Source organism: Phoxinus phoxinus (assembly GCF_949152265.1).
Source record: "Phoxinus phoxinus genome assembly, chromosome: 8".
NCBI lineage: Eukaryota > Metazoa > Chordata > Actinopteri > Cypriniformes > Leuciscidae > Phoxinus > Phoxinus phoxinus.
The window spans coordinates 32,092,830-32,164,918 of record NC_136883.1 but is presented as its reverse complement, the minus strand read 5'-3'; the positions used below and the strand labels follow the sequence as shown (position 1 = coordinate 32,164,918).

The 72,089-nt window shown below is 39.6% G+C and overlaps 2 protein-coding genes across 11 annotated transcripts in view; both read right to left on the bottom strand.

Moving 5' to 3' along the window:
• Positions 1 to 26,041: 26,041 nt before the first annotated feature.
• cbfb (core-binding factor subunit beta) lies at positions 26,042 to 58,375 on the bottom strand. 10 transcript variants are annotated; one of them, XM_079621165.1, is made up of 8 exons: positions 57,914 to 58,375; positions 57,137 to 57,223; positions 55,097 to 55,213; positions 34,123 to 34,239; positions 33,897 to 34,017; positions 31,680 to 31,721; positions 31,336 to 31,383; positions 26,042 to 27,752 (listed from the first exon to the last, which is right to left on the bottom strand). In XM_079621165.1, exons 1-8 carry the CDS (start codon positions 57,989 to 57,991, stop codon positions 27,505 to 27,507), a joined length of 858 nt encoding a protein of 285 aa, XP_079477291.1. In that variant the 5' UTR covers positions 57,992 to 58,375; the 3' UTR covers positions 26,042 to 27,504. The 10 variants fall into 10 exon arrangements, 9 of the variants coding, with proteins under 9 accessions (XP_079477291.1, XP_079477290.1, XP_079477294.1 ...); XM_079621164.1 differs by having other exon boundaries at positions 26,042 to 27,757; positions 33,922 to 34,017; XM_079621168.1 differs by having other exon boundaries at positions 26,042 to 27,757; positions 31,680 to 31,718; positions 33,922 to 34,017.
• Positions 58,376 to 67,494: 9,119 nt separating this feature from the next.
• The window catches only part of gnao1a (guanine nucleotide binding protein (G protein), alpha activating activity polypeptide O, a), an 84,396-nt gene continuing 79,801 nt past the window's right edge, over positions 67,495 to 72,089 (bottom strand). The window contains exons 7-8 of the mRNA XM_079622003.1: positions 70,567 to 70,720; positions 67,495 to 68,740 (exon numbers count right to left, since the gene is read on the bottom strand). Coding sequence (XP_079478129.1) covers positions 68,553 to 68,740; positions 70,567 to 70,720 — 342 coding nt within the window. The 3' untranslated portion in view covers positions 67,495 to 68,552. The remainder of the gene's footprint in view (positions 68,741 to 70,566; positions 70,721 to 72,089) is intronic.

Sequence of the window (72,089 nt, the reverse complement as noted above, 5' to 3'; positions counted from 1 at the left end):
AAAATAAAATACACACCTCTGTCGTTAGCAAAAAATGAATGGGAAAACAGGCAGTCTTTTATCATTTTATAATTTTTTTCTTGTTATATTGTTTATAATGCACTGATTGAGGAATACTAAGATGGTTGATGACTAACTTGAATGAGGAGGAGGGTAGTGAACGACATCCTGGGTCATTAAAGACCCGAGTAATGCATTTAAGGGTTAAAAAAGTTTAGTTTGTTCTGAAAATGTAATGTGCAGCCAGCAATGTGCAATGTATATTTATTTTTTGATGCATGTAAACCTGTTGTAGGAGAGCTCGAAAGCAAAATTAGGAACCTTAAAAATACTGCCATACTGTATAGCACCCCTGGAGGCAAACATTTTTTTTTTAGGATAAACTACCAAGTACAATAGGACCCTAATGTTGTAATCCAATGCAAAGTACTTTAAACGTCTAAAAAGTCAGATCGCGCCAAAGCACTGCACAGAATCAGAGAATATAAAGAAAAGAAAGAAAGAAAGAAAGAAAGAAAGAAAGAAAGAAAGAAAGAAAGAAAGAAAGAAAGAAAGAAAGAAAGAAAGAAAGAATCTGTTCCAGTATATTCCCAGACAACCTTTCTCTAACAGAACATGAGATGTTCCACTGTAACGAATTCCTTGTGGTTGGCTGGGCTACAGAAGACCATTGTACCAGCACCGTGGCCAAAGATCTACTATCTGCCACCTGTAAAACCCATATTGAAGCAACATGTGGTCAAAAACTCAACTTTTCATTTCACGCCATGGTTGCCTGAAGGGATGATAAACATTACACAAAAAGCAGTATTCCCTTTGTGATTTAAGGCTCTTTCCTCAGTCCCTCGGTGTGATTATTCCCTGAAAACAGCCTTTGTGCTTGATTCCCACACACGATATAAATAATATATCTGTGCTTACTTTAGGTGACACGGTAACATACCGCTAATGGGGAACTTTCAGAGAAAACAAAAAGGAAGGTCATAGAGCAACACAAAACGGCAACTTAGCTATTATTATGGGTTCTGAGGCCAGCCTCAGTGGATTACATCATTCCATTGTTGTTATGAGCGGGACACATATGATCACCGTTCATTTCCAAAGGATGTGTGTCCGAGCCAAAACACAGTCTTGTTCCATATGCATCCTGTTGGATCCATGTGTCCTTCGTATCATCTCTCATTCACTTTGTTCCCCGGCCACTGAACGTCGATATAGTATTCAAGGTCCAATCCATTCACTGTTACTGTAGCTGTTAGCAGAGAGATGGTTCTCATATCCTGCTTGGACTCTGTTGAAGGAGCGAAAGGAATAGGGGAATTATTCAGCATGGTGAACAATGGCAAGTCTTTTGGCTTGTAATGAAAGCAAAATCTGTTGATCCATCACAAATAAAAATTGCGAGAATCCACTTGGAATTAAAGGAATATTACGGGTGAAGTACAAGTTAAGCTCAATCAACAGAATCTGTGGCATAATGTTGATTAACACAAATTTATTTCCATGTGCACACAGATATCCATTGTCACAGTGTCTGGTTTGTGTATTCCTGGTGTCCACTAGATGTCCTCTTCCCCACGGTGTCATCCACATTCTCACTACATTTCCCATGATCCTGTCTGTCACTTAGTGTTCATTATGTTCAGCTGTTTCTTGTCACCTTAATTAGCCCTTGTGTATATATACCCTGTCAGTTTCAGTGTTTGTCACGGAGTCCTTGTTAATGTCCCCACACTTCCGTTTCTGTTCCTGCCTGTTACTGTTCGTGTCTTGTGTTTTGGATTGCCTTATTGGACTTTCGACCCTTGCCTGGACTGACTGTGAGTACGGATTACCCTTCAATAAACTACTGCACTTGGATCTGTCTTCTCGTCTTGTGTGTGATCGTGACAGAAGGACTCCGTCACAATGCAAGGATCCAGCGGTATGTTTTCCAACTTCTCTTCCCCAGCCATCGAGCGGGAGAGGAGGGATTGTTTTGAGGGGACCCGCCTAGCCATTTTTCGTGGGACCCGGGGAGGTCACAGAGGAGGAGGTGGTCGAGAACAAGGCCAACACCACCCTCCACCTTGGCCCCCCTTCGTCCCTGGACTGGTGAGGGACGGATTAGAGCCACCATCTCGCCATCGCGGGCGGAGAAGGGGAAAACGCACGTCTGCCCAGCCAGAGTTTGTTCACGTCCCGTCTGCCCAGCCAGAGTTTGTTCACGTCCCGTCTGCCCAGCCAGAGTTTGTTTACGTCCCGTCTGCCCAGCCAGAGTTTGTTCACGTCCCGTCTGCCCAGCCAGAGTTTGTTCACGTCACGTCTGCCCAGTCAGAGACTGTTCACGTCACGACTGCCCAGTCGGAGACTGTTCACGTCCCGTCTGCCCAGTTTGAGACTGGTCTAGAGATGCCCATTTGTGGGGCCGCCAAGGGTATGTTGGACTATTTGGAGCGTCTGGCTCGGATCCTGGACATGCCAGTGTCTGCTGTTCCTGGGTCGGAGCCAGTGTCTGCTGTTCCTGGGTCGGAGCCAGTGTCTGCTGTTCCTGAGTCGGAGCCAGTGTCTGCTGTTCCTGAGTCGGAGCCAGTGTCTGCTGTTCCTGAGTCGGAGCCAGTGTCTGCTGTTCCTGAGTCGGAGCCAGTGTCTGCTGTTCCTGAGTCGGAGCCAGTGTCTGCTGTTCCTGAGTCGGAGCCAGTGTCTGCTGTTCCTGAGTCGGAGCCAGTGTCTGCTGTTCCGGAGTCGGAGCCAGTGTCTGCTGTTCCGGAGTCGGAGCCAGTGTCTGCTGTTCCTGAGTCGGAGCCAGTGTCTGCTGTTCCTGAGTCGGAGCCAGTGTCTGCTGTTCGGATTTCGGTGGTCCGGAGACGGAGGAGGAGAAGGAGAGGAGCCTCTTCATCGGGTCGTCTGGTGGGTGCTAACCCAGAGACCAGCCCGGAGGTAACTGCCATCCCTGCCGCCCCGCCCGAGCTGCTCGCCCTGCCGGCCCCGCCCGAGCTGCTCGCCCTGCCGGCCCCGCCCGAGCTGCTCGCCCTGCCGGCCCCGCCCGAGCTGCTCGCCCTGCCGGCCCCGCCCGAGCTGCTCGCCCTGCCGGCCCCGCCCGAGCTGCTCGCCCTGCCGGCCCCGCCCGAGCTGCTCGCCCTGCCGGCCCCGCCCGAGCTGCTCGCCCTGCCGGCCCCGCCCGAGCTGCTCGCCCTGCCGGCCCCGCCCGAGCTGCTCGCCCTGCCGGCCCCGCCCGAGCTGCTCGCCCTGCCGGCCCCGCCCGAGCTGCTCGCCCTGCCGGCCCCGCCCGAGCTGCTCGCCCTGGTTCCTGAGCCGGTGGAGCCGGTGTCTTTTGCTGTTCCTGAGCCGGTTGCTGTTGTTGTTACTGAGCCGGTGGTGTCTGTTGCAGTTCCTGAGCCGGTGGTGTCTGTTGCAGTTCCTGAGCCGGTGGTGTCTGTTGCAGTTCCTGAGCCGGTGGTGTCTGTTGCAGTTCCTGAGTCGGTGGTGTCTGTTGCAGTTCCTGAGTCGGTGGTGTCTGTTGCAGTTCCTGAGCCGGTGGTGTCTGTTGCAGTTCCTGAGTCGGTGGTGTCTGTTGCAGTTCCTGAGCCGGTGGTGTCTGTTGCAGTTCCTGAGCCGGTGGTGTCTGTTCCAGTTCCTGAGCCAGGGTCTGTCTCTGTTCCGCCTTGGTCTTCACCGCCGTGGCCGCCCGAGTGGTCGTCTCCGCCGTGGCCGCCCGAGGGGTCTTCACCGCCCTGGCCGCCAGATGGACTGTCGTCTCCGCCCTGGCCGCCAGATGGACTGTCGTCTCCGCCCTGGCCGCCAGATGGACTGTCGTCTCCGCCCTGGCCGCCAGATGGACTGTCATCTCCGCCCTGGCCGCCAGATGGACTGTCGTCTCCGCCCTGGCCGCCAGATGGACTGTCGTCTCCGCCCTGGCCGCCCGATGGACTGTCTGCTTCGCCACGGCCGCCGGTTAGATTGTCATCCCCTGTTCCTGTTCCCCTTCATGGTCCTGGCCCTCCATCCCTCCCCCTGATCCTCCACCATTCTACCTCCCGCCTGGACTCTTGTTTTGTTTTTGTTTTTTTGTGGGTCTTGGAGCGTCTGGTAGCCGCTCCGTAGAGGGGGGATTATGTCACAGTGTCTGGTTTGTGTATTCCTGGTGTCCACTAGATGTCCTCTTCCCCACGGTGTCATCCACATTCTCACTACATTTCCCATGATCCTGTCTGTCACTTAGTGTTCATTATGTTCAGCTGTTTCTTGTCACCTTAATTAGCCCTTGTGTATATATACCCTGTCAGTTTCAGTGTTTGTCACGGAGTCCTTGTTAATGTCCCCACACTTCCGTTTCTGTTCCTGCCTGTTACTGTTCGTGTCTTGTGTTTTGGATTGCCTTATTGGACTTTCGACCCTTGCCTGGACTGACTGTGAGTACGGATTACCCTTCAATAAACTACTGCACTTGGATCTGTCTTCTCGTCTTGTGTGTGATCGTGACATCCATGTTACAGTGAGTGAAGCACTTACAATGGAAGTAAATGGGGCCAAAATTAAAATATACATTTTAAATAGTTTAGCCACAAGATGTAAAAGATATGCTTGTTAAGATGAACATTTTATGTAGAGTTGAGTAAATATAGCATTTCACCTTGTCACCATGACAACACAACTAAAACTAAATCTGTAAAAAAAATATATATATATATATATATTATCTTTACAACTCAAATAACTTAATAAAGTGCTTTTTAATTAAAAAAGAAATAAAAAAATTGATAAATTATCCCACAAAATTGGCCCAATTTACTTCAATAGTAGGTGCCTCATTGTAACACTGAAATAAAAATAAAATATAAATATAAATAAATCTTTTAAAAAAGTTTACTTATTCTATTTCACTTAGTTGCCAATGGTAAATGTAAACTTTTTGTTTAATTACTTAAACTAAAAATATATAAATCTAAATAGAAATATATATTTTTTAAACTAATAAATATGATCGAAATTGCTTAAACTAAAATTAAAATGATAACTGAAGATAAAAGTTAAAGATAAAATAACACTGAGCATACAGAGATAATTTACCCAAAAATGAAAAAAAAAATCGGTAATTTATTCCTCTTCCAAACCTAAGACTTCCTTTCTTCTCACAAAACACAAAAGAAGATCTTTTCAAAATATATTTTCATTTACGAGCAAATGTGGCTTTTGTGAGGTAGAAAAGTGAGGGAGGACTAGAAAGGACACAAATGAAGAGAGAATCCCAATCAGAAACATGATGAAAGGCAGAAAAGAGGACGCGCTAGAGGACAGCGGGGCAGACGTGGTAGAGGGCATCAGTCTCCTTTACGCCGCGATCACATTTCGGCATACACAGGATGAGTAGCCCTTCAGGTGAGCGCGGTTGTCAACGGAGACAAACTGCAGCTCTTGGGACTGCCCCAGATCTGACAAATTATCCCCCTACATCAGTCACCTCATTTGATTCCACGAAGCAGCCTGCGCCCTGCTCAGGGTCACACCAAGCAGCAACCACAAGCTGTTCATCTCCAGGTGTCCATTAATGATGTTCTCCTTGATGCCACTCTCAAGCACTATACAGTGAAGTGTAATGCCTCACTCTGCTAATTACGAGCGAGAGGACAGGAAGTGTGAAATTCACTAATGCTCCGCTAAATGTCAAACAGTAAACTGCTGACTCTTTATTTGTTACCGAGGCGTCTCGTTTCGCTCGAGAACCGGTGTTGGCTTAATGCAAATGCTGCGGGAAAGTACGTATAGGAACGTCTTTGAAGTCCAGGGCTGTAGGGATAGTTGACAAGGACAGGAAGATGGAGGCGGAGTGAGGGGGAAACTGCTGAAAAGCTCCACCCCTATTAGCATATCAGACTCATTAGCATCCCACAGGCAAAGACCCCTGGGAGAAAATGAAGCCATCTTACTGTGAAATCTTATCCTCCCAATCTAAGCGCACTCTCCATATCCTTCCCTTCAGCTGCACAAAGTAGGGCGACCTGTAGCACGCTTCAGAGCAAAGCTCCCTGCGTTTTGCATGAGTAACTGCCCCCCTCTCCATTAAGCTGTTAAGCCACACAGTCAATTATCCTGACTCAGGGAGGCAGCGGTTCATCCAGAGCCGGAGAAAACGATATGCTTTGGTGGACGGGCAATGAGAGGGGAGGGTGCCGTGAAACTGCATGTGTACTCGGGCCAAGTGATTTCTCACGAGGAGAAGGTAAGGCAATTAGATGCTTCATTGCCTCTGGTGTTACATAAAATCTAAGGAGGATAAAAATGAAAGGCCATAATAGGGACATTTTGAACTATTATCACTTGGCTGTCAGATTTAGTGCCATGGCAAAGGAGCACAGTTCCCCTTATAGGTCTGCCCTTAAAAACCTGGGTATTGCCACTTGCTAAGTAAGCCATTAAGGGAATAGTTCGCACAAAATGACCCTCACGTCATTCCAAAATTTCCGTTATTCCGTGGAAAACAAAATAATGTTCATGTTGCTCATTTCCATGCAAAATCAATCAAATCAAATAAACAAGGGTTGTCAAGCTCAAAAATGCACCAAAAATATTCCATGCAACCTTTGTGTTGCTATTGTTAACAAAAACTAGAACAAAATTAAACGAAAACTAATTTGTTAACTGAAATATGATTAAAGACTAACTGGGAAAAACTGAAACTAAACTAAAATACATGACTCAAAGATGACTTAATTATTATAATAATAATTTGTTACATATAGCACTTTTTCTGAGACCTCAAAGCATTAAAACTGCAGTGAGACATTTTTATCTTCTTTACCTTTTCTTTTTTTTTACATAATAAAAGTTAGCACAATAACTAATAATATATATATATATATAACAGTGAAAACTTGAAAAATGTAAAAGCAAATTGAAGAAAAAACCCACCAAGACATTTAAAATGGAACTAAATTAAAACGTCAAAATAATAACAATCCTGCTTGTGAGATACAGTACATTCCAAGTCATCTGAAGCTACAATATACAATACTTTTGAAAGAGAAACACGCCAAATAATAATTATTAACAGAACATATTGCCGCTTTTGCATATTCAAACTTGGCACGGCATCTTTTACAAGACATGTAAAAGCCAATGACATTTGGCATCAGTGCCATCAAATCTGAATTTATGCTAAACAAATGTCTTTGTCAAATGTATCTTATGGCTTTATGGCTTCAGATAGATAAAAAGGAATAGGTCATAGCTTGCATGGAGTGCTTTTTTGAGCTGTGTGAACATGTGGGGTGAAAATAAATTAATAACAACAACAATTTTTTTTTAACCATGTAACACTTACTTTGTGTGGCATAGAGAAAACCAAAATCTACAAAGCTCCTATTCAACCCTTGCTCTGTTAAACAACCTGTGATGCACATCTGGACAGGAAGAGGTATGATTATTTAACAACAGGCGGAAGCTGTCCATCTCGGTGGAGACGACTCGGAGCACAAACCACAAATGGCCTTTTTTTTTTTTTTTTTCATGTGGCGACTGTGAAAAACACCACTCACATCTGAAACATTTCCATTTTCCCTTTCTACTGCAGACATCCATGCCACTCAAAGCCGCCGTTTCCCTGGGCTATGACCAGCAGCTACTGGTCCCATTCTTACAAAACACTACTTCTTCACCCCATACCATTAGCATATGCCATCCACATGGCTGCCAGGGAACAAAAACTGCACTGTAGTCGACTCATGCTTTTGTTTGAAGCTGCTTCAAAAGAAATGAGTGTGGATTTAGAGTACAATGTGGAAGCAACCCATTTAACAAGCTTCCCCTTGAGAATAGAATAGAAGGGGAAAACGTTGTAGCCCGAAAATCTCCTAACCCCTGTGCGCAGAAGAGATCTTCAGAGTAAATAGATTTACTAGAGTGCGCCGGCTCATGATTATGCGAATGTGTATGCTTTGGAAGTGCGGGGTAGCATGCAAAGAAAGTTATTTTCCATTTCTCAAATAAATGTACCTCAGATTTTGCTGCAATTTCACAATCTGCAAACTCCACTTAGCCTAATGCAAAAAGTGGTTGTGGGTTCTTAAAAGGCAGCAATGTTTTCCCAGTATGTCACAGATAGCCCAGCGCATAGATAATCAGCCTGGAGCAGAACTGTAGAGAAATCGAGACAGATTTGAGAGATTAAACGTGAACCTAAAGAAGAAGAAGAAAAAAACGTAATCATGAGTGAAAGAAAGAGCCATTAAATGGTAACCTTTTGAGCACATAACTACAATGCTGATGTATAATAATGAGAGCGGCTAAAGGTGGGCGTTTAAATGAGTGAGCGCTGTCTAAATCAATAGGGTCTCATCTTAATCAATAGGTCTTCAGAAGCAGAAACGCTGTGAAGATGAGATCACAGCCACAAACAGTTGCATCCCTGTGTGGAGAGAAGCCGCTTGGAGTCAAGATCTGGACATGACCCCGCAGAGGTCCGTACACTGGGGGCTTATGTCACATGTGTTAATGTCAGCTTAGCTTACGATAAGATCATCTTAGGCTACAAGCTCCTCAGTAGAACTAGAACTGCATGTGACTCGCAGCTTCACGCCAAGCAAAGGGCAGCCATGCACATGTTTCGAAGGGGAAGAGAGCTGAATACATTTACACCTTGAGCAGACTGAGAGAGAAATAGTAAGTGAATTGGAAGGAGATTCGTTACGGTTTGCCAATTTTGAGCAAAGATCATAAATGCTTATGTTACGGGATAATTTCGAAAAGTCCCTTCAGGTTACTCTTTCCGACTGAGGAAATGACTTTCTATAATCATAAATACACAACTTTAGTACTTTAGAAGGATTGTTTTTTTAGTAGGGGAGAATGGGATGGTTGTAATATGGGTGAGTTTTAACACTTTCTTAATGCAGCCACTTAGAAATTAGTAGGGGTGTGACGAGATCTCTTGCCAAGAGATCTCACGAGATTAAAATGTGACGAGATTTCTCGTCAAGGTAAAAAACGGTCTCGCGATATTGCCATGATGGAGTGTGAGGGTGAATTTAGGATCGAATATGTCACAGCTACATTTACATTACGCCTCGTCTCCACTGTCGTTTTGCTTTTTATAGAAATAGAAATCCAGACAGCAACATAGTGTCGGCCCAGATCCGGACCACATCCGGTACATGTGGATTCAACGCCTGGGCCGGATCTGGGCCGACACTATGTTGCTGTCTGGGAACCATTTAATTCAGTTGGATAACGGTTGCTTCAATTCCATCCACCTCATCCAACACGGGCTGCGGAGTCGTACATAGTGCAGCAGGAATCGGAGTTCACTGATCACGTGAGAAGAGTGAGTAACGAGATGACTGACAAGACCACGGCGGAGGATTCGTTGTACAACAGAGCCTAAGCATCTGACAAATGTCTTATCTTGTTAAATGAGCACTCAGCACCAACGCTCCCTATTCACAGGGTACGCGTGATCATGAAAACGCGAGAGCGCATTCCAACGCTATTTCAATACGTCGCATTTTGAAAGCGGCTCCCTGATGCATGTGAATATCTCCCTATATGAAAGCTATAGGCTGGGCTGTGTAGTTGTAACCATCTCTTAGCTCTGTAACATGCTTGAAGAAAAAATGTGGTCTCTATTTGCTCTTTGAATATTGAGATTTTGAGTACTTTGATTATGGTTGCAATTATTGCTTGCACTTATTAAGACTTGGAGAAAACTGTTTAGTTTTATTTATACTGTTTTTATTTCTATGATCAATTTGTGGAAATGAGTTCAGTTAGGTGGTCAAAAGTTGTAGACGCTCATAAATCATGTACAGTTCTAAGGTCTGAAGAGACTCATACAGGAGAGAAGCCAGTCAGTTGGGTTTGTGGCAAAAACCTTTTAGAGTGCTTGTATATTGTTGTCTTTTATATGATAATTCATTCTCAGAAAGTAGAACTGAAATTACATTCATTGCAAGTTAAAACATTTCAAATGCACCTGCAGACGATTTTTTTAGTCATGTATTTCGTCATTTAGGATTTCTTAAAGATACCGTGTAAAAATCTCGCCTCGTCTCATTCTCTTGAACTCAATCTCGTGTCTCGCTAACTGTCTCATCACACCCCTAGAAATTATGTACAGGGATGAAATCGCTATTATGCTTGACCACAGATACTTGTAAGTTTCTGTGTACAAATACAAACAATTCAGAGTAGAAAATTAAAACAATTCACACTATTTAGAGATATATTGTAGAAGTGTTACAACCATCCCTTGGTCTCCACCATTGCAGTTATTATTTCATACCGAAAGCTTCTCAAAAGCGCAAGAGAGCATTTGTAAGATGCCTCAGAAACACTATTGGGTATCAGGCCTTTTTCAAGAGGCGCTCTAATCAATCAGACTGGGTTTGCCCTTCTGGAAAGACAAGCCCAGTTTCCCTGCACTCATCCGTCACAGACAGCCTCTGCTTGTCTACTTGGCTCTTTTCACACCATTTCTCTTACTCCTCCGCTACATGATGACTTATTATGTTTTCCACCAGCTCGATTTCCCCCTTCTCGTTGTTTTCACTTTCCCTCTTCTTGATGGAGAGTAACGATAGCCTTCTCTCGGATTTTTCCATCTCAATAGCAGGAGAACGAGCTCCAAATGTCTGGCATAGACTCAACCGGCAAATAAACCTCAAGAGCTCGGCACACAGAGGGCGTTTAATCCTAATTTCTCCCTCCAATAGGCCTCTTCCGTAATATTCATCCTGACAGAAAAACATCTGCCTCATCAAAACACCTCTAGAGATGGAGGAATCAGTTACATTCAAGGGTGTTTTTGTTGAAGCTAACAGTGGGTGAGGAAAGGCACTTCTCAGCGGTTTCACACACAATTATCCATCCAAAAACCGTGAGGCACGCTTGGGCAAAGACAGCGACTGCCGTCTAAGATGTGCAAAAGGAACAGAGGTAATATTACAATGATGGTGAGAAGATTCTTTACTACTGAGAGATAGTAGTAAGAGCATAACAAGACTTTTTTTTTTTTAAAGCAAACATAGAAACCACAGAGTTCACGTTGTTTCCATGGAGAATCAGATTTCCCATCTGTATCGCCTGGTTGATGTACTGTATATGATGTATATTAATGTTATTCTGATGCATACTGGGATATGCAGAGATACCGGAGTTCATACCAAACTGCGGTTCAGTCATTTATCTGAACATTTTGCGGGGGAACAAAAGAACAAAACAGTGATGAGAAGGGACTAGTGAAAATACTAGCGAGTCATGCCTTAACAAAAAGTTACCTTATACTCAACAGGGCAAATGTCAAGCTCTGATCTGGATGTTGGATGGACAAAGCCTGCGCCGTGGACAAAAACAGAGAATGGTGGAATGCGGAAGGTCCATAAGATCTTTTCGGCGATGCTCAATCTTGTTCTTGGTGATCTTCTGTTTTGTAAATGTTTCGATCCCACCTTAATCAAACAATCATTCATTAAAACAAAATTACAGGCAGACCTGTTAGTGCAGGCTGAAGGAAGGTAGATCTCTGAGAACATCAGTTGATGTGTAAGTTACTCTGCATAGTTACAATGTACACACAACTAAATATTTGAGCGTTGCACAGTTAACCGAGTTATAAACGTAACTCATATACATCTAAACTAAATACTTGTGGAATTCTACAACCAAATAATTAACATAAATTGATTTATTATATCTAAAATTGTAAATTTCATTATTAAATGATTTAATAAAAATAATTCAACTAAGTTGTCAAACTTTTAAGTTATTGCCTTTAGGATATTCCTAGTTTAAAAATAAATAAATAGGTATTGCATATTATATACTGTATATTATAAAGCATATACATTAAATCATTTTAAATTAATTAATTTTATTCAAAAATATATTTTAAAACTTTTAGAAATTAATACATTAATACTTTATATTTCTAATAAACGTTGCTTATTAAAACTAAATGCAGCCTTCATGAGCATAAGTATACCACATATTAAGTAAAACGAAATTATAATAAATAATAAAATAATAAAAATAAACATAATTTCCATTTCCAACATTTTCATTACCTTTAGATACCTTTCTTAAATCCTTCTTATTTAAATAATAATTTACATTAAATATGCTAACTATTTTATTTCAAGATTATATACAATGCGCCAAAACATTACTGTAACTTTTCTGTGTTTTCATTGTGTTTTTAGTTCTGCCTCTGTGACCTATAGTTTCCCTGTTGTTTATTAGTTAAATCGTCGTGAGAGTTTCTATTATTTGTTACGTGACAGAAGAATGGACCTAAATCAGTTTCTTTGCGGAGTCTTTCCTTTCTGCTTTGTTTCGATTTTTGTTTTCCCATGGACCTTCCCGCAGTCCAGCTTCACTACTTGGAGCAAGGAGACCGTTCACTGGAAGAACACTTCATCCATCTGGCATGCCTTACACATACCCTGATCACTCTGTGTTTTTACCACGCCAGCTTGAGCGAAAGGCATCGAAGGCACTCCTTATAGCGGACGGTCCTAAAGGGGATTTCGCCGCTTTTGTGGAGTGGGTGCTGGTAAACAACTCACCTTTCACCATTGGCCCCACAGAGGATGACTCTGCAAACCAGCCCCACTCCATCACCGCCAGAAACCAGCCTTCCACCACCAGCGAGTGACACGACGGAGAAGTTGCGTGTGCCCACCGCAGACCGTGGAGACCTGCCACGATGGATGAGCTCAAATTCGAGGAAGAGGTTGGAAGGAGTCATCGCCCCGGAGCTCGTTCCTCATCACGTGTCTGACCAGGTGACCTGGTTCCACCTGTAGCCTCTGGGCCCATCGCTCCACCTCGAACCTGTCAACACTTCGCTCCGCCCTGGCTCCTCCCTCCCTTGGCTACACCAGAAACCATCAGCCATATGGCTCCACCGGGCTCACTCGTCCCTCCGGCTGCGCCTTGGTCGGACATTGTCCTGCCTGCTCCTTCGGCTCTGTCTGGCACCACCCTCCCTACGGCTCCGCCTTCATCCTCAGGAACCACCAGCTCCGCCTCTGTCCTCTGGTTATCCTGCCCCACCTCGGATGCTCGTCGCCGCGGCTCGGAACTGGACCTTGGAGCAGTGAAAGAAGGTCACCTGGCCCAATGAGTCCAGTTTTGTTTTACATTACGTGGAAGGCCATGTATGTGTGCACCATTGACCTGGGGAAGTGATGGCAATGGTCAATGTTCTGGTGTAAAACCCTCGGTTCAGCCATTCATGGGGTAGTACATTTGACATATTCCTCCTACCTAAACAGGGTTGTAGACCAGGTACACCCCTTTATGACAATGGTGTTCCCTGGTGGAAGTGGTCTCCTCTTTCTGAAGGACAATACATAATGCCACCGTGCACACATTGTTCAGGAATGGTTTGAGGAACATGAAACAGAGTTCAATGTGTTGCTCTGGCCTCAGATCTCAATATAAATATGCTGGACCAACAAGTTCGATCCAAGGCGGCTCCACCTTGCAACCTACTTGAAGGATCTGCTGCTAACGTCTTTGTGCCAGGCACCACAGGACACCTTCAGGGGTCTTCAGAGTCCATGCCTCGGTGGGTCAGCACTGTTATGGCAGCACGTTAGGCAGGTGTTCATAATGTTTTGGCTCATCTGTGTATGTATTGTCTTTGAATGGAAATTTTGATTATTTATTATTTAAGGAAAAAAAAGTCTGAAACCCCAACTGTTCAACAGACACCTCTTTACAATAAAGGCAATAAAGGCAGACATAATTTTTTGCAATTACACCTTATTTTACAAAAACTTGTTTTTCTTGAATGCATACTTTACCATTACAATGCACCTCTCGATCTTTAGATGTTACCTCACTTATACAATGCAATGAAACCATATCAGACAGACACAAAAAATACCTTTTCCATGGAAGTTTCCTGGTTTGCCGCAGGCTGATCCCCAGTCGTTCCTGTATCAGACAATCAAATGGTTAACAAAGGCCACAGCAGAAAGCCAAATGCAAAGCAAAATAGAGAATAGCACAAATGGGGAAAAAGCAGCGCAAAGGAACCGACCAACAGAAGGACCAACAAGCGTCTCTCTAGGAAGGCCCTGCAGGTTTGTCATGCCCAGGAAAACAAGGGTAACGTGAAGGTCGTTTAAAGAGCGCCAGGCTGTGTGGTGCTGGAGGGGAGCTGGGGGAGTGTGTGCGGGGAGCCTGGCTGTGAATGTGTGACGCTGGGTCTAGTGCTCGGGCGCTCTCCCTGGTGCTCCTCATCAATCTCTCTCTGTCCGTAGAGAGCCTCTCCTGACCCACATAGCAGCCCTACAGCAGGGAGGCCCCTTTTTTCTATTATTGATACCTCTGCATCACACAACTCCAGCGTACCTCCAGCACCACAGCAGAGGAGTCTCAAAGGTCAGAGAACCCCATGCAGACTTTTAGCCTGAAAGTCTCGGCCATTGGCCATGAGAATCAGACGGAAACATCACAAGTCATATCTGCACATTGTCTACTCAAAGAGAAGTATCCCTTAAAAATGGAAATGCATGATTGTTTAGGTCAATAAAGCATCAATGACAACACGACACACTTCTTTTTTCCTACAATGGCAGTCAATGGTCTCCAAAACTGTGGTTACCAAGATTTTTCAAAATACTTGATGGCTACACCAACTTTTCTTGAAATTGTATTTTCAAAAACCATATGAAACCAAAGTGAATACAAAGATTACATTGCTGTGAATGTGACACATGTGTCATACTAGTCTAAAAATATTTTCTTTTCTTTAGCATGTATACTCATGCCTATGTTATGTAAAGGTGTGCTCCACAAGTGATGCTACTTCAAAAATGTCATCTGCAATGCTTAGAACAGCACATGCTTGCCCTTAAAAGATAGATAGTTGTATAGGTTTTCTCTCACCAGCCATTCAATTTGGCACATCAGGTGAAAAAAAGCATGCAGTTTTCGCCAAGGTAACAAATTAACCCAGCCTCTCGAGAACGCTCAATTTCCTTGGTAACACCATGCAGTTGTGACTCTGCTCTGTTGCCACGCATAGGAGGTCCTAATCTCACCTTTCCCTCACATCTTGTTAAACAAACTGACTGTAAAACTAAACCAGTTGCTGAATGTTTTCCAAAGAGAAATGAGGGGAGAAGAAAAAAATATATATTTTTGCGCATAAGAGAATTCCAGCACATTTCCATGGCCGAGTCAAAACAAACAAAGTTCTATGAGCCAGCCTGATGGTGTGGCACAAGTACAATAAACTGCACATTCCTTGTTCCTTCAGCATCACTCACATTTGTCTGTGGCTAACACCACAACGACACAAGGCCATGAGGACACAAGGACACAGAACTCACCGGCCCGGTCCTGGACGTCTGCCTCGACAGGGATTCAGAGAACAAACACTGCTCTGCTGATGTTGCTGAGACTTGCCTGAGGTGTAGAATCAGCTGGCTGGCTCTCTCAACAAAGCCCTGCTTCAGTAAACAAGCGTCTCCTTGCTGACAAGACGTTCACATGTGCACTCCTCCAAGCATGTTAAAAGTATTTTTTTTTACAAAAGCATTTACATACAGAGAGAGAACAAAACGCAGTGGCTGGTTTATTGCGCCATTGTTGCCGTACAGGAAGACAATGGCACCTTGAAAGCTCGCGCTAATCTTCCATTCTGACACCAACCAAGAGATGGAGTTAGAAGCTTTGGTTTGGAAACAATTGGGTATTTGTTCTCTGCTTATGTTTCAAAATTTAGGATATGGTTTTAGGAGATAAACAGAACTCTAAGCAATCTAAGACTCGGGAAACGCAAAAAACAAATGGAGTTTGAATGTCGAACTATTGCAAAGCTTTAAAGCTGGAATGGAATTCTGGCCATGTGTGGAGAAAAACACAGCTTATCTCATTGTAGCTATCAAAACCATTACTGCGAGCAGCCTGGCAGGGTTGGTGACAGCCCATGGCTAAAGTGTTTGGCTGATTTTGTTCCTCTTAACTACCTCCTCACTTGCACAAACACCTTGTTTAAAACATAGGGTAAAATGTTGCACGCTTGCTCTGTGAATAGCAGTCTTTATCAGAAGTGCAGCAGCTGTGAATGCATTAGCATACGTGCTGTGAGTCAGAATAAGCCACCTTTGTTGAAGTGTTAAACCACTTATGCAATTTTACAGCCAACTAACTGTGCTCTCTTTCCAAAATTTGGTTGCAGTTCATTATGAATAATCATAAGATTGAGATCGAGGGATCGTGGAGTGATACGAGGTCAGTGCATTTCACAGAGCTGGAGTTTCCTGCCCTCGCTTTTGTTTCGCTTTAGGCCAGAAAATATTTTCTGTAGTGCGGATGGCTTTGCTTCTGTTGATGTTCTCAATTCCATACATTTTGTAAAACTAATCAGCCTCATGAGAGCTAAATAAAATAACATATTACATTTCAATAAGATTAATTACAACACCATCTATGATGTTTACAATATGACAGAGTACACTAAAATCTTAGAAACTATACTGTACATACAGTAATATAAACCTAAATATTTCTTATTAATAATAACAACAACATATAGAACTGCAATAAAATAAATCAAAATAAAATTGTTAAATTTAAACAGACATAAAGCTGCAATATACAATAAGCCTCTTTACAGTCTTGATGTACATAATATAATATAATAATATAATGTTTATTACCTCTCTATGTATATTGTACTACTAGGCTCTATATTTCACATTTCAGTATCAAGTTCCTCGTTATTTGTCTGTAAAATGTTTGTGCTCTTGTGAAAATTAGGAACAGATCTGTGATTACTATTATATTACTAAGGTGAACTGTTGAATCACGAATAATCTCCAGCCACATAATATCGGACCAATGACTTAAGAACATAAATGTGGATAATTTACACAGAGTACTTCTGTTTAAACAAACTCGAGAATAGCCATCCACCAGTATCCCTATTAGGCCCAATGTATTTCTAGTATATATAATATTTCTAATATATATTAGAAATTAAACACAGCTAAGTCGTTACATATGGTTTATGAACGCCATCTAGCATTTAATGTCTTTGTTAGGTTAGTTAGCCTTTGTCAAGCTTTTTAGTAAAAAACTGAACTTTCACATGCATGCTGGGGCAAAGTTGAGACCGTGACAAGACTACTGTGTGGCATGTCAAACCACACGTTTATCACTATCTTATCTATGCCTCGATCGAAGTCATCATGTAAAGACTGCGTTTCAATTTGAATCTAAAGATGTAGGTAAAATGTGTGTAACTTAGGTAGGCAGTGTGTCTAAGAGACTTTGGAGTCTGTAGAAATGTCCCCTTAATGAACTCACTGCCACGTGAAGCTAAAGCATCAACACTTATCCACAGTCCTCATAGTTTCTGTACTGTCATAATGTCAGAAAAAGACAAAGACAGAAATGCTTTTTTTCCCCTTGGCCCTGTTGTCAAAGTGGCATTTGTTAAAGAAAAAAATCTGTCATTATTTACTCATCTTTATGTCTTTCTTTGTGGAATATGTGAAAATGGTTTTGGAAGAATATCTTGATGACTTGGTACACACCTGTTATTAAGGCTTCTTTTACACCTGTATTAAGATGTGTTTTGGTCAATCGGATCACAAGTGGACAACGATAAATACAGGTGTAAATGGGGTCTAAAACGTTTTGAGCTTTTTTCCAAAGGTAGTCGAAAACGCATTCAACCGGATTGCTTTCGTAGTGTAAACGCTCATGTGGTCGAATGCATTCAAACAGCCACTAAAGACCGCCTACTCTCCGCCTATTGACCTGTAGCATAAATATTATAGGAAGTGCGCTATCCAGACAGGATTTCAACTTTTTTGGTTGAAGACCCAAGCCCATGCATTTAAACCAAACTTGGTCTTCAGGCGACAAAGTTTGCACCATATTTCAAATCGGTAACGCTTACAATAAGGTCTCATGTGTAATCATTATTTAATGCATTAGACAAACTAATCTTTGTTGATAGCAAAATTAAATTGCTCATTGTTTGTTCATGTTAGTTCACAGTGCATTAACAAATGCTAACAAATCCAAATTTGGATTTTAAAAATGAAATTACCATTGACTAATAAATACTGTATAAGTTTGTTCATTGTTAGTTCATGTTAACTAATATAGATAACTAATGTGAACAAAGGAAACCTTATTATGAAGTGTTACCTACGCATTGTTTATCGTGCAATTTATACGCGAAAATTAGTTTTTACGTGCATATGATACGCAGTTTTCGCGTGCATTTGATACGCACTTCATTGCGTGTAATACACACGCATCCCACACCACTAATTCTGCCCAAACGTATATACACACGCACCCCACATCACTACTAAACCTACCCTAACCAACCAATGCGTATCCTATGCATGTAAAAATATGACATTTTTGCGTATAAATTGCACGATAAACACACTGCGTGCTAAAGAGACGCATTTAGTGTGATCAGGTTGCAGCAACACACAGAAATTTCAGTCATTGCTTACAGAAAATCATGACACCCCTCTTAATTTAGAGCATTCATAAACAAAGTTATTGAACAAATCAGTCTTTTGAGTTGGTATCTTTAAATTAATTGGTTAATCCAGATCATAAAACAAGTCTAAAAGATTAGTTTACATCACGATTCTTAAGAACTCAAATGCTCAGTGATCTGGTCAATGGAGGTTAGCATTGCATATAACAAATTATTTATAATACAGCTTTAGCAGTGAAAAGGCCACTTTTAAGATACTTTTCTAGTGCTTGTCCGTCCTTTTTGGAGCTCGACAGCCACCATATTGTTCATTATGTTCCACAGAAGAAAGTCAGCCATACAGATGTCGAACAAAATGACACACTTTAGATTTAGATTAGGTTCCAATTCTCACTATTAATTAACGATTAACTATTAATTTTCCAACAATAAACTCCTAATATAGGCTACTGCTTATTAATAATTAGTAAGGTAGTTGTTAAATTTAGGGATTGGGTAGGATTAAGGATGTAGAATATGGTCATGCAGAACAAGGCATTAATAGGCTAACACTAATACTAATAAGCGGCCAATATCCTAACATGCATGATGATAACATCTAGTTAATAGCGATTATTGGACCATTCATTTAAGGACAAACTATTTTTTAAAAGATAAACAACACAGAAGGCCATTCAGTTGAGTGAGATTACATCATGATCACCCACTCTTGAAGATGACCTCACCCCACTCACACCGGCTGCCCAGGTCAATGGATCAATAACCATATAGCAAGGCAACAACACACTGACACAACGACAGAAGAGGCAAAAAACGAACGAATTAATGAAAGCACCATCTGATCTGATCTTCCACATCTGCGAACAAATAAGGCCAAAGGTCAAGATGATGGTATCCAGCGGAAAACACACGTATAGAATAACTTAATTGTTGTCTGCTCCTCATGAGATGCATGATTCAAGTTGTCTGGATTCTGAGCGGTACACCTCTTAAACACAGTCAAGAGTCTTGAGGTATGAAGGGGGCTCCTGAGAGCCTGTGTCAGCTGCTGGTCTCCTCCATCGTCTCACGGCTGTGCAGACATGAACAGATGACTCAGAGCCCCCAGACACAGGCGAGCCTGAGGTCTCAGACAGACCAACCAACACACATCCTTCCTGAGAAAGGTCTGACACACACACATTTGTGCAAACAAGGCTGGACAAATAGGCACGCACATGTATGCATGCACACGCTCTGGCCCCCAACATCACCCCTTGCCCTTTTTGTAGTCTTTAGTATATGTGGTTCATGCCTTTAAAAACATGATGCACAAAAGCACCTCTATATGTGGATTTCATTGTGCAAAGCTGCTGAATTGAAATGCATCTCTTCCATTCTCCTGACAATCTCCATTTTCTAACAGCAGCTATTGATCGACGCTTAACTACACATCTGCACGAAAGATCAGCTCAGATTGAGACTGATTTGTTCACTTTCGTCTGAAGAACATTTATGCAAAAAAGGCTATTTGCAATAATAAGGTGAACTGCATGCACATGTTTTGCTCCTCATGTTGTGTTCATTAGTAAGGACAGGTTTGGGACAGAGACAGAGAGAGGCCCCTAACATGTGACAGGAGTGTGAAATGAGACAAGAACTGTTAGGTGTGAGGAACACAAAGCTGTCGTGAATTCTCCTGTTACAGTTTATATGTGTTTTGTTCCTTCTCTACAGATATATACTGTACATATCAATTGTGGTCACAAAAATGTATTACAAAGATTTATAAAAAATAACTTTTTAGCAAGGATGCATTAAATACAAGAAATATTACTTTAAATAAATGCTGTTCTTTTGAACTTTTTATTCCATTAAAGGATCCTTAACATCACAATTTCCACAAAAAATATTAAGCAGCAAAACTGTTTTCAACACTGATAATAACAATAAATGTTTCTTGAGCACCATTAGCATATGATTTCTGAATGATCATCTGGAGTAATGATGCTGAAAATTTAGCATTGCCATCACAGGAATAAATGCATTTTAATATACATTACAAAAGAAAAAGGTTATTTAAAATTATTAATTTTTTTATTTAAATAAATAGCCTTGGTAAGCATAAGAGATTTTTATTTATTTTTATTAAAACAATATTTCCAACCTCATACTTTTGAAAGGTTTTAAATATTTTAAATTGTTATGAACACATAGTTCATTTCATAATACAATTAAAATTCTGTATTTGTGGTGTGTCCAGTTTTGCTTTAATGACACCAGCACTCTTCAATATTGATTTATTTCACATCATAATGTTTCTTTGTTTCAATTTTCAGAATCCTGCAACTTTTCAAGTTTAAATTAGAATTATAATTTTCAGACCTTTATAAATGAGTTCCATTATTGTAAGCTACTAGTCTTGGGGAAAGTTACTTTTAAAAGTAATGCATTACAGTATTTCGTTACTCCCTAAAAGTAACTAATTGTACTTTCTTTTTATAGAAAGTAATGTGTTATGAATAAGCCTCAGGCTGAAGGAAATGCAAATTCACATCTGTACAGCAGAGGGTGCAGCTCAGAAAAAAATTCTGGGTTCAACACTCTTACATTAGCAATAAAAACAAAAAGTAAATGTAAAGTATTTTTTGCTCATTTGTATGGCTGAAGGTCAGCATGGCTAATAAAGTGAGATTAAATACATGAAGTATATTTGTGTAATTTAGCATATTTAGTTATTACAGGTTTGTATAATATTCTGAATTTGCATTTCACTGTTTTTATTCATTTTGAGGAATTCTGAATCTGTTTTTGTGCAAGTGAGATTTTGTGCATTCTCACATTTACTCCTGATTTCTCTCAACATGGGGACAGGAGAGCTGTCAATCAAATGGGAAAACAAAGTAAATTGCGTCACTTATTTGAAAAAGTAACTCAGATATTTTGTTATAAATTTAAAAGTAATGCGGTACTAGTACTTTAATCGGATTACGTAACTCACATTACTTGTAATGTGTTACATCCAACACTGGTAGTGAGGTAGTTACTATTGTTGTTTAATAATTCGATTTAAACTGTTTTATGACTATAACAACAGATGTGCAATAGAACGCCAGTGCTGTGCTGTTGCCATCTTCTGGAATGACTGGTCTCAAACCCCCTCCTCTCTCTCTCTCTCTCTCTCTCTCTCTCTCTCTCGCTCTCCCACTCGCCCCTTTTGGACGGCAGCCTGACATACCAGACCCTGTTCGTTAGCGCATATTTTTACCCGCCGTTACTAAATTAGGAAGCCAGTGAGCGAGAACTATGGGTGTCTGCCAAGAGGAGAATAAGCAGGGTCTGCCGAGGGCCTTGCCAGCCCAGCCACCGGCATCAAGAGCCACTTAGAGCTCTCCGAAACAAGAGCCCTGCAGGAACGAAGGCCAAGCAAAGCTCCAGGATATCCTGGCCAAAAGACCAACCAGAACAAACAAACAAGTATGCTGCTCTTTAATGAACACCTTTTCCACTGTCAAGGATGGTCATTATAACAAGACAAAGAGCTAGAGTTGGTCACAGACTATAGCCTGACATTTGAATATTAAAGTATTTATGATACGCAGACAAACTAATTTAGCTATTTTATTTTTAAGGACACTCATTTGAGTGCTTTCATAAATATTTCTGAGCCAAACACACTGAAGTAAACACCCGTCATTGACAGCAGAAATGCCCCCTCTCACGGAGGAGTCTAAACTTTGACACTGCCATACACACTACACGCCAACAAGTAACAAAGCGTTATTATAAGTGGACCTCATTACCATTCAGCCAAATGAATACAGTTCATGGTCATTATATAAGGTGGAGGTCTGGTTGAAAAATTAGGCTGTGACCCTTTTATTCCCAAAGAGCTGAATACAAGTTCCCGCTCATCTCGTTCTTTATCTCTCTCGGTGTGTGTGTGTGGGCGGCTCTCTTCAGTGCAAATCAATACTTCTTCACTTCTCATACAAACACTCACTCCCTACAGGTAAGACAGCCTTGTCTGCTAGGCCTTTGGAGGCGGTATAGACGAGACTCGGTGCATATACAGGAACGTTCGGGATCGAGACCTCCCGACCTGAAATAATCATAAAATAAAATCAATAAAACATGATGACATAAAAGAATAGGTGATAAGATTTATGAAAATGTATGTCTTTGCACTGAATGCATGCTTGTTTTATCACTGAATGTTGTTTTGGGGGGGGGGGGGTATATATAATATACATTATATACAGTATATATAATGTATACTGATATATTACACTGAATATAGTATGAACATATACAGATAATAATTGAGGATTATTCATAGAGAAAAGGAGAAAGAATCAGATGGACAGATGGAGAGTGAGAGTGCAGTTCTCTTCTCCTGTCTTAGGACTATGTCACTTTGCTGTTGGGTAACAAAATGCTATTGTGAATCAAGAAGGACAGGACAAAAAAGACTCCACTGTGCTCTATAAATATCCAGAGAGCCAGGTCTAGTCCATGGATCTGCTTAATGGATCAATCAGGAGTATTTTATACTGTATAAATAACAGCCACTCTACCCGCTGAGCTGATACATTCTTCATCACTGCTGATACACTGACATCTAGTGGTGTATAGAGTTATACAACTCAATTCATGCCTGAATGTTACACTGAAAAAATGGTAACAGATGATACATATTCATTTTTACTGGTTAAATCAGGTAGAATTAGTTCTTTATGTTTGCAATTGGAGTGTTTTAATACATTTTCATTTAATGTTAAGATAGAGAGAAGACACCAATAATATAATGTACACACAGTATAAAATAGGAATGTGTAGGGTTTTCATGTGTTATGGGGACATTTCATAGACAATGATTTGTATACTGTACAAACTGTATCCCCTAACCCTAAACCTACCCATCACAGAAAACTTTAGCATTTTTAGATTAAAAAATAAATAAAGTAAGGATTTCGGTTATTGCTATCTTTGTGGGGACATGCTGTCCCCTTAATGTAGAGCATATGAACCACCCCCCCCCCCCCCCCCCCCCCCACACACACACACACACAATAATTTAATAGTCATTTACATTCATAGTCCTTCAGTGGCTACAGTGAACAGTATAACATAATAAAATAAAGATGAGCTGATTTTGCATCTCTGTTTTGTGGCTTTATTATTTTTATTTTAAATTATTAAATTAAATTATTTTTATCAAAATCATCCATCTCCAAAAACTTTTTTTGTTTTGGTTGATGTTGTTTTTCTGATGAATACACTGTGATGGCAGTGTGTCTACTGTCTTATAGTGAAGAGGTCAGAATGACTGCAGGCAATGAAGTGGCTGGAAAAAAAATTGTTCCAGTCCATAAAACAATTATGAATGTTTTTGTAAGAGCCAAAGAACAAAGAATCAAAAGCTTCTGTTCCCCTTTGCAATATTTACTGCCTAAAAGCTTTGTCAGATGAAGAGTGCACAAATCCCATTGGTTCAAAGAGGCTAAAGATCAAGCAAGTTTGTTGACAAAGACTAATAATAAGATGAAGAGACTCTCCTCAGATCAAAAACATGGAACCATAAGATACTTTAAAATAGTATCCATATGAAAAATACCATCTAAAATATATTGATAAATAAAGCATTCATCTTTTCAAATCTATATGTATTGCAAACTTACTAAACTTGTGACACAGAGAGTGTTTTGATGCTGTGCCTATTTGGATGCTTGAACAGAGTTGGATTTCTTCAGGCAGGTTGTGGAGTGGAGATAAGAGACAGCTCCTGAAAACAGTTGAAGCTCACAGCCACAGTCTGGGGTGAAGAGATCTCGATTAGACTTGGAAATCTGACTGGGCCAGTCAAGGCTTCACTGGTCTTTGACCCAGATAAACACCGTTTTTATGCATTTGAAAAGAGTTTCTATATTGAATTAGTATGCAACAGATCTTAAAACTTCCAAAATCTAGACTTGATAACAGTTATGCGTACATTGAAGTTACAGTAGGCTAATAATTAAGAATGTTGTAGTATTTTACCTCATAACGTAGGCTGACAAGAAATGTTACGTTAGAAGAAGAAAAAATTCTCACATCAGTTTCCTCTATTTTTGCAAAGGCACAGGAGCATCTAATGTGAGTCGTAGACTTTTAAGATATAGGCCTACATAAGGCGAATTACAAATGGCGTGTTGTGCTCTCGAAAGGCACTTCGAGAATGGGACGCAATTTGTAGGGGCATGCCAAACGAAAGTGCATATTAAACTACAGTAAGTTAACTATATCTGAATCCCTTTACAAAGGGTCCTACCACAAATCTGTGAGCGACGGATACATGCGATGGTCACTTCAAGGAAGAAATTGCGCCAGAGAAACAAGCGCACACTTCTTTAGTAGCCTATATTGTGTTTGAACTTCCGTTTTTGCGGTAGCTCTGTATATTTCTATGGCATCGCTCTCGAAAAGTACCTGTAATGAAGTCACTTATATTAGAGTTAATTAAAGTTATCATGAGCATTGTAATGTTTGAAGTGGATGGCATAACAAATGTCAGTTAGACCGGGAGGATTTTAAAATGAGCGGATCCTTCATTAATCGGTTAGATTTTACCTTCATGTCGTGGAAATATACAAACCGGAAGACAGAATACACAGCACGCGCTATGAATAAGTTCTATGAACAGAATAATTTAAGTTGTGTTGTTTTGTTTGCGATATAATACACATTTTTGACACATTTCATATTTAGTTTAATTAAGTTTCACAAGAAAGTGTTTAATAGTATGTAGCCTAAGTAGGTAAATGTGACATGGGAAGTTCTAAAGTTGAGAGCAGAGAGGGAATATAGACACACACACACACACACACACACACACACACACACACACACACACACACACACACACACACACACACACACACACACACACACACACACACACACACACACACACACACACACACACACACACACACACACACACACACACACAACAATGAATGAAAATATGGTTTGTAACAAGTTTATTAAGAAACAAATCAAACATAACACTTCAGTTAACAGTCCTCATCGCTTAAAATTAAAAACAGAAAAAGAGCTAAAACCAAAGACCATATAAAAGCATCCCCAGTTCCTTAAGGGGCCAAGGGGGAAATGAAAGCAATATCAACACAGAAATACACATTTCATCATAGCGGAACCTGATAATGAAACAAAGGTATACCTGCATCAATAACTTAAAGCAATTAAGAAAATAAACATTTTATTTATTAATTCATTACAAAAAAAGAGCCATCCACTACCTGGTGTGTATTTTGCCTTAATGCCAGCATTAAGTAAAGGGATGAGAGAGAAACTATAATAGAAGGCCAGCAAAGGGTATTTCTTTGATAGCATAAGACACATCTAAAGCAGAGAGTTGATCTGCAGGATTAAATTAAAGCAGGATTCTGTTTCGTGGATTCTGGTTTGGCAACTTCAAAATATATCCAGACCTCAATAACGTCCTGGTGCCCAGTCTCTGACCATTGTGTGGTATAAAAGCCCACTCCAACAACTATATAAAGCTTTAACGTTCTACTAAACCAGCATTAGCTTTCCCTCAACACTCAGACAACATGAACTTGCTCTTTATAAATACGCTCTCATTTGTGTATATTTGGTTTAAGCTAGAGGTAGGCCGTACCTTCTGACTACAGCATCCCTCCCAAATAATCATTCTTGACCTTTAAATGCTTAGGCCACTGACTGTGGGAAATAAAACAAAAAAACATACACATGAAATGACGAAATTATGTTAAACATTGGTTATACAAAATCAATTGTCAGAAGAGGTCAATTTATGATTGCTTCCATTTGTTGTTCATTTATGATAAAGAGTACATTGAGCAAGTGGTTTCTAACCTGTCTTTCCTTACTTACTTTTCTGTTTATCAGAAACTTTCCCTTTATAAATAGCATCTAGTCCACCCACACTGACTGTCCCAAAACACTACATCCTCTCAGACAGGGCTTTCATCAGCAAAACCGGGACCTTTCAACAAGGGGACGCACTAATGTCCTCTATTTGACCCGGTGGAAAATAACATTTTCTATCACAGGGTCTGTGAATTCATGATTGTATTTACTTGCATACACAGTACAACAGAGTCTGTTTGGAAGTGACTGATATATGATTTACAAATATCACTGTCATTTATTCTTTGGGTCTCCTTGGGTTGAGTCATATCTGGCATATATTGCAAATGGCATTGTTTATAATGACAAATAACTGCCTAAATTCCCCTGGTGGTTTTATATCAATGAGTTTTCATGTCAAAATATCACTAAAAACCAATGAAAAAATAAATTTAAATAATGTAGGTGGCAAAAAAGAAAAAGTAGAAGTGATATTTGATGAAGTGAAACTTTCTCCATTTTGGAGAATCATTTGAAATGATTGAAAAAAAGTATTAATTTTAAGAAGTCCAGAGTAAATTAGAATAGCAAAACACTATGAAAAGCCTGCTTAAAACGAACTACATTGACATTAATGACAGAGCAAGCAGATGCAGGGTGAAAAACTCTCATTTTGTGTAGAGCGCACTAACACTGACCTCAATATTCACTTCCTGCTGTTTGAAGCATGTTTTAACTGACTGTCACAGGAAGAGAGTGGAAGACAGAGCACATGGAGAAGAAAAGACCTCCTCATCCACAACATCAGCAGCCTCGTTCTAGATTTTTCTCTTTAGACATCAAAAAACGTTCTATTCTACTGCACAAATCTACCTAGCGACATTTACTAGCTTCTCCTACGTACAGTAGCACAAAGACAGACGTGTTTATATAGAGGAAATGAAAATACAAAAAGTAAACATCCTGACTTTCACACACAATACGAATAAAATAATTGAAAAATGCCATTTCATTACATAGGACAAAATAAGATGCCTTGCATAGGGGGAGGGAGGGGGGCTAAGAGCAAACATAGGTAGGAAAACCATGCATACCGAAAGGCGATATGGGGGACTTAAACTGAACGTATCACATAGTGCAAAAATCCCAAGAAGAAACGAGGGACTGAATCAAATGCGAATGAATCTCTGAGCCCAGCCCAACCCACCCAGCCCCGTCACCAGGCCGTTTCCCCAAACATCCCCACCGGTGTGGACTTTGGTCTGTCCTGTGATAAACAAGGCATCAGGAGATGAGATTGCTGTGGTGATGGAGGTCTTGTGACCCCATCCCTGCCCACTTTGGTGAATGCCGCTAGCGCATCTTGTGATCATCAGTGTTGCCCATGTTGGAGCCAGGGCTGGGGTCCTGCTGTCGCCTGGGCTGGGTCACACACACAATCACACATGCAAATACACGCACCCCAACAAACAAACCGAGACAGAGACAGAAATATAGTTAAAATGGTTGTGCTGTGATTGACTCGCTGACATGTTGGTTCTCAAACTAGAAACTAAGAGTAAGAGGTTGCAGCAACATTGCATATACAATAACAGAGTCAGATATTAAAAGTTTATGATCTTTAGATCTGTCTGGAAATTATAGATATATGATTCACAAACATTACTTTCATTTCAAATTGCCATTTACTTTTGAGGTTGAAAAACGTTTATTAGAGTCATATGGTATAAATTACTTATTTATAATGACAAACTGTATAAATTCAATGTGATTTTATATTGAATAAAGGAAGTTTTATGTCAAAAACAAAAGAAAACAAAAAGGGAAATAATGTAGATGTGTGGAACACTGTGGAAAGCCTGCTTAACACACACACCAGGACAGAGACAGAGTACAGTTATTTTCTGACATGTTAGTTCTCAGTCAACAAACAAACACAGGATGAGTAGAAAAGTTTGCAGCCCAAACATGCAATTGCTTTCCGTGTCCAGCAGAGGACGGCAGAGATCAACGTCAGTCTGGACGCTATAAATTGAGCAGCTTTATTTGGTTGAAGTGGCAGACATTAGTCATTAGTCAGGGGGAAGTCTTCAAATCACTAGCTTTAAAAATAAAGATATGACTGATGGCCTTGTCACAGATACATATGTTTATGTGCCTATGTCTAAATCTCTCCCTGACATAGATGTCTGAGCACAGACAGAGCAGACGGACAGACAGACAGGCAGACGGTGAGAGAAAGATAGACGAAGAGGCAGACATAGTGTATCTCACATAGTGTGAGGTCATCATCCATGGCAGCGGCGATTATAGCACACTCTAACCCATGAGCTACGCAATGCTGTTTTTACTCGACCCAACGCCTGGGAATCCCATCTTTAAGCGTATCCATTAACAGATCAAGCTGTTATTGCTGTCATACACACAGCACGAAGCAGTCTGGTGCACTGACGCACTGTAAATAATAAGCATTATCTAGCTGCTGACAACTTTGCTGAACTGCAGAATTAAACGTATTTGTTTAACAATGCACTGATTGTTATTTATCAACTAAGTTTGCGGTCAATAGTTTTTAAAGAAATTAACACTTTTATTCAACAAGGACATTAAATTGAGCAAGTGTGACAGTAAAGACATTTATAATGTTACAAAAGGTTTATATTTCAAATAAATGCTCTTCTTTTGAACTTTTTTATTCATCAAAGAATCTTGAAAAAAATTATCACGATTTTCACAACAAAAAATAATAATAATTGAGCAGCACAACTGTTTTCAACATTGATGTTTTAAATTATTTTAAATTGTAACAATAATAATAATTCACATTATTATAGTTTTTACTGTAGTTTTGATCCAAAAACAATCACACCGCTCCCAAACTTTACTATATAAATAATAATAAATAAAAATAATATAAAAATAACATATGTTTTATCATATTATTTATAACACTGTATTATTTTTAGTGCTGTCAAATCAATTAATCACAATTAATCGAATTTAACATAAGTTTGTGCTTACATAATACAGTGTATGTGTATATATATAGGCCTATATATATATATATATATAAAATATATGTGTGTGTGTGTGTGTGTGTGTATATATATGTATAAATATGTGTGTATACAATACACACAGACATTTACGTTTATAAAATAATATATATACACACATATTATGCAAACACAAACTTTTGTTATTTGCGATTAAGTAAAAATGTACCTATTTGACAGCACTAATAATTTGATATGATTTTTCACATTTTTAAACGAATGTGAAAGGTGACACAATAATGCTTCACAAAGCTTAAACCAACATAAGCTGGTTTGTTGGTCTTAGCTGATTTCAACTGGTCTCTTAAGTTGTTTAGCTGGGTGGCCAGATGGTCTACCACCTTAACCAGCTGAAAAATACCAGTCAACACACCAGGCTGACCAGACCAGGTTGGACCAACAAACCAGTTTAGGTTTGAGTTTAAGATGTTGTTTTCAGCGGGGCAATACATAATCTAAATGCTGGGCAAAAATAAGAGCACAAATCAAACTGCAGAAGATGTCATATATATCTTTAGGGCTTTATAAAGCACAAAAAGCATTTTTATGTTTGCTGCTTAGTATTTAAGCTTTGAAAAAGCACGTTTGTGTGGATGAGAGGACGAAGCATCGATCAAACGGAGCCCAGCTGAAGCACTCTCCTGTACCACAAGTCAATAGTGCTTAGATTCTGCTGGGCAGACAGCGCTGCTAATGAAAAAGATCAATACTAATGATATATTAATACTTTCACTGGCCCAACATCACTCATCCTCTAATCCCACCTGCAGTAAAGGCCTGGGTTTCATGAAAAATGGCCTATCTATTTTTCATCCATCTCTTTACCATCTATCACGCAGAAGGCCATTACCCTCTTCGATATCTTTCAGCTTTGATTCGCCCCCTTGGACTCCCTGCGTACACAAACAGTGACGGAACCGCATTAAGACGGAGGACAAATAAGTGCGTACGCAGAGCGAATGTTCCCCTTTGTCTCTTTTCCAGTGAGGTCGTAAGTCTCTAAATGCATTGTTTGCCTTTTCAAACAAACCTGGCCCACTTTCCCAGAAAACACTGTCTTTCTGCGGATCCAGACTGCCGTTGTGCTGCTTTTTATCCAATTACAGATGATGGAGTTTGACCACAGCTATGCGAGCGCCGTGTGGAGCGCGAAAGGCTCGGGGTTCGATCCATGCTCAAGGATTATTCGCTTTCCAAAATAAAGCCGACCGAACCGTGCAGCTCGAAAAACAAGCTCCGAACGAGGATCAGACTCCACACTGCTGGGATGAGAAAGCATGAATTATAGAATAATTACAGGGTTTCATTTTCCACCGCTCACAGTGACTTTGAGCTTTGAGGGAAAAATATTTGGCCCGTGAGTCACAGATCGCCTGACTGCAATGAGTAAGAAATTTGATTTTCATAAGCAGCCAGATCTATTTAAAAAAGAGACCTTGGCGTGATTGATTTTGGAAGAGAGGATGAAGAGTGTGTAAAGGAACGCCTGAGGGTGTAGATTAGGAGGGAGGAATATAAAGGCGGCGGTTCATAAGGGGAATCTTTCTGGTCATGTGCTGCCAAGCTGTGCCTGAGAGCTCCCAGAGGGCTTTGCAGCAGGGGAGTGGGTGGGCGGGGCAGTGAGGAATCTTGGGATGGAAGTCTGGTCTCCATTACAGAGGTCTGAGGAGAGCGAGCTGGGGGTCTCTCACGCCGGTTGTGTTTTTTGCACTTACAGTATAAGACCCAAGGTTGCTTATAGCAGCCTGAATTCCCACTTACACACACCTACGTGTAACACATATAGACACAGTAAATACACACACACAGAAGAATACATAAAGACACAGAGGTGCTCTTTCATGCACATGCTCTTGTGAAATACACACTCATGTTCACACACTTACAGACACAGACACGGTTTAGTGCATGACACAAGGATAGAGAGAAGCAGAGGAGACAGACCCTGGTCCTTGAAGGCCATCAGTCCCAGATTTTTGATGCCACAGGGTCCTAAAAAACACAATTTGGTTTTCATCTTAAGAGCGCAGTTTTGATTGATTGTAGAATGATTATATTTGAAGACTTACAATGCAAAGACACTTCATGCACTAAGCCATGAGCAAACAAGTAAAGGACTTCAATAGCTTACACGTACACAAACTCACATGGAGTACATTTATGCATGCATACAGAATACTACGAAACACACATGCCCTCCTTCATTATGCTTTTGTTCTGGATCATTTATAGTAAACAGAAAATCAAGGCAGCAGTTCACTACATAAAATCCTAAATTGTTGTCTTACCTCCTGAGTTATTAAATGACTGAGATGTGCCATCGGCATCTGCTAAATGACAAGTGATCAAATCAGTATTACCCCAGACAAGCTGTTTAGCTACGTCAAGAGCACTCACAACATGCAGGGAACAGGGAACAGACACAAATGATGTGAGGTGGCACTTATTTACCTGTTCCTGCCGTGCAATTTTGAAAGGAAACAGAATTTACAACTACCTTTTTTGACGTACAAATGCCAAAGTAAAAAATGTTCTAAAAAACGTTCATGTTAAAATGCTTTTTTAAAGCAATTTCTTACATTACTTTTAGAATTAATTCAATTCTTTAGGTTTAATAAAATAATTGAAAGGTCAAAAACAAGAACAGGAACAAAACGAAAAAATTCATGAAAATTAAAGCTACAATATGTCATTTTTATTCGCCGCTAAAGGGTCTCTAACCTCTTACAATATCAAAGGCGTAGGTTGATGATGCAGTGATAAGCGGAATGATGGGACTTGCTGTCATGCTGATGGATTTAATAATGTTTATGGATGAGTGAAAACAATCATGTTTTTTAACATGTGGTATGAAGCAGGTCGCGATTGCTAATAAGAGACAGATATCAGCGCCACACGCGAGTCCCGTGGATATAAAGGAATAAGGACATTTAATTCTACCGAACTACACGCAAGTGCTGAATTAATACTCACACTGGTCAGTTTAAATTAGTTTGAATTAAACTTGTGAGGTAACGCAGCGCTGTTTCACTTGGTCTAACATTACACTATCACACTAAACAGCATTTGAGTGTGTTGAAAGTTATAATGTTATTCTATGAGTTAGCTTGTTTGCTATATGAGACTAGCAGTAAGCTAGATCAACATTAGAATAACATACTGATCATATTCTAACATTTCATCATGTTGAGCTATATAACATTGATTAGTTTTATGTACATTTGCTCATCTGTCTAATAAAGTACATGCAAGGGCGGCGTCCCTGTCAAGTCGTGACTCGCGAAGCCAAGTCCAAGTTAGTCGCGGACGTGAAGCTCTCAGCATCTTGAAAACGCCACGCTGATATTGATCCTCGTTTTAGTTCTCCTTTTGTCCCAAAGTCTGCTTGCCATGGTCCATAATGTTTGAACGAAACAACAACAGCGTGCCGCTAGACGTTACACACTACGCAGTCGTCCACATCTGTCGCCATGGTTACTATGGCAGTACAAGCGGAAACCAGGGACAATGCGGATATTACGTCATTGACAGCCGACAAGTGAACAGGGACGGGCACTTTTTAAAATTGTGAATTTCTCTAAATTGATCATTTTTGGAAACATTTAGGATAATGGAAGTACACAATTGAAAGAAATATATAACACTGTGCAAGTGGTTCTTACATATTGTACCTTTAAGTACATAATACGTACATAATATATATATATATATATTATGTACGTATATATATATATATATATATATATATATTTATATATATATATATATATATATATATATATATATATTTCCATTACTGTAATGTGGAAAAATGCATAATAAATAAAGTTTAATTAATAAAAGTACATTATTATGTTACTTTGCTCTGCCTTTATGGTTTTTATTTTATTAAAAACACTGCCCTACAATAGTTCATAAAAATATTACCTATTGGAATCATCATCGAGAATAATAAGAATTACAACAAAAAACAACAACAACAACCTCAAAAGTAAAATGTCCGGATACATTACAATAATTACATATTTTGGGGAAAATGTGCTCAGTTGTCATGAATAAATAATGTGGCAATGCAGTAATCTCCAAATAATAGGCCTCATTTTATTTATGTAAAATAAAGTTTTTCTATTATGGAATGAAATCTGATCTAGACATGATTTTTTGAGATTCACTCAACCACTTTGGCTTGACCCATAAGAAAAGATGCCGGTGGCACCACTTTATCATCTCTCGGCTCAGGAGATACTAAAACATTTTTTAGTGAACTGCTCCTTAAAGCATCATATATTTTGGTAGTGGCAATCAATCAAAATATTAGCAAGAGGAATTAGGTAAAGATTATGCAAAAAAAGCACATACAGAACAGAAGTATTGTACATGCACAAGTGGAAAACGCATGTACACATTCACACGCACACACACAAACTAAGACCTACTGAGCTCTGTTACCAAAAAAATAAATAAAAAAGATTTTAAGCATGCACTAACTGATCGAAACTTCACACACTCCTCACTCACTCCAGCTCTCACCTCCAAGTCCTCACGGTGCGAGCGATCCCTGTCCTCGAAATCACGAGTCCTTCTGCGGGCTTCCTCAAAGGCTGCTTGGGCTAGAGCATCCTCCTGCTGTATAAACACACAAAAAGACAGGAAGCCAGGCGGCGGTCAGTCATTTCTGATGCACATAAGGAACAAGAGGCAGTTTGACAGCACAAGGTGGTTTATCTGTACCTGTGCTCTCTCATCATCATATTCCAGACAACCCATCCCATCCAGACGCTGAAGATCAATCCATCCTTTCCAGATCACACACACTCCATTCAGGATCATAGGAGCCTTCAGGTACACCTGCACACACGCACACACACTTAGTTATTATGGGTATTATGACATACACACCAGCACAATAACAACAACAATAATAAAAAGTAAAATGAGATGGAATCTGTGGAATGTGTTGCATATTCTGAGCAGATTTAGAAGGGAAATTTGAAGAATTTTGGAAAAATGTCCTAATTGCCGAGTGACATCTCATTAGTTTAGTCTGGATATATTACTTTAAGTATTTAATTTACAATTAAAAATGATTAATTATTAAATTAATACAATTCTTGAGGGGGAAAAACATAGTGAGTAGTAGTATGGCACAATGATTTATTTTTATTTTTTAAATATTTTGTAATATTTTTTAATTTTTTATAATTTTATTATTTATTTTATTATTTGACCAGAATCATTAAATGTAAGCTTTTGTTGAAAATGGAACTTGGCGCATGCATTTTAAACATTTTAAAAGGTTTTTAAAAGGTCCTTTCTTTTCTCTTTTTGTGTCACTGATTTATCTAACAACTACACGATACTACAGATATAATTAACTCTCCAGTAAACCCATCTTCTCCACCTACACAGACACAACAAGCGCTTGGAACAGGTGAAATGCCATAACCACCCACTCCACAGTTGTATCCGCTCATGAAAACCCCCTCTCAACGTCACACCTGGCTGTACAATGGTTCATTTGAATTGTAAAACACTTTGTGAGCTGTTCAGTGCAAGTCACTGCTGTAAACGGCCTCAAAACTGGACTGGACATATAAACATTTAACCATTACACTCTTTTCTGTCTCTTTATGTCCTATCTCAGTCTCAGCCCAGCCAATGTCTGTAGGGCAGCCTCCAATGTTTGTTTCCTGCGATGAGAGTGTTTATTTATAGAGGCCAGCGTAGTAGAGAGTAAGGGTACACCGATGCAGAGACAGGCAAAGCCTGTCTGAATTTATTTATACTGAGCGTGGCCAACGAGTGCACACGGCAGCGCAGGCGAGGACATGATTGCATCCGTGTGTGAGATGATGGGTGGGACTATGAATAAGACAAGGTGGACAAAGAGTGAGAGAGATGTTGAGAATGTGGAGACAGGGGTATATGACTGTCTGTCTGGCTCAGAGCCACAGGAATATCACATCTCTGCCACTGAGGAATCCAGGCTGAGACAAAAGCGTGCAGTCTGTCGGCCTGTGGGTGCTGTTTATTTCTGTAACTGCAGTGAAAGAGGCCAGCTATAAATGCATACGCATATGCACGTATCCTCAGCGTTACCCGCCAAAACCAACGAGCCACCCGAGTCACCAAATAAGAGCGAAGTTCCAAAAAGGTCGAGAAACACAGGAACACTGCGGTGTGTTGTTGGATACTCGACGTCCCCCACTGGGCGCTGGTGACTGCTGGAGCGACCTGCCAGACAAACACTCTCCGCCAAAGCAGACACAACATGAGCTTTGTCTGACTTTACTGCCGTCCTTTAAGCATCTGTGTGTATCTGTGTGTGTGTGTGGAGGAACTGCTTTTGGAGTCAGTTCAGGGGGTAAACTGCTGTCTGCCCTGGTTTCATAACCCACTAAATTCACCACAGCGATGTGAATGTCGTCTGGCATAAATATAGCTCACCAATTCATTTATCAAACACTAACTTTCCTATTCGAGAAAAAAGGGTACATGGTTTAATAAATATACACTACACAAAGAAGTATCTTATGATCACCAATGCTGCATTTATATGATCAAAACTACAAAAAAAACAATAATACTGTGAATTATTATTATGATATGTTTTAATATTAATATATTATAATAATACGTGTTGTATTTTTTCCCTCTGTCAAATTGATTAATCGTAATTAATCGTAATTAAAAGTTTTTGTTTACATAATGTGTATGTTTATTATATATATATATAATTTGTGTGTGTGTGTGTGTGTGTGTGTGTGTGTACGTATACGTATATATACGTATACAGTATACACACAGACATATATGTACATTTTTTAAAATACAATAATACAAACACACACACACACACACACACACACACACACATATGTAAATGTTGCCGACTTTTAATGTTTTATACGGTTGTGTATATAGACACTTAATCGCATGACTGTTACACTAAACATCATATATAACATAGATGAGAAGTGATAAATATGCCATTCAAAATGTGTGTGAATTCAAATAAACAATCACCTTGTCAACCTAAAACATCTTATTGCTTATGGCTGCTTAGATTAAGCAAGGATTAGGTCTTAGTTCAATTGGGACATTTAAGTAGCTTTTATAAACGTGCCTTAGAAAAAAAAATGACTGTGTGCCTCTTGAAACAAAACAATGGCAGTGCCATATTTTAAGATATATGCATTTTAGTCTGGGACTAGGCTTAAGCCTTGTCTGTGAAACCGGGCATCAATCTTTTTAAAAGTATTTCCATGTGTATATCCACCTCGGATGTAAAAACATCAGTCCAAAGAAAGTGATATGAAAAAACATGTGAGTATTTTCACACCTGAGGAAACGGCTGCTTTCCTGTCAGCAGTGAAGGGCTTTTCTGACTATGTTCCCTTTCTAAAAACCTCTCTGGAACCGTTTCCCAAGCTCAGCTCCGTGTGCCTCTTCCACCCCCACCTGCCCTCCTGAAACTCCTTCCCCATGTTTCCTCACAGGATGTGCCGTCGGCTGTGATCTGTGTCCCCCTCAGCAGTAAAACACAGGTAGGAAAAATAAAGCCAGCTCAGTTCTGCAGCAGTTTATCTAAACATCAGTGAAGCCCACGAGTCAACGGTCTGACTGAAATCATATCCTTAGCCACACTGTGATTTCAGCTTAAAAGATGCAGGCTCATGAATACTCATGTAGAGATAATGCTAGGAAATGTTTACAGTGTAATTAAAGAGCAAATTTAAAACAAAGTGCTGAGGAATCAAAAAAGCACAATATTCCAAACATAGCTGAAATATAATATCTCAGAGGGACGGAAGAAAAAATCATCCATTTCTGAGAAGCGCGGAACAATGGGCCATACATCTGAAATAAATGCTGAATATGAAACCTACATGTATTTTTATCATTTCGGATTCTTTTTTTCTCTCGTCTGTCCAACTCAAACAGTTTCTTCTCCCAACAAATACAGGCCTTATAGCCATTAATAACATATTTAAAAAGCCTTCCTGGGCTTCATCCAGAAAGAACATTCATAACTCCATCAGCCTAAACACACAGTTTTCATTGGAGCCAAACCAACAATGCAGACATATGAGAAAAGCAGTTCTCTTGCTCTTCCTCTGCTGTTTTTCATTGGGTATTTCTGGGAGGTGATGAGTTGTCAAGCCACCCCCTGAGGATCAGTGAAGACCCAGGTAAGAGAGCAGGGGTGGATGGGTAGTTACACTCAGGTCATGGTTCACGTGTGCGTGTGTGTGTGTGTGTGTGTGTGTGTGTGTGTGTGTGTGTGTGTGTGTGTGTGTGTGTGTGTGTGTGTGTGTGTGTGTGTGTGTGTGTGTGTGTGTGTGCGCGTGCGTGTTAGGGATGTTTCCGTCCTAAAGTGGTTCCCCCAAGAAGACTGCAGATCTTTCATTCATAGTTAAAGTCAACATGAATTGCCATTTGCAACATATTTGACTTGTGTAATGTGATGTATTTTAATTGTGATGTATGTTGGGTGGGACTTGATTTTTATCCATCGGGAATTGATTAGATTGGGAAAAGTGGGAGGTACTGTACATACCACATTGGAGCCAGACCGAAAGATAGATTGCAGCAGAAACATCCATTCAGAAGAAGAGCAAAGTATTTTTTATTTAATAATTATTTATTTAATAAACCGTGATACATTTTTTTCAGGATGTAAGAGGATTGTTCAGGATGTTTCATTTTTTACTGTCACTTTTTGAATCATAAATTCTTATTAACCCCAAACTTTAGTGTACATCTTTCAAAGCTTCATGTTGCGCATTATCACCAACTAAAATTTTATTTTCATCTACTAAAACATCCCATCCCTTTATAGTCAATTTCCTCAAATCTATGAATATGAAGAGTCGCAACAATAATAATAAAAAATGTTATTCTGTGGAATAACATGCACTGAATTATTTACACTATTATTTACACTAAGACCAGGAATATGTATTAGCAAAATAAATGGGGTACATTTTTAGTTCAGGAAACACTACAACCATCTTCTAAAGTCTACAATCTGTGCTCATTGAAGACCACGGGCCATATTTAACAAATAAACGTGTGCGAGATATGAAATGGGAAAGACTGGAGGTACAGTAGAGACGGTGCTGGGTGGGGCAGCTGTAAGGATAAGACACAGAGGATCTGTGTGTGTTTGTGGAGCTGAGCAGAGGCGGGAGGGGGTGCGAGGGAGCGAGTAAACACTGGGATTGAATTTAGCCACGGAGGCTTTTGATTCAGACAGCCAAAACAATCCCGGGACCTGCACACAGCCTATAGGCCCCAGACAAGACAGACGGGTTAACATGCATCTGTTCATCAACCTCTTTCTCTCCTGCCCTCTATATCGCTCTCTTTTACTCTGTCTGCCTCTCTTTACACTTCTTAGATTAAGTAAACAGTCCTCGTACCTGTAGCGCTTTAAAAATGTGGGTCTCACTGATGTCTTTTGTCTGTGTCACTGTGCCATGACTGAGTCAGAGCGACATCAAAGTCTTTCTCTTTCTTACAAACACAATAGCGCAGTCAGAGAGAGCGGTCTGAACATGTTCTTCCCCCCGAGTTTACATGTGCGTATCAGTGTGTTGAGACATGAGGGAGATATGCACAATGCACAGCAAATTAAGTTGACTAACTACACACACTTCTCACTGTGTGAACTGATTTCTCCAATGTGTTTATCTATGATACAGTACAAATGTTAGTTAGTCAAGTGTTCAGTCACTCCCAGCAGATGCGCGTGGCATCATCCGGCATTCAAATTTAATGTATTTGCATATTTATCCACTTTTATTTTTTCATTATTATTGGTTGCCACATATGGTAATTTTGACCAAGACCAGGAAATAGGAATTAAACAAAGATTAAGTTGAAAGCAATTCAGGAAGTTTATACAAAATAATACACCCTTCTTTTGGTGGATGTAAGATTTTATATGTTTTTGTAGGAAGTATCATTATGCTCAGTGAGACTTCATTTACAGTATTTGATAAAAAAAAAAAAAAAAATGTATTTAAAATTTAAAAAATTTAAATGTATTTTATTCCTGTGATGTCAACTGTGATGTGGTACTTTGATTTCATAGACCAATCGGTCTGCGCAGCATCGCTTCAAGTCAAGCATACATTAATTCAGGAACAAAACCAACAAACGAGTCACTGAATTATTAATTCAACTGATTTGTTAAAAACGCTGATTCATTCAGAAACATAACTGTTTTTGCTCAGAAACGGTTCTTTGGTGGCTTTGTTCAAAATAACCGACAATATTGTGCCTAGAATGTAAGTTATTCAATATTAACTCCTTGTTTACTCTTCCTTACTGAACTGTTGTATTAAGAAAAATTACACATTATATAATTTTTCCATCAGATATCACAGCCATGCAGAAATACAGCACTTTTGCTGTATGATGAGATATTGCTTAATTCTAAAATGACAATTTTTTGTAAAATTTAGTAAAACTAATGAATATGACAAGACAAAATTGCCACTGATATTAAGTGCTCTAGTCTATTTATTTATATTTTTTTCTATTGCTGTCAGAAATATACACACATTTGTATTGTAGACCTACTGCAAACAAAATACCGGTAGCTTCAATATGGAGTTTAAACCAAAAGTTCGGAAGGAGATGTCAATAAACATACAAATATAGAAGCGTTCTTTCTCGCGTGACTGTTTCTCCGGCATCCCACAACCACTCCATCTCCACCTTTATTTTTAATTTTGACTACATATAAACCAACTTTAAGTATCCATTGAGTTATGTAGAGGCATGCAGCAAATTCATTTGTGATTTCACAGCCAAATATCTGCATGCTGACTCATATAAAACCTGTCAGCAGGGAACAACTGAACGACAAGGCTTGTAATTTGGGTCTAAAATTATATAGAGTGTGTGTCCTGGTTATCAGGAGCCCCCCCCACTGACTGCTTTTGCCGAATGTGACATCAACCCAGCAGGGATACCTGGAGGTTTAATCACTGTGGGAGTCTGCATTAAACAGGTCATTAAAAGACAAAATTAGACTATCAATGATTAGACAAAAACAGAGATATAGAGACTGAGAAAACAGGAAGTGCAAACTCGAGACATGCCACCTAGTGGGTGACATCCTGTTTCCCACCATGCACCTCTCCAGGGAGCACGGGCTTATGAGGAGGAGGACAAAGACGCAGGGGGGAAGGGACACATCAGTGGCAGATGTGCAGCCAACAACCATGTGGAAATGATCAATGCGACCAATTAGAGGCACACACAGCACTCCTCAATCTAGTGTGCATGCGAGTGCGTACGCTTGTGCACTACTTAGGCAACACCTCATGTACGTTTCCAGCCAGTAGCGTTCTGTCTTTACCACTCGAAAGTATTTTCGCAGAGGTAAACAAATAATCCAGAATAAATTATAAAATGAAAACAGGAGCTGAAAGGCGTTGTCAGATGTGGGGTGAGTTTGTTTTTCTGCTAGATACATAAGCGCTCCCACGTTCTTGCAGTTTTGCAGGGCTATTTCTAGCCTGACTAGCACAGGGGTTTCATTTACGAGCAGGCCAAACCCGAGTCCTTCCCAGGGTGCTTTGGGGCAAGGGGAGGCTTCGGCACGCTCTCATATGGACCTGAATCCCACGCTTCACAAACGAAGCCCTGCCTCCCACACACACACTCTCCTCTAAAATGATTTCCACATCTGTAGAGACAGCCAGAGTTTTTTTTTTAAGTGCAGCTACATGGAGAAGGAAAAAAAGTGGAGGGGAGAGTAGAAAACGGTTTGACCACAGACTTCCTCCTCAAAAATGAAACGTCAGCTCCCACATCCCCTATACCCTGGCGTATGACACTCAAAAACGCACGCACTGCCAGCCCCCTGTATGCATTCATGCGTCCCTAGATTTATGAATAATATACGAATAAAATATCGGAACACAAACGAGATTTTGAAGTGAATAAACAAACTCACTAACTCCTAGCATAAGTTTAATGTTATTATACTAAAGTCACATAGTGCTACTGATTCAGGCTACTTCATTGTCCTCACATCTACGCAGGAAATGAGATGAAACCAGCAGAACGTTACTTGCGCAGCAGCCAATAGTGGCAGCCAAGAACCGTCATCTCTTCAGAGAGAAAAAGAAAGTGAAATGGATAGAGAGAAGTGTAGGCCACACACAGCACACCATCAGATCTACTGCGACTGTTTAAGCACGCACACACACACACACACGCACGCACGCACGCACGCACGCACGCACACACACACACACACACACACACACACACACACACACACACACTGCTGGTAGGCCTAAACAAATGCCTTTAATTGGAAGGCACTAATTGAAAGGAGAGTTTAAAAGATCTTTGAAGAGAAAAACCCTGATTGGGAATTTGTTTACCACAACTACAGTACAGCTTCTGCTGTAGACCAGAAAGAAATGTATTGAGAGTTATAGTACAGACAGGGATCTCTTCTATTAGTTCCACTTTAATTTTTTCATAGAACAATTAGATCTCAGATGAAAATTGCTGCTCAAGTGTGACAGTGTTTTGTTTTCATTTGAATAGAATTTGGACTAAAAAGTAAATTTTTGCAAATTTCTAATTATACTCTAAAAACAGTGAACAGTAGTGTAGCTCACTAGTCTGGTCTTGGAAGAATCTTGAGAAATATTTGGGTTCATAAACAAATTTCTAAGTGAAAACCCTGAAATGAAGGGGACAAATGAAAGTGTTCTGCATTTAATCTCCGTGCCGCAGAAACAACTGGGATATTAAAGTCTCACTTCAATTCTGAAGACAGATTACAGATTCAGTTGTGACTCATATGCATCTAAACTAAAATGGATTTGAAATTAACTGAATTAAAATGGATCTGAAAGTGGGAGTTCTGATGAATTAAAATAATATGAACTGTAATGAATTGGGCAAAAGTGAACTGAATTGAATGACCCAGTGCTGTGGTAAGGTGTGTGACTGGCGCACTGGCAGGCTGTCCCTCGTTCAGACACGTGCCAGGCCATCATCAGCAGATTTGCAACATGTGAGGGAAAAGAAAACCAGCAGAGGAGCGTTTGAAGCCAAGAGAGGAGGAAGCCGGTTCTGTATGAGGGGGGCAGAACACACACACACACACGCACACACACACAAACTTACACGAAGGCTGACAGAGGGGCATTGTGTCCCCACACCTCATGAGTGGAGCTTTCTGTGAGGAAGAGAGTGTGTGTTTGTGTGTGATCCCACATGAGTGCTAATTATGCGGCAGTTGCTGATCACTGGATTATTCACACATACTGACATAATGTGTCTGACAAAACTCCGTCTGTGTGTGTGTGTGTGCGCGCGCATTTCTCAGACATCTCTATATGTGAGTCAGTGCCCTCAAAAGGCCTTTCCTGGACTTTCCCTCTTTTTGTTCAGTAAAAGAGCTTTATTTCACATGTCACAGTAAGTGCTGTATCAGCTCTGTGACTCAAATATGATTTGTCACAGAACAGTGGTAAAACAACAAAGACAAGTTGTTACTGACCCACTGCCCATATCTTTTCTACACTCTAAAAAAATGCTTGGTTGTTTCAACTCAAATTTGGGTCAAATATATGGACAAACCCAGCCGTTGGGTTACATTTTTCAATTTAAAATGTTAACCCAACGGTTGGGTTCGTCCATATTTGACCCAAATTTGGGTTAAAACAATCCAGCATTTTTTAGAGTGTAGACGAGCATGAATGTCTATAGTGGTCCAGGCTTGTTTGTGCTGGTTGGTACATGTCTAGATGGTGGACCAGCATAGCCATGCTGTTAAGTTGGTTGACCAGTATGGTCTTTCTGTGTGAAGGTGGTTCACCAAAGTAATATTTGGTTAACATAATTAAGCTGTTTTTACCCACCAGCAAGAGCGTGAAGGCACGTGCGACAAAAAAGACGTCATTATGTGAATGGGTGAATGTGAGGCAATATGTAAAGCGCTTTGGTGGCCATGGGTCTGTTAAAGCGCTATATAAATCCAGTCCATTTACCATTTACCATTAGGTGGTCGTGCGCGAAACCCTATTTCGCATGCCGGTATGCACTGCATTTTTTGTAACTTTGCGCATGCTCCACTTCCAAAGATGCACGACTTTGATTAATTGTCTAAATGAATTGCTTACATTTACATTGTTGTTTAATTTAGTTTTATGCATATGTATATATATTGACATTTTCCAATGTCAATCTCAATGATTGGGTTTTTTCATGATTCTTTAGCTCTTTTGTTGAGGGTTTGGTGAAGTGTAAAAACAAACATCGTCACGTGTGTACCTCACTTCCTGATGGTTTAGACTCGAGGACAATTACTCCAAGTCACCCCCTGTCGTTTCAAAGAACAACGGCAAGCGCGCCAAGTATAAACGCTTCGTTCGTTTGGGGAGGAGCGTGTGCAGTTAGCGGAGGCTCGCGGTGCAGAGCCAGGCGAAAGTATAGGCTTAAGAGCCCTCCTGTCGTCCATCCTAGTTGTCATACACTTGCTTGACTCATGGCCCTGAAATCAGGATCCTCCTCCTCAACAAAGACATGACATACAACTCTCCGTGCACTCAGAGAGACAGTCATATCTGTGTGTGTATGAGTAAGAGCAAGCAAAAGGCAGCTGTCCTTTCAATAAAGAGATACTAACAGGCCCCAAGGACACACACACACACACACACAGCAGAGGTACAACACGTAGAAAAGAGAGGGAGGGAAGGTTAACATTTAAGTGGGAGGTGTAGCTAGCTACAATCCTGATATCTTACAAAACTGACGCACAAATCCATCTCACCTATATTCTCACTCAATGCATAGGTATATCTATCCATCCACATATCCATCTGTTAGCCACTGTGTTCACATTAAAGTTTTCCAGACTAGGTGACACTGTTCAGACACAAACAAAGTGTCTGTGAGGTTGCAGTTGAGCTCCTACACACACACACACACACACACCCACACACAAAACAGGTGCGGCCCGGTGCAGGTGTTGAGCACGCCTAGGCAAAGCAGCCGGAGAGATAGAGCATGCGTTTCTGTGTAATCAGAGAAGGGCAGAAACTAAACGTTTGCAGTATTGTTTCAGCGACACACGCTCCAGACACTCCCACACGCACATATCCAAATTAACCGACAAAAGCCCTCTTTTGTTAATGCACTCGCACAGAGGAAGACAGAAGCCCCACAGGCCTGAAGTTCTCTGCCCACGCCACCTGCCACAAACACAAAGACAGAGGGGTGTCCGTCCATTAGGGTCGTTCTGGCTCTCTGTCTCCACCCACAAATCCCTACAACCTACAATTAGGCTACACCTTTCTTCATCAGGATAACCCCCCTTTGGCTAGCTCTGATACATACTCTGCCACACACAAACACAATTGTTTTAGCAAACATAAGCATAAAAAACAAACTACTTAGGCTCATTTAAGAGAGCAATGCGAACATACATTTTCAGCAGCCATAAGTCATAGTCTTTAGTCTCACATGAATCATTCTAATATGCTGATTTGCTGATCAAGAAACATTTCTTACTATAATTGATGTTGAAAACAGTTGTGCTTGATACTTTTGTAATATAGCTTTTATCAAGATTCTTTGATGAATAGAAAGTTCAAATAAACTAAAGAAATATATTTTAAATAAAAGTATTATTTTTTAAAAAGATATTGTATTTAAGATCAAATAAAAATTTATAAACAACAGAAATATAGAATAAAATCGTTAAAAAAAAGAAACAGAAAAGTTGTCCACGTAACTGCTTTGAAATGACACTTGGGAATCAAATGGTGGCTGGCTTTGTCTGTTCAAGTCTCCAAACAATACAGTTTCTGCTGACACTGATGGTCTTGATTGTAAAAGTGAATCTTGGAAAGAAAAGGCCAGACCTTGGCAACGTGTCCCAGCCACACTGTCTCTGTCTGTGCTTTCTTTTCTGTCCTCTCAAAATAAGAGTTTTGAGATTGAATTTAACTTTAGAAACTTATTTACAGATTGGACAGATGCATTGGAAAAATACACTTCAATTTGAACGTAATTCAATTACACTTGTACTACAGTAAAGGCATTTGTTTCCAATCATCTATATGATCTATGTGAATCTTAATGCTGTATGATAGATGTAGATATTGAATGGAACACAAATTGGACTTCAGATGCAGGACATTTTATTCTAATCATATGCTGCCATGGCCTATGTTTAAAAGCTATGTAAGCACCAAAACCAATTTTCAAAATCATTTCATTGTTGATGAAAAAAACCCGGCATAAAGTGTGTGTCTGCTTGCGTGAAACATGCAAACTCACAAATGCAACCAGAAATAAGTATGCATGTCACAACATGAGAGTAGGGAGATGTGAGTGGACACTGACCGCGCCGGTCGCCCACCTGTGTCCTGAGAGGAGGCTCTTTCCTGGAATCAGCCAACAGGAATGAAAAACCACACAGAGCTGCTGTATTTCTCACCTGGACCCTTCTACAAGTGTAGAATAAAATAACCTCAACCCCCAAAAAAGATCTGGCTCAGTCAACAGCACTGTCAAAGACAGAGTCAAGAACAAAAGGCTCTCACAAAGACTCGAGGTACCACCAACACTTAGGCTACAGCCCTGGACCTGCCATTCCCATTCACTCTAACATCACATATGCTAATATTGTTCATCTATCTTTTCTCAATTCTTGTTGTTGCATGCCTTAAAATCTATATATGTAATGGATAATCCACGGCTAGGTGTGCATTACATGATTTGAATGCATGACGTAGAGGCAAAGAACCAGATGCGTTAAAATCGTGTAATACACACCTGTGGATTATCCCACTTATACCATAGTTACTTTCCAACACTGGCATGGTAAAGTTGTCATTTGACAGGAAGGGTTAAAATTATGGTTATTTTCACCAGATACGACTTTGTTAGATCTAGCATCCTGGACATTGACAACAAGTTTCTGAGCGCCTAAATGTTTGTTTTGTTGTGCGCAGTGTAATTTCCCATCTGAGTGTGTGTGTGTGCTTTAATGACAGCAGTGCATTAATATAGAATGGTGATTAAACTGACTGGAACTAGCTGTGCATTACACAATTTGAACGCACACCCTCTAGCCAATCAGAATGAAGTATTCCAACAGACCATGTATAAATATGTATATAATAGGCTATATTTTGCTCTAGATAATCTCTAGATAATTACTGGAATTCATCTCAATGGGGCACAGTGTGGATAGTCTCATGAAAGTAAATATTTTGCAAGAGGAATGGCAAAAAAAGCCTGCATCATCACCAGGAAAAATAACCAATTTTGCTTTACATCCTGAAATGGGAAAATCTCTTTTTTTCTTCTCTCTCTCTCTCTCTCTCTCTCTCTCTCTCTCTCTCTCTCTCTCTCTCTCTCTCTCTCTCTCTCTCTCTCCTTCTCACTTTCCTACAATGATCCAACGCAAACAGCAAAACTGGGTTTCTGAGCAGACCTCCATGTTTCCGAAGGAAAAGAGATGGACCGTGTTCAAAGAATAACAAAACAGACGAGTTCTACCGCACACACCTCAGTAGTAACAAATTATCTATACAGCAGTTGAAAAGGTCACCCAGAAATGTAACAAGCCTGTAAAAACCTCTGTACCATACTTCCAAGATGACAAAAGCTGTGATATATCACACAGTTCAGAGCTGTCAGACAGTTATGAGCTGTGACGGAACTCTGGATGTTGTAGATTTTAATGCGAACATATATGCAATGCGAAGCAAATATTGTGATGTAACACGTTAGGGGTAATTAGACATTTAGTCGCTTGTTACTACTGCTTTTAACAGTCTCGTGTCATTAATTCATCAAAACCTTGCTGTTTTAAGCAAGTACTCAGAAAGATACACACAGAGATGATGCAAATGTTTGGAGTTTAATTGCCTGTCTGCTTGGTTGAAGACTGAAAATATTTAGTTGTGCATCTCTCGTTGTGACACTGTGCTACAATCACTGTCATCTTGAAAAGTGTGATACGTGATCAGAACAGAGGGAACCTGGCCATACTAAATGGGTACAGAGAGAACAACGTGATGATGATGATGATGATGTGCGGTCTTCCTGCAGAGCTTATTGATCAGAAGGGTGTGACTGAAGGCCGAGAGACGGGCCTGAGAAATCCGAGCTGGGCACTATAATTGAATCCCTATGGGGAAAGGCAAGAATATGATGGACAAAGCGTCCACCCTCTGATTGTATCCCTCTCTGTATCTCCCCTCAATCTGTTCAGAGTTTTGCTACTGGCTTTTCGTGAAGATCTTGCTTTAGAGAGCATTTTTCCCTCCAACTTCAAACAAATTGGGATCAGATCAGAGGCACGTGAGATGGAAGCAGCAGGAATCAATTAGTGCACACGCTTTGATGATGTCATTGACAAGCAATCGGTGAACAGACCAGCTTCCGTTTGAGATCGCAGGAAACACGAGCCTCCACCGCAAACCTCCGCATTTTTACGGAAACCATAGTTTATAATCCCGCGTGTGTCTACAAACTCAGGTCAGATCTCACAAAAGCCTCATTAGATTTACCAAAGTTTAACTAGCAAGATAGTTCCTGAGTCCTGACATAGTTGAACTGAAAAGCATCAAATTGGAAACCAACAATGAAATAGCTGAAACTGTATACATTGAATAATTGAATTGAGGAGTCTGAATCATCTAGTGAATTTATTCATTTTAAAGAATCATTTAAACATGACCCACTGATTCATTTGTGTCATCACTCAAGACATGGTCCCAGAAATCCCCATCTTTACATTTACATTCTCAGTTAAATAACTGTTAATTAATGATTTCATTTAGACTGTGTAGATATCGTTTTGTTTATGGTTCTAAAATCTCATTAACAAAAGCTATGAGAACAAGTTTAACTGAATTATTACAAAAAAATGATTCAAATAAAGCAACTAGCCACAAGAGGTAAGAAAATGTACAATGTACTTATTGTGTTCATGTTGTACTGCAAAACACTGTTGAGGTGCGATGAGGGTAACGTTAAGGGACAGGTCTGGTGGTATGGTTAGGTTTAAAGGGTGGGTAAAGGCGTAAGAGAATGGTCAACAATGTAATTATAGATGTAATTACAGAAATGAATTACAGCTGTAATTACATGCAGGTCTTTTTTTACATAAGTACAATGTACATGTACGCAATAAATGCATTGTATCAAATAATTAATTTAAATGTTAGTACACAGTATTAAAGACACTGGGACCGAGTAAAATCTGAGCATAATCACTGTAACACAAAATCGACTGGTTATTGCTTTTATAAATCAGCTGCAAAAGCACTATGATAAAAGCACCAATATTCACTAGTATGTATGTAGTGTATTATTATTAATAATTATTGGAATACACAATTCTTCAACCATGTAATAAAGTTCATTATCATAACAGTAAGCGGTTTGTGGTGGCTATAGGCAATGTTGTAGCTTGCCACGTTAATATGTGCCATGTCAAAGCAGCTTTACAGTGATCACAGGAAAATGATGCATTGATACATTTTGCCTGTTGTTCACCTGGTCACGTTTGCATTTATAAGATGAGGCTCGTTAAATTAGAATTTAGAACTATCCGTTTTTTGTTTGTGAATCTGTGAATTAAGATTGGAAAAGTACCAAGTAATAAGGAACGCTCCACCTCAGCTGATGGAATAAGGAGAGATGAAGATGAGAGACCTTGTGTGTGTGTGTGTGTGTGTGTGTGTGTGTGTGTGTGTGTGTGTGTGTGTGTGTGTGTGTGTGTGTGTGTGTGTGTGTGTGTGTGTGTGTGTGTGTGTGTGTGTGTGTGTGTGAACCCCCCACCACCACCCCCGTGTGTTCTGCCTTGGAGTTAACTGTCAAACTGGCGCCATGCAGCTCCACAACATGTTTCGTGGTACATGACTAGTCATGAATATGGAGATGCGCTTGCTAAGCGTAGCATGTAAACATGCACACATATAGGAAAATGTATGAAAACAGACACGCATATACAGATTAATGAATAGTCACCAAACCCACATAAACACACACAATAATACAAATAGGGCTGCAGAATGAAGCATACACCCACACTGAATGTGAGTCAGAGTCGGCATCTTGATACACACACTCACATCAGACTTGGAAACATGCTTAATAGTTTTGGAAACGCAAAACTATTAAAACACCAATTCCTGTGGTGAGGCCTCAGACTGCAACCCCTTTCATAATGGAGTCATTTAGTCCGATTCTTCCTCGTGCTATCTGCCCCCGAGCGAACATTTTTACACACACAGACATGCAGAAGATTTATAATGTCTGAGAGAGAAAAACACCACGCCTCAGTGTGGCTCCTGCACACTGGCACCGAATCTGAGACACACTCGTACTGTTGCATTTCTCATCACTTAAATACGTAGAATACAGACAAACAAGTTCTTCCCTTGTGCTTTTCAAATAAACTCACAAGCATACAATCACAGATTCCTTCAAAGTCACAGCTCTTTATGTCATTGATTGAGTAATTGTTCTGCACCAGATATTTTGACCAGTAAAAACACTATTCGAAAAAAAAATAGAAAAAAATAATAATTACAATTTTTTAAGTTTTTGTTTTCGAAATAAAAGCAAAAGTTGTTTGAAATTTTTGACCTGATGTAACGTTCGTACATTTCAAACATGTCACAACGTTTTTCTTTTTTTAATTGATTCATTGTTTTGTTTTTTACGTGTTAGTGTTTTCAAATCTAACACATACAAGTGACCCATAGGTCTACAGATTTGGGATATGTTACAGTACTCAATACAAAATGCATCGAAATGCCCATCCCAACTTAAAATGTGAACATGACACGGCATATTTGTGTTTCATTCCGCTAGCGATCCGTCTGTCCCCCTCAGAGTTCCGATAGCCCACCGGCCAGTGCTCTGTGGAGGGTCTTGGGCAAAAGCTGGCTGATGTTGGAATCTTTTTGGCCAATCAGTTTACTACTCCCTTGCTGCTCTCCCTCTCAAAGTGGAATGACAAACCAAAGCCTCTTGGCATGCCCCGAGCAGACGGACCCAATTTCTGCTTTGCATAAAAAAAGTCAAAACCACACACGAGCACTACGAATGAACAGAGGAAAGAAGGAGGAGAGGAGGAAGCAGCGCCAAGCATCAGATCTCCTTAAAGCCTTACAGCTGAAGCCTCCATCTCAGAGGAGATCACATTTCAACAAGATTGAGTTTAAGTGGTGGAGACAGAAGCTGCATGAAAGGGAGGGAGGGAGAGAGTTCCTTGCTCTAGTAATAGTAGTGCAGGAAAAATGGCACAATATAGTTTACAGAGAGCCAAAAGCTACTAGACTAAACTCTAGTGTTGAGCACTGCTCATATGAGACATTTGCATCAAATAAAAAAAGCTAAAACTCAAAAGCTTAATAAAGTTTCCTTCAATGAAGCATGGTTAATGATCCACCAAGATAAAATGGAATTCCCTTTACTTCCCATTTGCCTTCCGAGGGACCGTGCGTCATATTTTATCTTGTCATATGGTCAATAAAGTACTTATTTGGGCTATTTTGGGCTGATGGAATACCTGAAGGTCTAAAGGTTGTTGCACAGGGAACGCTGCTGTCGGAGCTTCTGAGGAGCTCTGGCTGGGACAGGGTTAAGGTCTCCTCCCTGGGGCTGTGCTTGCTACCGCTAAAATTAAACCTCCCCCACAGCTGGTTCCCATTAGCCTGCAGTGACACTAGGAGCCTGTACTTAAGCTGTGCTGCGGGGGCTCCGCCGCCCCACTCAGATAATACTGTCCCCTGCCACAGGCCAAGTTTAAACTGCCCTGCACAGCTTCTGCTGGCAACCACTGTGTTGAGAACCAGGAGAGAAGAAGAGGAGAGAAAGGTGAGAGTTATGGAGGGAGAACACAGCCCGTATCGGTATCAAATCAGTTCGAAATATTCAAGTTTTTATTTTTTATTGTTATGAGTGGATATTTCATTTTACATGCTAATTTTATCATCTAATGCGCACTTAAAGTTAATCTTTAAAAACATTATTAATTTAATAACACTGTTTACTGATGTAATTTTTAGTAAATATCAAAATGAATGTTCATTTTTCATTCCGTATATTATGCCCAAATTCACTTGTAGTGTTTAAGACAATTCATTGTAGTGTTTTATTTTTAATTGATATATGCACAATAGTATAGAAGTTTACTATCACACATATATTGGTTATTGGTCATAACATGAAAATAATTATCAGCTTTTCGATATCTGCCAGAATTTTAATATCAGTGCACGCCTAGAAATAAAAGGTATGTGGTCCTCTAAAATAATACCTGTCAGCTAAAAAATGCTGTGTTAATAATTAAATCTCAACTACAAAATGTCTAGTGGCACATTTCAAAGTGTATAATGATTTTTTTTTTTTTTGTTTTTTTTTTTCAGGCATATCATCAGGTGGCTGCTTGTGAAGCCATTTATTTAAGGTGCTCTTGCTTCGCAAATCTTTACAAATCTGCTTTTTCAGTTTGGGAGTCTGGCAGCAGAACACAGCGCGCGGCATTGTGAGTAACAAATGAGACGTTGTTGACTGATTTATGAAGTGAGAAATAAACCAATCGGCAGTCTTGTAAGGACACCTCAGCCAATAGGCAGACAACGATCACACATTCCTGATGACAGGCAGCACATATCTCACATTGTTTTGCATGTTAGGATCAACTGGGAGTCTGAGCGCTTTCCGGTTAGGGTAATATTTTAGCTGTAGTCTATTAAAACCATAGCTCTTAAGAGGGATCTGTTTGTAGAAAAGGTTAACAATCAGTTTAATTAGGAGCAGAGGCTGGGGCGCACGCATGAACTCTCCCGGTCTGACACGCACCGCTCTACAGGGAATTCACCATGACAGACGTTCACCGTGTGTGTGTGTGTGTGTGTGTGTGTGTGTGTGTGTGTGTGTGTGTGTGTGTGTGTGTGTGTGTGTGTGTGTGTGTGTGTGTGGTTGTAGATGAGAAAAAGAGAGAGAAAATTAAAGGATGAAAGAAAAACAGAGGGCATGTAAGTGAAGAGGAGGAACAAAGTAAGAAATGAAGGGAGGATAGACCTTATCAGCAAAGTTTGTCCATTCAGGATTTCCTTCCAAACAAAATAGAAAGGAAACTCCAACTCTCAAATGTATTCCATGGATATAAATCTGTCAAGAGCAGTTAAGCTCATTGTTTGTTCAAGCTTTTTCCAACAATTTCTTAAGGTGATTTAAAACGATGACTAGGATGCACAAGACATAAATTACACCGTTTGTTGCAACAACAATAGGAGAATATGTGTTACCTTAAAGACAATTTCTACCCGATTGGTCCCTTAAAATGACTTTCACTTATGCAACCGAATGAAGGTAGGTATGATTCACTCAGTTTTTAAAGCGTGACAGCGTAACACAAAAAATACTTGTTATTACTGTGGTTTTTGGACATTTCTTTTAATTGACAGACAGACAGACAGACAGACAGACAGATAGATAGATAGATAGATAGATAGATAGATAGATAGATAGATAGATAGATAGATAGATAGATAGATAGATAGATAGATAGATAGATAGATAGATAGATAGATAGATAGATAGATAGATAGATAGATAGATAGATGATCACCATCTGATACCATCAAATTACCATGGTACTTTATTGTAAACAATACCAAATGGCCAAAGCATTAGAATTACCCAACTTACATGCCTTCCAACTCAAACAGAGTTAAGTAAAAATTGCAAGATATTGCCTTCGAAAGCATGTAAATAGTACAAAACAGGTAGTCGCAACATGTCGCTATGAGTTTGTGTCAGGTATAACTATGAAGTGTAGGGGTATGTATCGCGTGGGCTGTATTTTGAAGGCAGACGGTGTGAGGCTCATTAAAGCTGCATGGATCTGAGTTCTGGCAGAGGTGACAGACAGGTGGATAGGATTACCAGTGAGCCCAGGCTCAGAAACACGCATGCTCGGCTGCCCGTCAGCGCGGGGATCGACGCACACACCCTTCACGCCTTTTTAAATAATTAACAGCCAAAGATTAGTCCGTCAGCCTCGGGGCCAAAAGGTCCATTGATTTCTTACGGATGCATTTTTAATGAGCGCATCTCAGTGAGGCAGTGTCCGTGAAGAGAGGCTTCCTTGTCCAACACGGCACAAGAAACACCAGCAGCTTTGCAAGGGGCTTGTGGTAAAAACACAAACAAAGCCAGTAAGTGCCTCTCTAATGTCTCGCACTAACGTTCTCCTACACAAAGGCTTGAAGGGAAAGGCCTCAGGGGTGACCTTAAAAGAACCTATGGCAAAATGCTATTTAATCCGGCCCAAGCTTTTCCTTTAATTGGTCTTGTGCGACCATCCATAAAGCTGTTGTGCCGACGGCATACTTCCTAATCAGCCTTTATGAACTGTAAACATCTCGGCACCAGACTCTTTAAAGTGTTAGAAGACTTGAATTAAATTTGTATCGCATTTGGTAAGTGTGACAGACACACTAAGAAAGTGATCGCCGCATCTGCGGACAACGCGGCTGACAGTGACTGGCGGTGTCAATTACGTATTTCCCTTTCTTCACAGTCTAAAGTATCACAAGAGATACAATGAGGGACAACTCAACCTGAGAATCTGATTTACTGTACGCTGAGCAAGATTAAATGAACATAGGGCAGCTTGAGTGAAAACTAAAACTAAAAATAAGTCTCTTTCTTTTAGACCCCACTGACATTCATTGCATGGAAAAATTAAAACACTGACTTTTTTTTAAGTATCTTCTTTTGTGTTTCATAAAAGAAAGTAAGTCATACAGGTTTAGAACAACATGAGTACATTTCATTTTTGGGTGAACTATCCCTTTAATGTCACAGCATTTCAGACAAAGTGTGCTGAATGAATGCCCTTTTTAAAAGTGACCTTACAATGGTGACATGGGGTAGAACTTACGGTTATAGGCCTCTGACACGCACGGACAGCCTTGACTAGAATAACAGAAATAAATACGGAGTTTAATAGTGGTTATAAATGGAACGAAGACAGTGCAGTGGAGTATGGTTTTATTTTACGTTCGTATGGGTTTAGGGAGGCTATGCATTCCTTAAATCCAGAGAAACAAGAGGGAGTTGTTGAAAGACCAATTCAAAAATCTAAAACCGATGAGCGTGTCTGAAATAATACCGCTACAGAAATAAAATTGAAAGTTTAAACACAAAATGGAAACCCGTGCCATGTTTCATTCAAGAGGGACTGTTTTTCTTGCTGTCTGCAGTGTAATATTTCAAGGGTTCGTTTTTCCTTGAGACGTGTGAGAGGGAAACGTATCATTATGGAAAATCAAGGCTTTTGCCCATCTAACCCATGGATACGTCTGGTTTTGAAAAAGCGACACACTTCCTCTGCTGTGTGTAAAGGAAGGAAAAGACGAAAGAGAAACAGAAATGACTTCTTCAACCATTCCTCAGGTTTCATGAATCATGCATGTGGCTTTTCATGAAAGTGTTGCATGTTAGTATCACAACACACCTTTACATTTGAATGAGAGTGTGTATATGTTTATGATCTGATTTGTTTTTGAAGGGGGAGATAAGAGGAGCAAGAGAGATTTTAAATAGGGTGGGCGGGCGTGTGTGTGTGTGTGTGTGTGTGGGGGGGGGGGGTGCAAATACAGAGAAAGAGTGTCTCTACCTTTCCTGTCTCCCGCTCGAAGTCCACATATTCTCGGGTGGGCGCCTGCCGCTGGTCCCCATGAAGGTTGGCTGGGAAGAACTGCAGCGAGAGGTTGGTGCCGGTCGCCACAAAAGCCTTTTAGAGGGAAATCAATACAAACAGGATAAGAAAGCCAGGCCCGAGCATAAATTATGCAGCCCGTCATTTCTGTTTTCACATCAGAGAGGAGAGGAGAATGCCTGGAGCCAAGGCCAGCGCTCAAAACATCAGGAAAAAAAAGGGGAGGAGGGGATGAAGGGTGAAAGAAAAGAAAAAAAAAAAAAGTCATCATTTTCTCTATTTGAGGTATTGAGTTACACACATCTGATTCTATTTTACCAACGCTCATTGCTGGCAAACTGGTCTGCACCAAACTGAGTTTGAATGCAGGAGTGAAAGAGTGACAGAAAGATAACAGAGAAAGGGAGGAGTACAAAATCAATAATTGTTTTAAATGCAGCCCCTCACTTACATTAATAGCAGCAGGACTGCTGTAAAGGTTTGGAAATATGGTGCAATAATTCAATAACGTTCTCAAGGAACATAAGCAAAAACAAACAAAAAAACGGGATTGTATACTAAACTGTCTCGCAGAATTGTCTTGCATTTTAATTATGTTTCTAAAAATATATATTAAAATCAAACATCTGATTCACTCTCGCTCATATGCTCAAACATACATCAGCAATGATATTATAAATGATATTAATCAATACTCAGCATCATTGCCATGGAATGCAAAGACATGAAGAGATGGGGAACGTTGCTCTCTGTAGCTTTGTAATAGATCTGTTTGCCTTTGAACCTCAGCATTTAATCTACTGTTGATGTTAGGGGCAAATAAGGCCAAACATGACTACATCTTACTGATTAAAGAACTAAAGTGCACATCACAACACAGCAAAACTGCATAAGACAGCATGGTGAGAAAACTAAACGCGTAGAAATTATACAAACACAATAAAATAATTTAATTTCAGGTACCACTTTATTTTCTTTGTTGTATATGTACTTACCATAGTAATAACAGTAAATTATGCATAATTACATGCAACTAACCCTCGACCAAATCCTAATCCTACCCTTAACCTATAGTAAGTACATGTTGTTAATTAATATTACTCTACTTATATAAATACACAATGACACCTTAAAAAATAAAGTGTAACCTAATTTCCATTCTATGTTATAAATGCATAAGTAATGGTTTCATTGTTACTTCTCAGTAAACTATCAATGTATAAGGTTTTGTAAATTGATGTTTATGATTAAATTTTGCCGGTAAAATCTAATTAAATAGAAAAAAAGTGACATCAAACTGAAAATCTATCTGGTCTGTAATTTTATAATAAACAGAATTTTTTATAAAATCTGAATTATCGTAACAGTCATCTCATCTATTCTTAGAAATACTATGGGTAGCTAAATCTATCTCAAACAGCCCTGAAGACATGAGATACAAATAAAAAGATAAAAAAGCCTGTCTATGTTATCAAACCAGTCAAAAAAGAAAAAAGAAAAAAAAGAAAAGTAGCCTATGTCTATGACACAAAGCCAGTCTAGTGCAAAACATCTTTAAATAGGGCAATATATATTAATGAAATAAAATAAAATAGTAAAATAAAATAATACAGGAGATGGTCTCTAAATAATTGCATGCAGTCTCGAGGTATTTTTAAAGAGACTGCAAATTAGACACGTCCGGGTTCATCTGCACCCGTGAGACGCGCTTCTGGAGGTAATTAAACGAAGCCGAGAGGCACTCTGTTTCGGCATTGTTTAATTATTGTAGTTCTAATAATTAAGTGAATTACATACATCAACTTTACCAATAGGCCAGTATAACAGGATATGGTTCATAAATGTTCTGTGTTTGGCGCTCATTAAGAGGAAGTAGGCTATTTTGAACATAGTTTTTGGTGATGTCGTGACAGTTCCAGATGCCTTATCACGTTATGTGTTTAAATATTGAGTTACCAGAAAAGATTCGAGGGTCAGTAGTAGCCTAAGTGTACTCACTATCTCTGAGCGGCCGTCACGGCACGCGTTCTGGAAGCGCGCCTGCCTCTCCTCGTGCGGCCGGTCGCGGAAACCGGTGTATTTAATCTGTGAACAGGGATGAAAGAATAACAAAAGAAAGAGTCTTATTATTAAAGATCTTCATCAGAGTGCACTGTAAAAAATATTAAATCATTATAATAACATATTTATCTTCCTCCATTTAACTTGTCACAATAATTTCTGTCCTTTATGCTCAGTTTTATGAATTTTCAACGCGATTTTTTTTCCTTATATGAATTGTATTCTTGCAGGATTTGATTTGGATTCCACTTTGAATCGGCATTTACTTTTAGTGGGTTGGATTTACATGTGGCTGGGATGAAATATTTTTGAGATTATACTCAAAAAAATTACTTTTCAGGCTATAAGAAAATGTTAGGGGGAAAATAACATATTTAGCACATTTACAATGCAAATTGCTTGGTGGTATTTTTCAATTTGCATTAGAAGTAAAGAAACCTATAATTATTATACCAGAGTTAAAAGGTGAGGTACCTTAAGGTGCGTCTTTCTTTCAGGTATTATGCTACATCTTTTTCTTGATAGGCTTTATAAAACGTAATTTTCTAACTACCGTGAACGGAAGGTTAAAAGTTTCCTCCGCAGTGAGCATTAGTGGTCTCTACACAGAGGCTGTTAAAGAAAGAGACGATGACACGCTTGTTTTTATGTCACACGAGAGGTGCAACTTTGTTTCCGCCACTTTATCAAATGTCTCGGATGGATCGCGCTCACCTCGCACTCGCGACTGAGTTTCCTGAAGAACTCCTCGTTCTCGAACTTGCTCCTCTGATCCGGGACCACCCGAGGCATCTTGAACGCGTTTTGATCAATTTTGTTAATTGTATTTGTCTAAACTTGCAAAGAGAGTGAAGCGTCGCCTTGAAACTCGTCAGTCCCGCTCTTATTTCCTTCCGTCTTTTTTCTTCTTCTAATGATGGAGTGTGTTTGCTGTGAGCTTCGTGTTCTTTAAAAAAAAATAAAACCTTCTTCGGATTTCGCCTCTTGTGAGGTGTGTGATCAGTACTGCACTAGATTTGGCAGTAATTTGCCGCTGGCTTCTTGTTGTTCTTCCTCACTCTCGCGCGTGTGATCTCCGACTGCTGACAACAGACGCTCGCTCGCGCTACTTTACCCGTCGCATGAGCTGCATGGCTCACAGTTACTTCCTGGCTCCTCTGAGTCCGACTTATGACTGTACACCCAAAATACTCCCCCCATTCACAATTCTCTCCACTACGGACCGTGTGTGCGCAGGCGTAAAATACACCACAACTTCATTGCGCGAGATGCTCGGTCGTTTTCTTAATAGGTAGTCTACAGAGAGGGTAAAGTTGTTACCTGTGATAGAGATGGTGCAACGTGGTATTTATAAACACATCATGTTAAGTGATTTTCTCAGAAACAAAATGACATGTGCTCTCAATAGAAAGGATGTTCACACTCTTATGCAGAGATAAAATATTACAGGGCATATATTATTTTAATATATCAATTTAGAGACATCCACATCTGTTCGTATAGATGGATAGACAGATAGATAGATAGATAGATAGATAGATAGATAGATAGATAGATAGATAGATAGATAGATAGATAGATAGATAGATAGACAGACAGACAGACAGACAGACAGACAGACAGACAGACAGATTTCTATAATGATTTTATGATCTTGCGAAGATGAGTGTATTACAACATCTGTGGTAAATATTTGTGTTGAGACATATCTTTCTTTATTGAGCATGTTTTGAAGCGGCAACTTCCCTCAGGACAGAGGGGGAGGTATAGAGAAAAGAGACTGAGAATGGGGAAGTGAACAGTATCAGAAACATCCAAAGGCCTTCATGCCCTGTCAGATCTAGCAGACAGATTGCATCACTTTTGTGCGGCTTACCACAGCTATAGTGTGCGACTTTCAAAAATGTTTTAAGCGCTTCAACTGTCAGCAATACCACGGCATGTATGACATTACAGTTAACTAGGATGTTGAGCAGAGAATCTTCTATCTTCACTGGGCAAAGAATTTGTAGCTTGTTCATTTTGAACTCAGTCTGGATTCTATACGTTGTTTATTTCTTTGTCATTAAACACACCCATCTGTTTCTCAGTACCGGTAATTGTGGAAATCTATGGAAATATATATTATCCCTACCTAATTTAACTCAAATTTAATTGTATTGACAGTGTATACTTTTAAAAAAAACACCCCAAAAACTAACTAAACTAAATTATAATTGTAAAGTAGATGTACAGTGTATGTGTGTGGCCAATTAAAAAGCTTACATTACCTAAAGCCTCAGACTACAGGAGTTTTTAAATTCCTCTCATTTACTAGGCTATACTGTTTACAAGAAAATTGTCAGCAAAATTAACAACTATTACTGTTAAAAAAAAAAAAATTGACTCAGGGCTCAACACCAAGGATTTTATAGATCAGATATTAACTTGCCCTGCCAAAACATTCACTGGCCCTGCCTAAATAAATAAATAAAGTTATTGCTTTTTGTATTTTTGAAGTTACTTTTTAGATACCGGTGAGATTTCACAATTCTCAATTCCAATTTACAGCCAGAGCAAAAACAAATACCAGCCTAACAAATTCAAAAACTAAAGGCAAGGTGATTTGTTCCAGAATGTTATGCTGGTTGAAAGTCTCTTCATATCCTGATAGCAATCACTAAGGTAAGCAGTCTAAATGTATTTTTGATATGTATATATATCGTCTGTGGAAGGCGACGGCGTAGGGCCATACTTTAACTAATGCACAGATCCATTGTATTGACACACATCTAATATTTTCTTAACTGTTTACGACCGTGTTTATGTGGATACTCATCAAGACGAGCATTTTGACATATTTTTGTGTGTATTTTCTCAAGAAGACATTCGGTACTCGCTGAGAGGCGTCTTTCTGTGTGCACGCTTTAGGTGTAACAATCTATCACAGTGCACGAGTACCAAATTGAGTTCTCTTTCACGGCGTCTTGCACTTGATTAGCTTAAAATCATTTGAATGTTTAACTGACAAGACTTAAAAACATGAAAATGATCAACTTTCTTTAGGAAGCAGCGCTGGCCAGATCGTTCAGACAGGTCCGGGTCTAGAACCGTCCCTCTAAACGCCTCACATCAACAGAATATCTGAGCTGAACATCTCAACCATCCAAGGTGCTCGACAAGATATTTTCCCTCTGATTGTCGGGAGGGGTATCAGGTAAATCTGCAGTCTGAGCCCAGCTTAAGAATTGATTCGTTTAGCAACCATTAGCGGCAACTGGGTGCACATAATATTCCCACGGCACACTCTCACATTAACACTCCTGTTGTGTTGTAGACCTGCATTAGTGCCATTAGCGTTGAAGAACATTGTGTAATCTAATCTCACTCTAAAATTGCTTTGCAAATTTTGACAAGGACCATGAGTATAGAGTATTTGATGGGATTTTGTGCTCCGTGACTCCTTATGCATGTGATGAGTTTAGCTTGTCTCTGTTTTTCTCTCGTTCTCATGCATCAGATTGAGATCTGCGGTGAGTTAATGTGTTAAAAGGCTGTGCTTTGGGCCAAATGGGGCGTGTGAGTGCTTTAATAGCACCACATAACGCTCATTAATTAATGAAATATTCTGTGGTTACCGTCGGAGACCCATTTTGACAGAGTGCTCGCAGTTTAGAGGCTAGGTGTCTGTTCCAATAGGTTTCAACTGAATGGACACAGAAGGTTTTACCACTAAAGATCCACTTAGGGGTCACTCTAAAACTTTGGTAGAAACATTGTTTTTTTGTTGCAATGTCTTTGTAAACTATAAGAGCAAAAGTTTTGTTCGTGTAGTTCTCAGCAGTTTTGCACCTCACTGTTTCTAAATTGTTTTCCGCTCACTGCGCTGAAAGAACGCATAAACAACAGATCAAGAAATCCCCCAGATTTGATACGTCTTCCACCCATGCAGTATTGCAAGTGATGTGTTGATTTGAGAATGTAAGTAGGGTAATCTTTTGTTCAGGTATGATATTAAATATTAAATTGCATCGGGCAAACAAGTCAGACACATAATAGCTCTGCTGACTATACAACTTTGGCTTTGTTGGTGTGTGTGTGTGTGTCTGCAACTCTGAATGAAGCTCAGGTGCTGTCGAGATAATGATGTGATTTAAAAGCCTACCAGCCATTTAGTGAAGAAGCTAAACATAGCTCTGGAAGTCTGACACACACGTTCTGCTACTGGAAGAAATAACAATAAATAAAAACATGACCTTATAAACCATCTAAGAGGTCTGGGATGTAGCTGACATTTAGCTGATTGTTGTTGTGAAAAGAAGCTCTACGGGCAGGAAAAACAGTGGCTCAATATCTATCTATCTGTGTCTATCTGTCTATCTATCTATCCATCCATCCATCCATCCATCTATCTACAGTATCTATCTATAACAAAATATGGCTCTTTTGTTTTACAGCTGTGTCCCTACTTTTTGCACTAATTAGATCATATCAAGTCAGTCACCATCCTGAAGATTATTTTTCCATATTTCACCTGCTTGAAGTTAAACAATAATAATAAGGCAACTCTTTACAGAAGTTTCATTTGTTAACATTGGTTAACTGCATTAGTTTTCATAAACTAACAATGAAAAACATTTCTAAAGCATCTATTAATCTTAATGTTAATTTCAACATTTAGTAATACATTCGTAAAAATCAAAAGTTTCTAACATAATTTAATGGACCTGCGGTAAGATGAACAAAAAATGAACTATAGAATTTACAAAGATGAATATATAGGCCTACTGTAACAAACGCACTGCTCATTGTTAGTTAATGCATCAACTAACAGGTAATGAGACCGATGTTACCAATAATAATATAAACAATAGGCTAACAGGCCTATTTTCTGTCAAAACAATGACAGCTCCAGCAACACCACATAAACTAAATTTCGATAAACTTATTTTTTATTAGCCTGTTTTGTCTTAGAAGTCTATTTAAGAACCAGTTGTCTATCTATGGGAGTTCACGTATGTGTGCTGTATTTACACACACTAGTAAGGCTGCTCTCAGAAGGCGACGCAGTGACTGTGAATCAACAACAGGAGTTTGAGCGCGAGATGATTAACGCTGTTACCGAATCTCCACCACGGGCACGGCTCTCCCGGTTCTCACGCGCACTGCGCGCAAACGGACAGTTGTCGCTGCTGGACTCTTGCCCCGAGGAAACCGAAGGGGTGCCGCAAGGTCAGACGGCGAGACTTCCCGGGTTTGGCACGTGTCCGTCAGTCAGTCTGCCCGACTGAGGCGACTCTCTCATTGAGACAAAGCTAAATCTACAGTTGAAGTCACTCTCAGATTTCAGGCGGGAGCATTTCTCCCGCCTGAAATATGAGCGTCTGTTCTTCAGTGTTGTTATTCGCGAGTCGCCATCAGTGTGTGAAGACGTGAGGCTCAGTTTATTTCAGAGTGGAATAAAATCTTACTTCACGTCACGTTTGTTGTCTAAAGAGGCCAAGTGATTATGTCATCTGACATTTACAGAAGGCTAACCCCATCGGCAAGCATTTAACGTGCTTTTTATAGTGACTTGTGACTTCTGCAGACTGCAGTTCACACTAGGTCTTCTTTTTATAACCAGGTATATTTGGGAGAGAAAATGTATTAGAAAATAAAATGTCACTGTGACTGTCTGTCGGCGAGGTCGAGTAGCCCACATGGGCTGTTTCAGTTCCGATTCTGTCCACCGGAGGGCGGGCTTGATCGCGTGTTTGCTTCTATTGATCGACCTTATTCAGAGCAGCGCCATGACAGGTATGAAAGCGAGGCTGTGAGTGTGAGGGATAGACTTACCGTGTTTTCAATGGCATCCGTGGTAAAAAACAAACAAACAAACAAAAACTGTTTAAAGCGACTCCTAGTAGCCTATATCACTTATAACTTTCCACGGCTCATGGAGTTTGTCTAACTGAAATGTCTTGGAAAGGGTTTCTTTAAGAGAACAATAAAAAATTAAAATAAAACACATTAAATAACAGTTCAACCCACTGAAAAGATGTCTAGCCCTCAGAGCCTCGCTTTCATTCCCGTTAAAAATCACAGTGCTGCTGTGAATAGGCCAAGGTTTATTGTGTTGTCTATTATCATTTTAATACCAAAAACTAAACGAATTAAATAAAAAATGATGTTATGGAGCTAAAATCAGTTTTCGCATCGCTCTTGGTTATTTTAACAAATGGTAGGGAGAGCGGGGCACAAAGTAGGCCTAAGACTTTCTCAGTTTTGTGTAGCTAAATCTAATAGGGTTCAGAGTATTTATTTTCCCCCCACATTAATTTCACACGTCTAGTACAATTGTGTGGTTTTATTTTATCCATGCAGTGTATAGTTTTTTTTTATATACCCCGAAAGAATGGAAGTGAAATGTTGTAACATGTTGTTATGTTCCGTGACGTAGGCTAATATCTAGTGTGTATGTTGTGCTGGTTATGTTTTCTTCCCTCTTCCTGTGTCTCTCTGAAGGGCACATTGGCCAATGTCCAACTTGAATTTCTATGTAGGCCTATAAAAACGTCTTATAGTAGGCTAGGCACACTTATGAAAGCCCAGGGCGAGTGTTCACATATTTTGTGGTAGGCTATACATATTGCAGACACATAGGCTATATAAGGTAGCCTAAGATGTCGAAATAGAGCCTGCCATTTTCGACTAAATTTAAACAGTAAAACAACTATGAAAAAAAAACATTTGGACTTTTGACTTATGGAACCTTATAATAATTACTGAGATCAAACTTACTGTTTGTGACGACTTTGCAACTTTGAATTTATCAATGTCCTCTTTTCAAGGACGTACTTCAAGGATTATGGCATCTGCATCCTCATTAGAGAGAGTCCAGGTGTCAGTTTCGGAGTGATTGCGAGAGGAACAGGTACAATGCACTGAACAGAACAGACGGCATCATTCCAGCAGTGTGAGGACACGGGAGTAAACGATGCAGTTTCCATGGCAACAGCCACTTTGGGGTCTTGACCTTTAATTGTGACATAAATTTAATCAGCATTTTCTGTTGGCCTTCTCAGTGCTCACCATCACCACACACACACACACACACACACACACGCACCACTTCCTTTTTGCTCTTGCGCTCTCTCGCTCTCTTTAGCACAATGTCCATTATTATCCTGCAGGCTGTCAGCTTGATGCATAATGTGTTTAGAACAGAAGAACACAATTACTGTATTGTGGCAATGCAGAGACTGAATGGTTTTATGCAGTGTGAAATAACAAATTCACACTATAAAATTTGTGACAAAATACATAGCAGTGATGAAAGCATTAGGTATTCAATGCTGAGGAAATCTGCACCAGGCTGTCTCCTAGCAACAGACTGACTATGGTGCTGCACTATAAATATCTGTGTGTGTGTGTGTGTGTGTGTGTGTGTGTGTGTGTGTGTGTGTGTGTGTGTGTGTGTGTGTGTGTGTGTGTGTGTGTGTGTGTGTGTGTGTGTGTGTGTGGAAAAAATAGCTGACAGGGACAAGGTCCTGGGATTGAATTTTAGGACATACCAAGACACTACACTGACTCATCATTGTGTGGTTACAAGTATGAAATACTTCAGCATCAGAGCAAACGATGTCGGCTAGTGTAGTGATCAGACAAGCGATCAAACAGAATCCAGTCATTTTATCTTACAGTTACTCAATGTTCATGTCATCATATTAAAGTATTAGTGGTAGTTAGTATGAATGATTGGGTGCAGCAGCTTAGGTTTAGTTTAAATGTTGGTGGAGAGCAATAATATATGCTATATTTATTTAAACAATTATCCTAAATTCTTCATAGGGTTCATTTAGTAGTTCTGCAGTAGACCTGTTGGTGGCACCCATGAGCCTGGCACAATCTAAGCCTGTGGACTTGACTTTGAGATTGTGTTTATAGGTGTAAAAGAGACTACCGATCACCACCAGAAGAGACAATTTCCCTATAGCTATATTAAGCCTCTGTGTTGATTTGGGTGGACAGAGTCGATACCAATTACCTCTGCCGTTTCCCATCATGGTCTGTATTTCATCTTCTTATCTAAACGCACACAAACTCTTCCTCTCATTTTCTTTCTCTCTATCCATATGTGAATCTCTCATTGCAATTACCATCCAATCAGACTGGCACAAAGTGGTGCTTCCTCGTTTGAAGCTGTGGTATAGAGTGACTGAGCATCTCCTTCTTTCTCCAGGACCGTCTGGCTGAAGACACACTTAAAGAGGCACAGAAACATAATTATGTCCCTTGGGATTCAACCACACTTCCTCCATGTTCCCTATATATTGCATACCATGATGTGTCGACAGTTTTGTTTGTATAGTACATATAACACAAATTGTGAATAAGCTGTAGGCCTAGTACATCTTTATATTGATCTAAGGAAACGTTTACACAATAAAGATGTACTAAAAACTGAAAAGTTTTTATTTTGCGTTTTTCAGGTAAAGACGTTTTCACAAATTCGCATTTTCTGTGGTTTACACGGAGACAATAACGGTATTGTTTTCAAAAACTTGCACTTTAAAACCCATTTTCAAAAGTTTGCATTTTCAGGCATAATATTTTCAAGTAAATGAAAGGCCAAAACGCATAAAGTTGTACGATTTAGTTGAAAATGGTATTGTGTAAACAGCCCCCTTAAACAGATCATATTAATCATAAATACTGTCTGTCCTTTTATACGTTTACACAAAAACGATGTACTAAAAACAGAAAGGTTTTTTCTTTGTACAGATTACAACGTTGTCAAAATGATCCCTATTCACACGGATCCGTAAAAACGACTAAAAACGCAGTATTATTCATGCCAGGCCAGTAGGTGGCGATGTCACTTTGTAAAGAAACACTATGCGCCTATACATGCCGTCAGCGTTTTCACAGATTCACGTTTTTGTAGTTTACATTGAGGTGGTAACGATTCAAAAAGTTGCACTTCGAAACCTGTTTTCAAAAAATTGCATAAAAAGTTTTCAGTTTTTAGTTGAAATGGCCCCTTAGTATTGGATTAATGGCGGATAAGTTTACTTTAGCTCGCATCCATTCATTCCTACGCTAACTGATCTCTGCTGGTATGTATCACCTTTTTAGAGTCATAAGCCATCTTGCAGCCCTCATTCATTTGAGCGATCATGGTAGCAGTGTAATATATAAACGACAAAGCAGAAATGAATAACAATCAAAAGCAAAAAGCGCCAGGTTGTAGTCATGAAAACTGTGGCTTTTAATGTAAACACTACATTCGATTGGTTTTCCAGCACGAACATCCCACATGAAAGAACAACCATTCACTAAAGAAGAGGGAGAAAAAGCAGCACAAAAGCATTCACTTGGAGAGGAAAAAGAAAGGATTTAAAAAAGAAGGGAAGGAGAATCCAAATTAACAGTAGTGTAGGTAATTGTACAGGTTTTTTTTTTTTTTCTATTTTCATTGATTTCAAACTGAGAAGGCAGAGAGGGAGGATAGATACATCTTTCCAAATCTACGTGTGATAGGTGAGAGCTGTGCTTTTCTATGCAGACCTGGAAGGTGTTTGAGTACAATTCTCAAAAAACCAAGAGAAAGCGCATGAATCTGTACAGCCGTGCACAGCCCCGCCCTCTCCAGCACCGGGGGCGGGGCCGTGCCACCAAAAAGTGGTTCGTTTCAAAAAAAAAAAGAAAAAAAAGAAATTGTTTAAAAAATTAAAAAAATCAATACATATACTGTAATTCAGGCTAAGTAAAGACATTGCAATGCAGGGCGAACAGGCAAAAAGAATCAGTACAGTTCATCAACATCAACATGGGTAAGTCAGTAAGAACGGTTCAAGAGTGGATCACAGGAACCCTTGCAAAATTCTTCTTTTTTTTTAAAAAAGGGGGAGAGAGGGGGGGAAAAAAAGTTCTGTAGCTACAAAGCACAAGAAATATACCTTTAATAATATTACAGAATAATCATTGATATTGGTATTGTAATCATCATCATCGTTGTCGTCATCGTCATCATCGTTTGTTGTTATTATTGTCATCCATTTTTTTCTTTTTTTTTTTCTCTCAATAATTTCTACTTGTAAAGATTCTAGAACTGGAGGATCTACCGCTTTCTACAAAGACTGACAGCCCGATGACCTTCGTCTGTAAGCCTCCACATCATTTCTCTGAGCCCCACATCTACCCCCCCTCCCCCTTAACCCCGCCCCCTAACCCGCCCACATGATGCCCTTTCTTTTTGCTGCGTCTGTCTTTTCTGTTTTCTTTTTTCCTCTTTTTTTGTTCTTTTTATTTCATGTTTTATTCTTTATTTTCGCACCATTAGCTATGTGAAGCAGTTAGCTGTTTCTTTATACAAAGGCTGAGGGGTCATGCTATCAGTGACGGGGACTCCATTACCCAGCCAACTAAAACAGGAAGAAACCTAGGAAAGAGAAGGAATGAAGAGGGAAGGGGTGACAATGGACGAGAGGTAGAAGAATGGACACGGTGTAATAAGTACAAAGGAAGTGTGTGGGACAGATGATCAATAAATAAATTAATAAATTAATCAACAACAATACAAAAGTAAAAGTTCCTTACAAGACAAAATGTTAATAAGTTCTCATAACAGTGACCTAGTGTTTCTAGTACTATTCCCAGACACGTCATTCTCAGAAGGTTGGCACTGATATGATACTTGCAATCGTCGGACTGGTTCGACAGGCGCCAAGCTGTTCCCCAGAAAGCTGACCTACGGAAGTGACGGGGACGGGTAGACGAAACGCAAGAGAAGCCTGGCGGGTGCGATCCTGGGTGTTTCCATTCTCTACGATATCGAACGGTACTACAGTGATTACAAATCGGGAGCGGGAACACGCTACAACTGACTTGAACCATAGTGCTTGAGACTAGCATAACTGTGGATTTAGGTAACGTCACATTATCGTCAAAGTAAAATTCATATAGCCAGGCAAACATGTACATCCCCCCCTGACCGATTTTCATGTAATAAATATACATACAAATGACATAAAACATAAAAAATAGTCAAAGAAAGACATTTATCAAAAAAGAAAATGAGGGTTGTTTAGTTCAAACGATAAAGACACGATGGAAAACGGGGGAGAACGAAACGTACGACAGCAAAGGAAAACAAAAACACAAAAAAAGGTCCCAACTTTGTTCTAAAACCATAAAGGCTGGGTTTCTATAAGAAATCAGTTCTGTTGGCAGCTCTTTGAAAGACAAACTAAAAACATTTCATATATATATAATATATTTATATATTTGTATATGCCTATTTTAAAATTATCGTTATCATTATTTACCAACTTGCATTTTCAATAGTAATCATTTCCAAAGAAGTGGCTCGAGAGGGAGGGGGCGGGCCTCAGTACAAGCCGCAGCCTCGCAGGTTGTTGGCGATGATGATGTCGGTCACGGCATCGAACACCACCTGGATGTTTCCTGTATCCGTGGCACAGGTCAAATGACAGTAGATCTCCTTATTAGGCGAGCGGTTCTTGCTTTCAAATTGTGCTTGAATGTAAGCAGCTGCATCGTCGTAAGTGTTTGGACCTACGGAGGCAGAAAGAGAAAGATGTTATTCTGATATTAAAAATGAAATGGTCTTTGTCACTCCAGACTCCAGACCAGGGGTGTCCAATCTCAGTCCCAGTTCAGGACAATTTAAGCTCCGCTCCAGCTCGCCTCCACACACCTGCCTGGACGTTTCGAGCATGCCTGGTTCGGGTGAGTTTAATTGGGGTTGGAGCTCAACTCTGCAGGACAGTGCAGACACCCCTGCTCCAGACGCTCGTTAACCCAAAATTTAAAATGACCTCGGTGACTTCTGACATTCACAAATGTCTCTTCTCTTCTGTTCTCTTACACATCCTTATGAAGCAAGTGCCCCATGTAAAAGCCGCTGAATCTATGAATTATGTATGGGACCTTTTGGACCAAAAATTATTTGGATCACACTTAATTCCATTGCATTAGAAAGAAAATATTAAAACAATTAAAACTACATACAAGTAATACTACGATCCTTGTCTCAGGGAGTCCTGGTAAAGTAACCACAGATGGACTGATATTAATAAAGACATGATCCACAAACGCTTGACAACCACAAAGTGTCCAAAATCTTCATTCTGAAGAATATATCAAGATGATATATTGTATATTGTTTAATAATGTACTTATTAATTTGTAATTATATTTATTAACTGATTTAATGATTAAAGATAATTATAATTAGCACATTTAATTACATATACTGTAATTGCCTATACTTCTTTAATATTTAACAATATATCAAAGATGTTGAGATGTTGTATATTGTTTATTAATTTACTTAATCTTAATAATTGAATGAATTATTAAATATAAATAATCAAAATCATTTACACATTCAATTTAAATACATATACTATTATTGTTTAATTTATTTAATCATTAATCATTTATTTATTATTTATATTTATTAAAGTTAATCATAATTTAACCATTTAATTTAATTTAATATACTGTCATTGTCCAAATGATTTTGTCTTAATTTTAAACAATATGTTACCCTGGACCCACAGAACCAGTCACAAGTCGCATGGGTATATTTGTGGCAATAGCCAACAATAGGTTGTATAGGTCAAAATTATCGATTTTTCTTTTATGCCAAAAATCTTTAGAATATTAAAGAATATAAAGGATATTATATAATTTCCTACCGTAAATCTATAAAAATATATATATATATTTGTGAGTGAATATAGCAAAATCACGAACATAAATGGACGATTTTCTCAATGTTTAGATTTTTTTGCACCCGCAGATTCCAGATTTTCAAATAGTTATATCTCGGCCAAATATGGTCTTATCCTAACAAACCATACATCAACGGAAAGCTTATTTATTCAGTTTTCAGATGATGTATGAATCTCAATTTCAGAAAATGTACCCATGTGACTGGTTTTGTGGTCCAGGGTCACAAATATAAAGATAGCAAGACGTTGTGTACTATTTAATCATTCATTATTATAATATTGAAAACGTAGTGTGACTAATTCATTCATTAATATTTTGTAAGATGTTCTGTCAAAAGAGTGCTTTAAAAAACACTTGGTTAGATATTTGCAAATAATGAAAACACATTTTCATTGCGACTTCAGTGACCGAGTGCTTTTTACATTGAGAGGGTGGAATGGATGCGGTGACTTGTGTTCTTTCAGAAGAGAATCTGACAGACCCGCAGACATCCCTCTGTGCGCACCTTTTACCCATGACTGCACATGCGAGATTCAGCTACTGCTCTACATCCTTCGCCTCCCACGTTACAGTGACTTTAGAATGCAGGGTGGTCTGAGTCTAGTGTTAAACCTGACCGTAACATCAGAGGGCATTCTTACCTGTGTATTCAGGGAAACAGATACTCAGGGGGGATTTCTTGATCTTTTCAGCGAACAGGTCTTTCTTGTTGAGGAAGAGAATGATGGAAGTGTCAATGAAGAATTTGTTGTTACAGATGGAATCGAACAGCATAAGAGACTCGTGCATGCGATTCTGCGAGAGGAAAAGAAACCAGAATGGAGGATAGACAGAGGAAAAGAGGCAGAGAGAAAAACCCGGAAAAAAAAAGTTTAGTGGAGATATATAAACAGCAAGAGTCAAGATAAGCAACTAGCGGAAGCCCACAAAGAGCAAAACATCAACTGACCACAAAGAGACATCTTCTTAAAGTCAAAATATTGGCATTAGCCACATCATGTGATCACAGATAAGTACAGATTATGAATATAAGTCTTGGTAACAGTTTTGGTGAAATGATTATTATCTGCTCACTCCAATAGTGATGATTCATCACACTATATCCTCGATTATGCGGAGGAAATAAGCAGTGCTTAAAAACTGTTTATTTGCAGAGATTAAAAAAATGAGCGCCACACTTCGGATTTCATGACTATTTTATTCATTCATGTCATATAAATAGACATCCATTGTTCAATAAATAATCACAGCAGTGAGACACATCCAAACAATAATTACAGCAATTTGACAAAAACAAACATACAAAAAGTGATGGTTGGTATGAGTACAGTAAGATGTTTGATGGGAGAATCTGGCTCATGTCTGCCGTGTCCTCCTTTGTAATCAGAATCAAATATGAATTAAATACTACAAAGGAACACACTATTTTATACGCGAGTGCCGTTTCAAGTGAATTATGCTACATTAGCATAACGTACCACTTGAAGTTATTACATCTGTCAGTCTGATGAAAGGATTCTGGACACATCACCAACAGCTATTTGTACAGTACTATGGCTAAAGGCCAGGAAACAAATTGGCCTTTGTCCCTCAGCGACGGACAGACTCAATTACCCTTGAGTTTCTTTATCTTGGCCACTGAACTAATCATGTGTCTGATCTGGTAATTGATGTACATTATCCATCAGTCTTGTTACTTTACATTCTTTAAAATAATAAGCTAAATTTGATGGCTGATCAATTTGGGATTAAGGTCAAAGGCGTTTACTAAGTGCTTTCCCTTTAGGATCTTTGTTTGGCTTCTAGAATGAAAGTAACTATACGCCAACACATATGCACTGACCAATAATGTGTGAACTGACCAATAATGGACCTGAACAATGACTGAATTGTGCTCAGTCCTGACACTGGCCTTAACAGTACACACACCTGCTTATAGCTGGCACGATTCAGCATGTTTTACAGTACATCTAGGAAACCCCCAATTATGATCTAATCAAATCAAATGGTTACTGTATTGGCCTTTCTGCGTGAAAGGAATCACTGTCCATTTGCTGTCTGAAGCAGTTGATTGAAATCAATCACATTTCCCATAGATTAACAGTAGCTAATAACGGACTGAGGTTTAAACGTCATAGAAGATGATGTTTTACTGAAGTCAGGG

Excerpts from the sequence above, each read along its gene's own strand:
- cbfb (XM_079621165.1), bottom strand. The coding sequence starts at position 57,991 with ATGCCTCGGGTGGTCCCGGATCAGAGGAGCAAGTTCGAGAACGAGGAG. Across the intron at positions 34,240-55,096 it reads TCGAGCGGGAGACAGGAAAG|GTGTACCTGAAGGCTCCTAT; the intron begins GTAGAGACACTC and ends GCGTGTGTGCAG. Across the intron at positions 31,384-31,679 it reads GTCATTTAATAACTCAGGAG|GACCCTGTGGCATCAAAAAT; the intron begins GTAAGACAACAA and ends TGTGTTTTTTAG.